Source organism: Sander vitreus, chromosome 3 (assembly GCF_031162955.1).
Source record: "Sander vitreus isolate 19-12246 chromosome 3, sanVit1, whole genome shotgun sequence".
In the NCBI taxonomy this organism is placed as follows: Eukaryota; Metazoa; Chordata; class Actinopteri; order Perciformes; family Percidae; genus Sander; species Sander vitreus.
The window spans coordinates 8,662,846-8,734,934 of record NC_135857.1 but is presented as its reverse complement, the minus strand read 5'-3'; the positions used below and the strand labels follow the sequence as shown (position 1 = coordinate 8,734,934).

General features: G+C 41.7%; 1 protein-coding gene across 2 annotated transcripts; it reads right to left on the bottom strand.

Annotated features, from left to right (window-relative positions):
- Positions 1-13,106: 13,106 nt before the first annotated feature.
- Positions 13,107-40,020, bottom strand: ppp1r13l (protein phosphatase 1, regulatory subunit 13 like). Of its 2 annotated transcripts, none has more exons than XM_078245855.1 (13): positions 39,849-40,020; positions 28,228-28,290; positions 27,696-27,808; positions 25,950-26,529; positions 25,163-25,255; positions 24,924-25,012; positions 22,809-23,160; positions 22,018-22,439; positions 20,663-20,791; positions 17,755-17,888; positions 15,742-15,908; positions 14,349-14,542; positions 13,107-13,194 (listed from the first exon to the last, which is right to left on the bottom strand). In XM_078245855.1, exons 2-13 carry the CDS (start codon positions 28,262-28,264, stop codon positions 13,159-13,161), a joined length of 2,346 nt encoding a protein of 781 aa, XP_078101981.1. In that variant the 5' UTR covers positions 28,265-28,290; positions 39,849-40,020; the 3' UTR covers positions 13,107-13,158. The 2 variants fall into 2 exon arrangements, with proteins under 2 accessions (XP_078101981.1, XP_078101979.1); XM_078245853.1 differs by lacking the exon at positions 39,849-40,020 and adding an exon at positions 28,456-28,550.
- Positions 40,021-72,089: the final 32,069 nt, after the last annotated feature.

The following is a 72,089-nucleotide window of genomic DNA, read 5'->3' as shown; positions in this document are numbered from 1 at the left end:
TTACCTACTTTTCTGCATGTAAAAATAAAAATTTGAAAAATAATTTTTTTATAGCCACATCTCAAGCCAACGGAAGAGTGTTTGATACTCAAAAGATAGATTTTGGGAGAGTGATTGAAAGGGAGACGGAGGGACAGGTATGAAGGCTGTTCAGGAACGTGACCACCCAAAGAGTAACAGTCCTGTCCACTTTATTAATGGCCTGCCGCCCCTGGCTCGGGCTAACTGTGATTGCTTCAGCAGCTCGTTGAAATAGAACTGAGCTTCCAGAAGATTATTCATCTGTCCTCCGTCTCTTCCTGGCGTGGTCCCAGTCAGTCTCTCCTCTGACATCCATCATCATGAAGGATAGGCAGACAACACACCAACCTGGAGCAAACCTCCACCAGATGCTTTGTGGACAGGGGCGGGGCTAGAAGGGGGGCGCGAGATGGCAACCCCCCCCTGAAATATGATTGCCCCAATGCGTCACGTGGGTCTGGCTTCTCCTGCCAATAGTAATGGCGGCTTGTTCGAAATACGATCTCGTATTTTACGAAAATAGTTCACTGAAATGTGTTTCTGAAAACATTTGAAGCGAGAAATAGGCCATGCAGTTGCTGAATCTGTCTTCATTTCAGATCAACAAAGTACAGTGGCTGACAGGGGCAAACGCCCTGCAACTTAAGAAAACACACCCAAATAGACCAAACACAAGCAAATTAAGAAAACAACTTCATTAATTTGACAACACATGCGCAGCATTCAGCAAACGCACTGCAAATACACACAACACAACCAAGTAGATAAACGCGCTGCAAGTAAAAAACGCACACAAACCCAGAAAACAAATGCAACAAAAAAATGCAGCATCCAGATTACACAACGGAAGTTCTCCAGACCTCTAGAGGGAGAAGCTAAGTGGAACAGCTGGATTTAAGACCCCACGGGGAGAGAGCGCTCTGCCTTTTTATTAGAGTCTGGTATGGCTGCAGCCTGGAGAGCTCCATAGACTGTATATTAAATTCCTATTATTATTATTATTAATAACATAACATATTCATAATATACAGTCTATGCTCCCGTCTCACGCCCTCCCAGCTGGTGCCGTCCCCGAGCATCGGCTTTTCAAAATAAAAGCTTGCGTCTGGTCCGCTATGTCTTTGTACTTTGGTGTGTTTATGTTTGTGAACTAAACAGTACGGCAATCATGCTAATGAATACAATAACTTTTTCAGCAGATGTCTTACTTACAACACGTTGGAGTTAGCAAAGCAGTTTTGTGTTCATATGTTTGAGCGGGATTTATTCAGATTGATAAATCCTACGGTAAATTGGCTGGTTTACTAAACAGGGAGGGACTGTAAAGTCTGACTGTTTTTTGGGATTTCAAGAGCGAATTGCTCCACAATATGAATACAGATTGATTATTTAATTAAACCCTTAAACAAACGTCAACGTTAAACGCTGATGCAGTTTTAAATGTTTTATCACCACGAGTTTACAGACGTCTCTGCTGATTGAGTATCACCTGTGACCTGAGACACACCCACCAAACCAGAGAAAACATATCTCAAACATAGACTTAATATTTACAGTCTATGCAGTTGCTCTCTCTCTCTCTCTCTCTCTCTCTCTCTCTCTCTCCCTCTCCCTCTCTCTCTCTCTCTCTCTCCTTCTCTCCCCGTGGGGTCTTAAATCCAGCTGTTCCACTCAGCTGCTCCCTCTAGAGGTCTGGAGAACTTCCGTTGTGTAATCTGGATGCTGCATTTTTTTGTTGCATTTGTTTTCTGGGTTTGTGTGCTTTTCTTTTTGCATCGTTTTTTACTTGCAGCGCGTTTATCTACTTGGTTGTGTTGTGTGTATTTGCAGTGCGTTTGCTGAATGCTGCGCATGTGTTGTCAAATTAATGAAGTTGTTTTCTTAATTTCCTTGTGTTTTGTTTATTTGCGTGTGTTTTCTTTAGTTGCAGGGCGTTTGCCCCTGTCGGCCACCGTAACAAAGGTCAGTTTAAAAGATTTTCGTCAGATTTTTAGAGGCGTTCGTCACTCATCCCGCTTGTTATTTCCGGGTTAGCACTGATTGGTGGAGTGAGAAGGCCGACAGCTCCTCCGAAGGACGACGGCACGGAACACACCGGACAGACTTGAGTCACTGACCTCGCCAGACTGTCCGACGGCCGATTATCAGGTTGGTGTGTCAGGGCCATTACATTATGTTGTGCGACTCCCAACAAAGATGGAACAGAAGTGAGATGCCTCGCTCTGGAGCTAAAACAGAGAGCTCAACACACAGGGTGAAAAGAGGAGCTGCAGCAACGTGTAGAACAACAAATATATGGTAACATGAAACCATGTAAACCTATTCTGATATAACCTCTAAATACAATTATGAACCTGAAAATGAGCATAATATGAGCACTTTAATATATCTCGATGTATAATGAACACATAGTCGATCTGAAGTCGCATCCACATTGTAGTGCGGTGGACAGCCATGGACAGAGCTGCCTGTGTGGAGTGTTTCACCGCAACAAGACAGGCTGCACTATTTAACTGAGGTCACTGCACAAAATGATGATATTACACAACTCTCCTATGCACTCCACAGTCTATTGTCCTCTCGCTTTCCCTCTCTCATCTCACTCTCTCTCTCTCTCTCTCTCTCTCTCTCCCTCTCTCTTTCACTCTCTCTCTTGGTTTGGTACCCTGTATAATGGTTTTCCCAGATGCAGCACATTTGCGCACATCGTTTTCCTTTTTTTCATTATCCTCACAGTGTACTGAAACACAGCACCTCGTTAGGCATGTTTGAAAGGAACGGTGGAACGGCCACTAATCAGATCAGGCAGCAAGAAAATATCAGGGCATACACACATACCAGGGTGTATATTCAACACACGCACACACACGCACACACACACACACACACACACACACACACACACACACACACACACACACACACACACACACACACACACACGTCTGCTGGGTTTTGATATAATTAAATTGTGGTAGTCAAAGAGGCTGAGAACACCCAGAAGAGAGAAGAGAGGAGACAGAGTTAGATGCAGAGGTTGTTCGCACAAAGCCATGATACCCAGAGAGGATCTGGGACTGGAGTGATGGATGGATGTTTTTTGTTTTTTTTCTGGTACAGGATATAAAATCCTCTATTCCAGACTCAAACAACACAAAAACAAAAATGATATAAAGAAATGTATAAATGACTTACATTTCATAAATAAGTTACATAAATTACATACCAGCTTTATAGTACATTACCTCTTTTATGTATCCGACCTATTCTTGAAAGAGTTAACTGAAAGGGAACGCACAACTTCTTCTGGAAGCTCGTTCCATGCTTTTACCGTACAAAAATGTGAAGAAATGTCTTCTCTTTTCAGACAAGCATGTTCTGGGGTAAAGCTTTAAGGAATTCCCTCGTAAATCATACTCAAAGATCGGCTCAACCAATTTGATATACCTGAATCATATCTCCTCTGTAAGAGGTAAACTTAATTTTTCTCAATCTAACTTCATAAGACATATATTTCGTTCCTGGGATTCATTTGGATGGAGGAGAGAAGAATGAAGAGCAGCAGAGAGGGACAGAGCATTTCTAAGTATGGGGAGAAAACTGCCTTGTGTGTTTTATTCTCCCACAAATCCATTCTGGTTTCGTCTTTGGTTTGTCATTCAAAGCCTAGAGGTCTAAAACGTTTTACAGGTGTTGACAAGTAGTAGAAGGTATGTTTGATGATTTCGATAGTGTGGCACAATGGTGGTATTATTGTTATTTAAATATGACTTGATATAGCTGAGGACCAAAAAAAAAACTGTGTTGAACCATGTTTGAGCTGATGTAGTGTAGGTTGTCTTTTAATCACATGCTAAATAAGCACATTTCCAGAAACTAGAAGAATTAAGTTTTTCATACATGCAATCTGGCCTTGCAGTTCTTCTGTTATATGTCTATATACTTATACTTATTTCTATTTACTACTTTTCCATTTGGGTATAGCACATAGGCGACAAGAAAAGACCACAGGATTATATCCCTTTGTTAATTGTTGGGTCTTTGTAAATTATAGAGTGTGGTCTAGACCTACTCTATCTGTAGCGTGTCCTAACTTCTGTTATGATATGACACTATGAATAAAAATGAATTGAAATGAATTAAATGAACAGGCCAACACTGTGGGAAATATGCCACGGACGTATACACAGTCTTACCGAATGATAAGCTGTTTCCAGCTCTTCAACATGTTTAACATAGCACAAAGACTGTAATCATGGGCAAAATGTATACTTTCTTTTGCATTATTGCCATGTCTTTATAACTTTGAACCAATCCAAACTGACTCTTGGATATATTGGCTCTCTCTGAGTGTGTTTCTATATAACTGAAGTACTTGTGTTTTACCCTGGCTGGTGGCGTTCCCTGACTCTGAAACATCAGCAGTAAACATCAAAGTTTGGTTGGTTGTTTGGTTTTGGTTGGTAGTAGTCTCGCTTTGACTAGTCATGCTTCGCCAGACCATCCACACACTGCGGAGCAGAGGAGGGTCTGGCTACTCCACACAGCATTCTGGGATGGGAGAAAAACGTGCTCTGGTTTATTGGCATTTCTTTAAACCAATCACAATCGTCATGGGCGGCGCTAGGCGCTGCACGGAGCCGCTGTAAAATAGTCATGCGAGCGAAAACTCAGATAGTCTAGCTAGCTGTCTGGATTTACCCTGCAGAGATCTGAGGAGCAGTTAACCATAGTCCTCACAAATCCACCAGAGTTTAAAATTCCAACAAAAAAGAAAGCGGAAGGAAACGGAAATCGGCGAAAATATATGCATCCAGCGGAATTCCCTACGGCACCGGAGCAATCCCGGAAGTCAAACGTCAAGGATATAGACTACGCTTTGCCCGACCCTACACCACCGCTGCGCTGCGGAGGGACGGTCTGGCTAGTCCACATAGCATTCCTGGATGGGAGAAAAACGTGCTCTTGTTTATTGACATTTCTTTAAACCAATCACAATTGTCTTGGGCCGGACGTAGCCTCGTAGTGGTGCCTCTGCAAAATAGCCTCGGGAAGGAACTTGTTTTGGTGGAACATGTGTGCGTTCAAAAGTAGTTTTAGTCGTGCAACAGAAAAACTCAGATTGGACAGATAGTCTAGCTAGCTGTCTGGATTTACCCTGCAGAGATCTGAGGAGCAGTTAACCATAGTCCTCACAAATCCACCGGAATTTAGAACGCCAACACAAAGAAAGAGGAAGGTGACGGACATCCGGCCTAAAAGAGTGAAATCCGGTGATTTGTGCTAAGGGTAACCCATGGTGGCAGCGAGTCCTGCTGCACTAGTTTGTCAAGTTAATAGCTTCATTCGGGTCTCACCATCTTTGCACTGACGCTCAGCAGTCTTACAGACAAAATCCATCGTTTGTTTCATCATCAATAGACTCAGTAGACCAACATGCAATTCTGTCCACAGGTGATAACATTGGTCTTACTATGCTATGAAATTGCTCTTATCGCTTACATGCTCGATGTGTAACGCACAAAACGTCATGCAACAAAGAACTGTAGTACTTAGCACTATCTGAAACAGAAGTTAAAGGTGCAGGCGGAAGCAAATTCATATAAATTAATGCACAAATCATGTAACGAATCATGACACAAAGTAACTCCTGCAACCTTTGAATAGTGAAATGGTTAACTGTAGTTATGACTAGATGTAAAAGTTGCAGGGAAATGTCTCTCTCTCCACACACCCTGCAATGTTTTGTTGTATCCGTCCATTTTTATGACCCTGTGCAGCAGCATCCATTGGTGACACGTCCATGTGACGTCATCCCCGACAGGAATTTCTAGTCAAACAGGGAGGGCAGAGAGAGTGGAGGCGTTGTAGGAATGGGAACATTATGCATTGGGTCGAACTCTGGCAGAGTGAGAGCTTAAGTGAAATGGTTCCCCATGGGAGAGAGACAGAGGTGGGGGGGGGGGGGGAGTAATGGAGTGGGACTCCTTGCCAGTCTGATTTGTCTCCTAAATGGAAAAAGAAGAGTATGAGGAGGACATGAGAGATGGTACAACTGAAAAAAAGTGAAGGGCACACAGGAAAGAGATGATAGCATGACTGGGCTGGTTCTGGAGAGGAGGATGAGGAGGAAGTTGTACCGAGAGAAAGGCTCTCACTACCGAATTCAACACTTTTTACGCACCGACCGAATTTCCTCCAAAGTATAGATAGTATCGATAAATGCCTCGTCATTAAATACCAAATGGCAATATACCTAAGGAGTGAATCTAATCAGCGTCAGTGAGCCAATAAGCATGCAGCATGCTTCTACCAAGATCTAATAATGTCTGTGATTGGCTGTCTAACGTTACACATCGTAGAGACGCGCAGGAAAAACTCTACATTACACAGAGACGGCTCACGTAGTAGGAGCTGAAAAAATAAAAAGACATTTTGCCATAATGTTGTAATTTCTTTTTGTTTCACTAAATTGGCATAAAAACAAGTATCGTTTAGGAACCGCTATCGAAGTCACGGTATTGGTATCGGTATCAAGAATATTTGAACGATACCCAGCCCTAGTTGAGAGAAGATGACTTTTCACCAGAATGGCCCTTGCTTAGCCTGCACTGGCAGACTTGTAGTCCTGAAGGCCTGAATGATTTATTAAAGTGAGGAGTGGCAGAGGAGAGGGCAGCCAGCCGAGCTCTGATTAACTAGGGGAGCGAGGGAGGACAAGCACTCCTCTATTATTCATTACACCACAGGAGCACAGAGTGGCAGCACGGCTAGAAAAGCTGAAGCTGGGAAGGAAAGAAACAGAAGTGGAGTGGACATTTTTGCAGGCTGCTGCCCCCCCCGACCCCCTTTTTTCTGGGAAAAATAAATAAAAAATATTGTTGAGTTTGTTTGTTTCCCAGTTTTAAGTGTGTGCCCAGTGCCCTTGGTGAACGTCTCCCTGGGTTCAGTAAAGCTCTGTTTCTGCAGGGTCGCCGATCTGTCCACCCACCTCAGTGTCTGAGTGAGAGTAGAGCATGAAGCATGCATGTAAAAATGTAGACACACAGACACAAACACACACACACACACACACACACACACACACACACACACACACACACACACACACACACACACACACACACACACACACACACACATACACACAGATACACACAATCACGCGGTCTCCCTTCGAGGCAGTTTGCTGGCTGTCACATGCAATACTCTCAAATAAAGCGAGGCATCAGTCCAGTTCTGGTCTGGATTTTTGGGAAACATGGCATGCGGTATGTTTGCATCTGTCACCCAACCATTGTCGCAGCCATGTGGAGCCACAAAAACACACACAAATACACACTTTGTTTGTGAAGCATGGCTCTTGCTGAGATCACATTATAAGAACCTTTCCTGCTGCCGGTCTGACAGAACCACTCTCTTCAGAGGTATAACTGAGAGGGGCGTCTGTTCAATACTTAAAGGGCAAAAACATACAACTTTGATGACTTGTGGGTCCACTGGTTGCCATCTTAAGACAGAGGCATCGTATACCCCAATCAAGTCTGCTACAAGGTCTGTGTGCGTGGATATGAGTGTGTTTTAACTTTATTATTTCCCCTCCATACTCACAAACTAAAATATGAAATAAACCCTTCTTTCTCTGTTTTTGTATGCATCTTTTCATTTGCAAAAAAAGAACAGCAATCTTTCTCTGTCTTTTTGATTCTACATCCACACTACTATGTTTTAATTTTTAAACACCATTAACATACACTGTGGATGTAGCCTTACTGTCAGTCAGAGCAGGTGTAATGGAGCACATTTGACATATAGTTGAGTGGTTTATAGATTTCCAATACATTCCTCTGGCATGTCTCCCATCAAACAGAAAATAGTGTGGTACGCTCAGAAAGGTATTCCATTCCCTCTATCACGCTCTTTATTTCTAGTCATTTCATTAACCCATCCTGCTTTGTCAGTGTCTCAGCCCTCTTATTTCTCCGTAGAGCCTCCCCAGCTCTGTTATTTACTTCATGCCTGTAAAGCCCATTTGCTCGTATGTGTTTATTTAACCACAGCAGATGAGGGCTGGCCTAGTGTGTCAAGTGGGGATGTCAGACCCTGATGGGTCCAAAGCGGCTGGCTCCCATAATGGCCACAGTGTGCATGTGTGTGTGTGTGTGTGTGTGTGTGTGTGTAGGTGGGGGGCGCGGTGGGGGCAGCGAGGCAGAATTGAACACAGTGAGGAGAATGAGAATAAGATGAGAATAAAAATGTGCAAACATGGCGCAGACCAGACGCCGCGCTCCTCTGCCACGCCGAACCAGCTGGCTGCAGACCACGTCAATAACAGTTCATTTTTGCTCCATCGTGGTTATAATGGGGCTTCAATGAGGCATCAAATGAGTTCTGCTTGAACGGAATCACTGTTCAGCACAATACTCTTCACTGCTGCAGATACAATTCTTTCTCCGGCGCAGCACTGTCTGTCAGAGAGGGGCCCAAGGAAAATGTACGATGTGTAAACTCCTGCATACGATGTCAAGCAATGTAATCCTACAGCTCTGCAGTAGAGAAATGTTAGAGAAAGGCAATGTTTCATTTCCAGTTTCAACATTAAAAGATTCACAAATGTAGCAGTTATCATGGCACTGTATTCCATTAGATTGTGTTTTATGCAGCAAATATTCAAATAGGATAGCAGTCATTTAAATTCAATTATTTAAACCCTTTAAACCAGAGATCTCAACAGGGGGTCCAGGAACCCCAAGGGGTCCTCAGAGTTGCTGCAGGGGAACCAAATTATTGTTTATTGTTAATTATATATTTGTCTGAAAATATACATTAACATGAATCCAACATATTATTTGTAAAGATAAATCTTTTTTTAATTTACACAACATTGTTGATAGGCTTACTGGCCTTTACATAAGGCAGCCATCCACAGATACAGTTACTGTTCCACATTTTAACATTAAAAACGTGATGTATAAATATATGAATAGGTCAACAATTATTATTTTAACACCTTATTGTTGAATGCACCATAAAAAAGTGATATCTAAAGTAAAGGCTCTAGCCCAGGGGTCTTCAACGATTTTAGGCCAAAGATCCCTTAGCTGAAAAAGAGACGGAGCAGGGACCCCCTACTACATATATTGTATCAAATTGAGTTGCATTTTAGACTGGGCCTACAGTAACGTGTAAGGCGGCCTAAAGCCTTTAGATATACTGTACCTTTTTATGGTATTGAAGACCCCTGCTTTAAACCCTATTGAAGACCCCTGCTTTAAACCTTATTGAAGACCCCTGCTTTAAACCCTATTGAAGACCCCTGCTTTAAACCCTATTGAAGACCCCTGCTTTAAACCTTATTGAAGACCCCTGCTTTAAACCCTATTGAAGACCCCTGCTTTAAACCCTATTGAAGACCCCTGCTTTAAACCCTATTGAAGACCCCTGCTTTAAACCAAAGCAATGTCTACTCTCCACCACTTGCCATAGGTTGCATGTCTATGACTGTGGCAAGCACTCAGAATCGTTTTATTATAATAGTTTTTAAAGGTCTGATGCGGTAAAACCTTCCAGTTTTTTCACAATAAAAGATTACAGAAAAGTCAGAAAACGTTGGCATAATTTGTAAAGCACAAACATGTTGGTTTAAAAACAATCCTTTTATCCTTTAAATCATCTTGTGACCCCCCCCCCCCCCTCAGATGTATGGTGCGACCCCCATGTTGGGAACCGCTGATTTAAATGACTGCGACTCATCTTTTTGTTTATCATCTAAACCAAAGAGTTACTACTACAGAAAATAGGGGAAAAATAACGATGAAAATGAAAGAAATGCACTTCTCTCCATGCAAATAAATAACACTCATAGTGAAGAAATGACTCCTATTATTCATCCTCTCTTCATGTTTGTGTTTCCTTCCTAGAAACCTGCTGAGTCAAATTATAGCAGCGTAAGTCGTATTATCTCACCTCTTTGGTTGAGTTGTTGATGAAATGTGTTTTATGAATAAAGATGAGACTTAATATTGGCATTTTGCAGTGTACGCTCCTTTTTCTTCACCATAGTCAAGACCAAGAAGAGATCTGTTTCAGCCAAACATTACGCATGCTGCCGTGCGCATGCAGAAAAACCTGAACACGCTGCATTAGCTCGCCAGTGTTTGGGAGAACATTGTGTATGTGTCTCAGTGTATGTCATCATCATCGTCATCATCATCATCCTCATCATCACCATATGATTTTATAATCTACATACAATTTAACATAAAGAAAAACATGAAACAGCAGTCAGCTTCAAACACTGTTGGCCCTTATCTTCCTCAGGGTTAGGGTTGTGATGAAGCATACAGGCGTTGGGGTTTTCTTAACACCAGTGGGGTAGAGATAGTCTGCAGATCAAAAGGTTTTCAGTCAGACTTAATTAAAACAATATTAATCATGAGTGTAGGTTTTTTGTTTTTAATCACCCTTGTGCATAATAGTGCAGCTAATTGATTCATTAAGAATCACAGTAGTCGCTTGGGGGCAAAAGAAGGGGAGCGGGAGAAAGAACACGAGAATAAATATAACTTCAAAGAAGAAACAAAGTACTTACAAGGTTTAGTATAACGCAGACAAGATGAAGATAAATGGTCTTTTACTATATATGACTTTATATTTGCTGGTATTAACAAAATGTAAATGTTCTGAGAGTGCTGAATATATATCTGATCAGACAGTGTCATCTGCTGTTCAGTAGAGGACATGTCACATTCCTTATTTTGAAGCCACAAACACACGACTGTAACAGACCATTTCAATGGAAACCAAAAATATGTGACTCATGTATTTATTGAGTATTTCAACATTTGGTCGCTGTGTGTCCCTTGGGAGGGGATTACAGGTTGTAAGTGCACAACAGTATAGAAACTAGTGTTACACGGAAAACTGAATAAAACAAGAAAACAAATGCATCGCCAAACATTCATTCTACCACTGGAAATACACACACATCCACAAAAAAGACCACTTTCATTGTCATAGACAAACGTTCTCTTCCAAAGACATTAATTTATAAAGACAGCCATGGGCATCCTACAGTTCAGGGGGCAATAAACATACAATTTCTCAATTACAGCCAAAATTGTTCTTGTATAGGTTTAGTGTACACAGAAGAAAGTCTTACTACTATTATTAATGTAGCAGTAGTCTTGCATTGCCAGACCTTACTCCATAGCGCCGCGGAGGAGGGTCTGGCTAGTCCACACAGCATTCATGGATAAGAGAAAAACGTGCTCTGGTTTATTGGCATTTCTTTAAACCAATCACAACCGTTTTGGGCGGTGCGCCGGACGGAGCCCCGGTGCCTCTGCAAAATAGCCTCGGGAAGGAACTTGTTTTGGTGTACGTTTGGTGTACGTTTCGGTGTTTGTGTACGTTCAAAAGTAGTTTTAGTCGTACAAGAGAAAACTCAGATTGGACAGATAGTCTAGCTAGCTGTCTGGATTTACCCTGCAGAGATCTGAGGAGCAGTTAGACCGGCTACACACTGGCTGCGTGGCGTGAGCGTGGCGTTTCTGTTGCGTGTCAGTTGCGTGGCGGCTGCGTGGATTTTCTCTGGAACTATGTCTTTGCACACCAGAAACGTGTCTGATGCGGCGCTGCTGCTGCTAGCCTTCTCTGTCTGTATGTTTCCATTGATCAAATGCACTCAAGCAGTAGTATACTTCATGTTAAACATAAATATATACTGATTTGATTACAGCAAAGACAACGTCGGCAGTATAGATGGCAAAAATAGGCCAATTTTGCCTGGAAACGCACGCGTTTTTGTGGTTCGAGCTGCGCCTGAGATGTGCATGTCACGCAGGCAGTGTGCAAGCTCTAACCTGTTAACATGGGAGCTGAAATAAAAACGGACACGCCACTGAGCTGACACACTCACGCCACGCAGCCAGAGTGTAGCCGGCCTTAACCATAGTCCTAATAAGTCCACCAGAGTTTAAAATACCAACAGAAAGAAAGAGGAAGGTGATGGACATCCAGCTGAAAAGAGGGACAGCCGAAGGAATTTCCGGCGGCACTGGAGCAATCCTGGAAGTGGAACGTCGTAGATATAGACTACTATAGCATATACTACTTAAGTGGGCCATGTTTTGACCCAAAGCACATATTTTTAAAATTGTAACTAGTAGTACAGGCATTGTGCAACATGACCCCACACAAATTGCAACAGAAACTCCTTCAACTGATCTAGTCTCATAAAAAGTAAACACCTGGGGAAGGTTCGTAATGATAAGTAAATATCATTATAGTATTTACAACACACAGCATGGTTTATTTTTAAGGGGGGGACAACCCTCAGATGGGGTAGGTCCTGACCCCCCTGCGATTTCCACCTATGAAGGCAGCATGAAGGACCCACATCCTGCATAAAGACTAGAGTCACATTGGTAGAATGTCTAACAATTTTGGCTTGTAAAAATCACAGGCTCCATCACATAAACTATTTGCAAAAACAGTGATATGTACAAAGAGTACATTTTAGAAATATAGTAACAGAAATAAAAGCTCAATATCAACTCTCTTTCACTTGGATGTAGCAGCAGACAGCTCTGCTCCAGTAATGACCAGGTTGATAATGCTCTGACGGAGGCGGCCCTTTTCTAAATTGAGCAATCATGGCTCATGTTTCTTGACAGCATACAGTTACATTGACCTCACTGATAAGTGGACTGAACACAAACAGCCACTGTGAGCATTGGGGTTACTAACCAGCCGATGAGTCAGAAATGTCAGTGTGTGACTGGAACACAGCTGAGTAAAAACACCAGGGAATATGGCCCTTTTGTCACCTTTGGATAGACAGCCATAGCTTGACAGAAGAGGTTTAGCACAGTACAGAGTTGTAGCTTTTACCAGAAAAACAAATCCTACAGCAAAGCCAGTACAAACGATGTCTTCCAGGAAGATTGTCAGTGAAGCCAAAATGAATACTGAGACTTCTCCTTCAACTCTCCTCGACTGACAGATCGAAACCATTTGTCATGTCCTGCAGCGTTGCAGCCTTTTCATGCTACAGATGCAGTCCAGTCAAACAACAGTTTGAATCTGTTTCTGAGGCAGTCCTCTGCACCAGTTTGAACATCATCAAGAGACCACTCAGCAGAGAGATTTGGGTCGAACCTTTGGGAAAAGCTGGGGGGAAAAAAAAACTAAAAAACATTAACATTCATGTTTATTTCTGCATTCAGGCCTCAGAGTTTCATTTTGAATGGGGTTAGTGTGTTTAGGCTGCGGCGGGGTTTGCCGCAGGGGGGAACACGCAAAAATAATGCAGAGGGCCTGCAGCGAAAACTTGAGACCAACTTAGTCTCCCTTTGCCAGACCCTCCTCCACAGCGCTGCGGAGGAGGGTCTGGCTAGTCCACATAGCATTCTGGAATGGGAGAAAAACGTGCTCTGGTTCATTGGCATTTCCTTAAACCAATCACAATCGTCTTGGGAGAGACTAAGCGCTGGACGCAGCCCCGGTGCCTCTGCAAAATAGCCTCGGGAAGGAACTTGTTTTGGTGGAACGTGTGTACGTTCAAAAGTTGTTTTAGTCGTGCAACAGAAAACTCAGATTGGACAGATAGTCTAGCTAGCTGTCTGGATTTACCCTGCAGAGATCTGAGGAGCAGTTAACCATAGTCCTCATACATCCACCGGAGTTTAGAACGCCAACACAAAGAAATCCAAGGCAACGGATATCCGGCCTTAATGAGTGAAATGCGGCGGAATTTCTGTCTGCAACTGAGCAATCCCGGAAGTGGAACGTCGTGGATATAGACTAAGACCGACTCAACTTTTGGAGAAACGCAACCCGACGTCACGCTGCGGTGGCCAATCATGTAACCTGAGATCAGACTAGTCAGTGTGTTTTGAGGCAGCGTGAGTGTCCCGTACAGGAAACAGGAAACATCACTGCCTCTATCACTGCCACAAGAACATTTTAATACACTGTGAGTGGAAAAAAATGCCCATGCACTGAACTGCTCGGGAGTTTCTGTAAAAGCTGAATGTTTTCTGCAAACAATAAAGCACTCGCTATGTCTCACTCCTCTCTTTTCTTTCTCTCTCTCCCCTGTGAAATTAAGCTGCCTTCAAGTGCGGTCGGAAGAGTCGAGATCTATAAACGATCTGACGGACGACAGTAGTTGTGAAATATAAAGTCTACTTGTGCTACATTGGGAGGGGTGGGGGTTAAAGAACACAACAGGACATCACACAAATGGGCCGTTAATTGACAGTCGTCCCCCCCCCCCCGCCGCACAACCCTGCAGGAATTCTTTGGCGAAATTGGTATCTTACCCCAAAGTAGTTGTTTGGAACTAAGCCCTCCCTGCCGCAGAGCGAGGCCCACCACCAGTCCGAGCCTTCAGCTTTCTGCAGGATGGTGACCATGTCTCCCTCTCTGAAGCTCAGCTCGTCGGCTGCCTGAGCCGGGTAGCTCCACAAAGCATACAGCACTCCGCTGTTCTCCGTCCCCATGGCAACCTCCACACCTGGTGTTACAAAGAAGACAAGACAAATATTTAATACAAATTTAACACTCGCAGTCCTAGAGAGGAATAGCTTAGATTCATGATAAGGGAGACTAGTGGTATTTCTTAACTATGTTTGGTCTCCCTTATTTTGTCTGAACTATGAGCTGAGTCATAATAATAATAATATTGTTACACTCTGTTGTTAGAACACACATGCCTGAATTACACACACATGCTCAGTACCTATACAGGCACTAATGGAGAGATGTCAGAGTGAGGGGGCTGCAGCTGAGTGTTGGGTTCCTTGCTTGTCCCAGTGAACCACCATACTTCGGTCCGTATGGGGACTTGAACCAGAAACCCTCCGGTTCCCAACCGGTTGCGATTGTTTCTGGGGAGATGGATCCACGCGCCTCGCCTCCTGTGCCTCATGGATGTCTGAGCCTCAGAAACTACAGACTCACAGACACAAATGCATTTTTCTGTGCCGATCTCATTTTTTGCACAGTAAGTAGCCTAAGATATTTTATCTGTGGGAAATTAGCCGGGGTGCACACAATGTAGCTATATACAGAGTGTTTTTTTATTCATTTGACACCCTCATGTTTAATAGAAGTTATTAAGTAGCCTGCAAATTAAACATTTAATAGCATCATTCAGTTTGGGTTTTGGCCTTTCGATGTGAAACATTATCCACATAAATGTTAAAATAAACTTTTATGGTGTATCAGCGGATACATATATTGTTTCATAATCACAGTACGACAGTAACTGAAGTGGAAACTTTTGGTGAATTTTGGCACTTTTCAGTTAGAATTAGCCATGTTACAGAGCCAGACAAGACATTCTCACATCATGTTCATTTTTATACATCACAGTGTGTGTGCACATCTATTCCCTTAAGTTATTTTGAATGACAATATTGGCCAAGAGCCATACATGTAAACTTGAGTTTTACGATGGGTATTTCAGCATCAGCTACATCATGTGCATGTGTGTGAGTTACTGATGGAAGACTAAGCTCAAACCCATCACATTTAACATTTAAAACAGCCAAAAGAGCAAAGGTCAGAGCAACTGTCAAATGGTGTCATTTTATGATTCATTCTATTATGTTTGACTTTTAGCATTTAATAGGACAGTGTCATAGGGTGTGTGCATGTTTGTGTGTGTGCATGTGTGTGTGTGTGTGTGTGTGTGTGGGCGTAATGCCTCACCCCTAAGGAAGTTCTCACATTCCTCAAACCCCACAGCGTAAGGATCACACTTCTGGGAGGCGGTAGCGCCGTCGCTCTCCGTCATGGCCATGACAGCAGCTCCGTTCCTCACCAGAAACTCACACAGAGGACGGTCGTTACACGAGGCTGCACAATGCAGCGGCGTCCTGGGGGCCAAACAACAGCAGTTAACACATGTAGGAGTACCGACGATTTCTTTATCATCGTCGCGATATCAACTGCCGCAATAAATCCATCGTATCGACATATGGCGAAAGAAAATTTAACTGTCATTCTTTTTAGTGCTGCCTTTTATATTCCATTCAATGTTCAGATTGTTTAATAAAAGAATGTTAGAAATGATTTCCTTTCATTTGTTTCAAATTCAACAAGCAATTTGTTGTGTTTCAGCAGGAATACTGAAAGCAGCAGAAATGCAGAACTGGGAACACTTTAATCTCTTTATTTATCACAAGTAGTGTCATTATCATGATATTCAACGTTATTGCATATTTTCCTCATATAATGCAGCCCTAATTAGTGCCACAATGCCAGTAACAAAACCCTCATATTTGCCTAACTCAGTGGCTCCCAGACAACGACGCTAAATATGAATACATAATGCATGGTTCTGCTGCACTGCTAGCAAAACATGGACAGGTCTGTGAAAGGACTGCCATGTTTAGCGTAAAGCACACGATGAAGCGACACCAAACACCTCAACTACCACAACAAAGGCAAAAAAAAAAGATGTTGTGGTGACCACAATTCGATCTACAAAATGAAAATATTGTTATCTACAAAACGGGGGTCCTGCGGAAAAAGTTTGGAAACCACTAGCTTAACTTAACATGGCACCATTTATGTACTGAATTACACAAAACCTTCAGAGGAGGCCAAAGACAATGAGGGAGTCATTATACTACAAGTAAAAGCCCTGCATTTCAAACCATTACTTAGGTAAAAGTATCTAAGTATTATCAGCAAAATGTACTTAAAGTATCAAAAGTAAAAGTACTGCAGTAAAATGTGCCCTGTGTTTGGTGGTTGATGCTTCTGGATTCAAATTCCTGCATTAATGTGAATGTTGTATTTGACTGCTGTTGTTATTTAAAAAGGGGCTGTGCCCGGCGTTCAGCACAATAAAATAACAGCAGGCAAATATTATGCTCTGTAAAAGCCATGACAGACATGGCACCAACTAAGATGTGTATTAATGTGATAAATGAGAGGGATAAAGCAAATGACTTGAATCATTTTTTCTGTAGATTCGAAAAATACAAGACTTCACTCAAGAGCAAAAAGCAGCTCTAGATGGTGTACCTGCATTGAACTCTGTGAAAATCTAATTTAACTAATGCATTGCATGACACCAAGTTGGGTTTTATACACCATCAGGACCATAGTACGGTCTGTTGTATGGTAGTGTTTGTACATGCTGACTGTGTTTATTTGTTTTTACTATGGCTTGGGTTATGTGCCCAAGACAAATTTCCTACGATGTGGGACAATAAAGTTAATTTTGAATCTTGTGTTGTAATCTGAGAAAAGTCAGGAAAAGTTTGATTTTCCAGCTCGCTCCGTTAGTGGTGAAGGAGTTGGCTAAGGCTAACGCTAGCGATGCTAAGCCGATAGTTGTTGTCGTCTCCCCTCTTGTTAGCCTGGTCCTACCAGACAGTACGTAGGAGGGCGGAGCCATGCTATCAGAGTGGCTCTGGGCAGATCCAATAGTTTTAAACTTCAACAGAGTACCCGCCTTCAAGGAAGTTAACACTTGTCAATGGAGAGTGGCCAGACTCTCTGTGCAAATGAAATGTACGAGAGTCTGGTAGGACCAGGCTAGCATTTTCTAGGTGATCCGAGATTATTTTAAAATACTTTATTTAGCTTAAGAAGGAGGAGAACTTTCTCAACACTTCATCTTTCAGTTTATCACAAACATTCAAAATCCAAATCACCATATTTGGAGATACATGGTTTTAGGGCATAAATATTGTAGAAGCAGATATTTACCAGCCGTGGCTGTCTGGTGCGCTGACATTGGCTCCAATGCGAACTAGGAAGTCCACCACATTGTAATGGCCGCCGCAGATGGCATTGTGAAGGGCAGTGATGCCTTCATCATTGGGTTGGCTGGGGTCGTTCATCTATGAATCAGAATCAAAACAAATACTTTATTCATCCCCTCAGGGGAATTGTTTAGTTGCAGTTGCTCACAGTCAACTTCAAGGTAAAAATAAGAGGAAGAAAAGAGTTAGTCAATAAGTGTATAAAGTAACAAAGTAGTCTCGCGTTGCCAGACCTTCCTCCACAGTGAGGAGGAGGGTCTGGCTAGTCCATACAGCATCATGGGAGAAAAATGTGCTCTGGTTTATTGACATTTCTTTAAACCAATCACAATCGTCTTGGGCGATGCTAGGTGCCGGACGGAGCCACGGTGCCTCTGCAAAATAGCCTTGAGAAACAACTTGTTTTGGTGGAACGTGTGTACGTTCAAAAGTTGTTTTAGTCGTGCAACAGAAAACTCAGATTGGACAGATAGTCTAGCTAGCTGTCTGGATTCACCCTGCAGAGATCTGAGGAGCAGTTAACCATAGTCCTCACAAATCCACCAAAGTTTAGAACGCCAACACAAAGAAAGAGGAAGGTGACGGACATCCGGCCAAAAATGAGGGACATACGGCGCAATTTCACCGGAGCAATCCCGGAAGTGGAACGTCATGGATATAGACTAAACATAAAGTTACATAGCTACAGTGCAGTCCAGTCCAGTTTTGCAACGCTAAGAGTGCAACACTCAGAGGAAGGAGTTATATAGAAAGATATGTTACACAGAGTGGATTCATCATGAATTATGTTACAAGCATTTCTGTTCTCAGATATTCTTACACTGTTACATAATCAAGGAAGTGTGTGATGTTAAATTAATATGATTCTCTGTCTATGTCTATTGTAACTGGCTTATCCACTTTATCCTTCTTCCCAAACTACTGTCAGGATCACCTTGAGCCAGCTCTTAACCCCTAAAATGGAAGCTGTTGTACGTGCATGAGCAACTTCCAGACCAATGTATTTCTGTTGGAAGAAGCAGCAGCAGGGATGTGTTGAATAAAGGAAAGCAGGCTCAGCAAACCTTCCCAGAGGGAATGAAAGGTAAATATGTTATATAATATATTTTTCAGTGATTCCTAAAGTCTGAATCCATAACTGGAGCACCAGCTTTGGCACTACACTTTACTGTCTCAGCAGAGTTTGCAGTTTTGTGCACTGTATCTGAGAGCTGCAGCAGGAGAAGTCAACAATACCTGTTTTCAAGTGCGTTCTTGACGTGGAACGTGATACACCAGAAAAAAAAAAACAGGCAGGTATACTCCTCTACTGGCAATGGGGAATCAGCTATTTTTAGCAGGTTTACCGGCTGGGTTCAAAATTAAGTTCTTCGTCCACCAGTCAAACGACCAGCCACTCAATAGATTACCACTGTTTGTTTGGCTGGTGGGTGAAGCAAATCTACCAGCCACTTCTATATATTTTACCAGCATTTGGCTGGTAGATGGTGCTAATTTTTTTGTTTACCGTGTTTAAAAAACTCGCAAATACACGCAAATTTTGGTGGGAAAAGGGTATTAGTTCAGACTGAGAATGCACATCACATGTCAGTCAGTCAGTGTGACATTTATTTCATTTGTAAAGAAGAACATAACATGGATTTTGGACATTTTCTGCTTTCGCTCTGTTTTGCTGGAAACGGATATGATGTAGTTTGCAGTTGGCAGTACCGTAGAAACAGAAAATATTGAGGTGAACAATTGGTAAAAAAACCAAAAAAAATATCGACCATTCCCCCCCCGCCCCTACGTGTGTACAGTAGGATGTTCCAGGCAGGTGATTGGTCCCAGCTTCCCAGCCTGTGGTTTAAAAGGCCAACTTCTCCCAGTTCCCACAGACTCTCCTCTCTTTACTCCCAGCAGGAATTGCCTTTGTGAAAATGTTCATTCATATACTGTACCAGCCCAGTTTCGGTAGGGGTGGGTAGCATTTCAATTTATTTTTTTCTCCATTTTTTTTTATTTGGTTGGTGAATTATCTTTTAGTTTCTCTTATTTTGGGTAGGTAAGTTTAGGTTGTTGCACTTAGTTCCTGTTCTTTATTGTTTTGCTTCAGAAGCCTGGAATGTGAGTGGGAGTCTCATACTTCCCCTACAGGCTCGTAACAATTTCCCAAAAATGTTTTTTTATAAGAAAAGGGGTAAATCTGGGAAACAATGTAACCAAAAGGACAAATGAAACGTGCATTATTGCCTTTATTTAATGAGTTAATTAATCTTTATCTTTTAATAAATCTTTATCCTCAACAGATTTTATATAACTCATCTTTACATATTGGATTTGTTTTGGGCAGATTTCTTTGAATCAATTTCACCCTTATTGTTTAAATATTTTATGATGTTGCTTCCCTTACTGAATCAAAGCTTCATGTTTACTAAAATAAAAATGATTGGTGCAATGTGTTGAGTATTTTAGGTCAATTACTATTACTAGTAAGTAGTAGTAGTTTAGCTGCAGTAGTACAAAGTAGTTGCAGTGACAGTATATATATATATATATATATATATATAAAAAGGAGGGCTGCCCCATCTTAGTCGATTAGTCAAATGTTTTTTTCTTAGTTGACTAAGATTTTCGGCGATTAGTCATCTTTGATGCTTATTCATGCTGAATGATTTATTTCCGAGAAACTTATGAGCACATCTCCGGTAAACACAGGATTTAAAGTGCTGCTTTTGCATATTGTTTTTGTGTAGAATTCCGCTCAAAGCTGTCAGATCTGGTGATTAAATCAACTAATCCATTAGTCAAAAAAATCATATACTGTAGATCACAGAGTGTCAGTACACACACACACACACACACACACACACCTCTTGCACGGCCCGCTGCACTATCTCCAGTTCTCCGACCAGCGCTCCGTCCAGCAGCAGGACCAGCGGGCTGAGTCGCGCTCGCCTCCCAGAAGATTTCTTGGACTGCCGCAGGATGGAATGGTAGCTCTGTAGGGACAAACAGGATGCCAGCTTGAATAAAGAAACAACACTTGACTAGAGAGATTGTAGTCCAACACAGCAATATAAAAAACTGAAATTAGCTGTTTTATAATGAGAATTGTTGCCAGATAATGTCAGGGTTTTTCCTGCATAGAGGGATTTTTGGCGCCCCCCCCCAAAGAGGTTATAACCAGCCCAAAAGGAAAATCACCAGCACCAAAATGATAAGAATTGAGAATAAAAATAGCAATTCAAATCCTCTCTAAATGTGTTTAAGAGCAATTTACCAAACAACTGTTAAACAAGCAGAACATTAACTTGAATATGAGAGCTAATCCCAGTTTTATCTTCTGTACCGGTCACTTCTGGTGATTTATTTAAAGTGACTATATGTAACTGTTTAATGTTTCTGAAGCTCTGTCATTTTTCATACAAGGGTCTTAAATAACCTGTAACAGCAAATGAGACTAACAGTGAAAAGAACGCTATTATTATATCGTCAACCGTTCTCTGGGACATGTTTTCATGCTAATCGAATGTGTCTGTATCTTGAAACAAGCTACTGCAGACCGGCGATTAGCTTGTAACGCTAGTAGTCGGGGCAGAGGTTAATCACTATTTCTCCACCACTAACAAGGCTCAAAATAGCACCACACTTCAACGGTAGCATAATGAGGGTCCCCCACAAACCGAAGCACTTTGTAAGTGTACAGACAGTTTATTAAAAAGATAGATTATAAAGACAGTATGTTTACATGCGGGCGCCATCTTGGAAAACCATGACCAGTCGAACCATGAACGCAGTGTTTGAGCTATGTTACTGGTTACTGGTTGCACGGCGTTTGTTCGACTGGTCATGGCTGTTTTCCAAGATGGCATCTGCATGTAAACATGAACGCTACTGTCTTTATAATCAATCTTTTTAATAAACTGTCTGTACACTTACAAAGTTCTCAATGCTTCGGTTTACATGTAGGGACCCTCATTATGCTACCGTTGAAGTGTGGTGTTATATGCCAACCCAAAGGCCCATCCTGAGCCAGGAAAAAAACCCTGAATAACAGTGGTACAGTGGTAACATAAATAATTCACCTTTACAGTGTGTTAAATGCATCGTAATTAATTATTAATGCTTAATGTGGCTTTATCACGTTTTCAACCAATCTAAAAGCAATTCTTTTGACAGTTTGACACATTTCTGCTTGTCCAGTTGCTCGACGCCCATTCCTTACTCTGAAATCACCCAGCATGGTGGATGTAGGTAGAGGCGCAGGAGGTGTAGCAAATTCCTCTCCGTCTGAGGAGCTGCTGCTCTCGCTACCTGGCTTCCTGCGAAAAAGCTTGTTGATGAGACTTTTGTACTGGTTGGGCTGGTAGAGGGAGGCCCTCTTCAGGGGCTGGGACTGGTCTACGGAGCCCCGTCTCTTCAGGGCCCGGGGGATCTCTGCCCGCAGGCGGAGCAGCTCCTCCAGGTCCGGGATGTCCTGGCTCTGGGCCTCGGGCCCCACCACTGGCTGCAGCCTGGTGGGGCTGAGGGGCCGGGGGGCACCCTCACTGCTGCCCTCTGGCATGCTGGGATTCTCCGAAATCACAGGCATGTGATGAACATTGACCAGCCGCTCTAACTCTGCCTCTATATCGCCTGAGTTCAGAACTGCAAAGACGGATACCAAAGCACATTTTGAATACAACGTTACAAAGATCCTGTGAGCATAGAGAGTACGTGTGCAGATGTTAAATATTAGGGATGTACTGATGCATCGTGAATTAGTTAGAAAACAACATAAATGTGTTAAGATTGCAACCGGCTGAGAAAAAAACGAATGGCGATGCAGTTTTTAAACGGCCTAGGATATTTTACTTCAGACGTCACTACGTGTTCTTAGTTTGTTTATTTAAAAAGATTTTTTTCTATTTATTTAGTTATGGGATTTGTTTTAAAAATCCCCCCCAAAAAAAAGATCCGTGAGTAACGTGAGTATGGTTACATCTCTCATTAAATCACTCATTAAATGTGTTTTACCATCAGGGTATACGGCTGGCTGTCTCAGCTCGGGTGGCTGTTGCAGTGGTTGTTGGGGAACAGTTTGGTGGAAGAATTCCCTCGGGATGGGTACAGGCGGTTGGTACGGGGCCATGCCCCCTTCTCCTCCCAGGACTCTGGACATGGCTCCCCAGTGGGGGTTTTGGAGGCGCATGATGACGGAGAGAGGGATGGGCTTGCGCTGGCGGGACTGAGTAGAAGTTGGGGGAATGGAAATACGGGAGATGATGGGCTGAGGGGGGTAAGGGGAGGAAACATCTGGAGGTACTGATATACGAGTGTTACGGGGCAGAGAACCATGGGGAAATGTGAGAGATGGAGAACGAGGATCCTGGAAAGGAAAGAAAAAAAAAAAAAGAGGTCACATTCTGATCTAATCCCAATCCAGTGAATCAGGTGACTGTATAAGAAACACAGGACCAAATAACAGATAATTATGACTCTGCAGCTTTATGGCGCTTTTAAGCCTTTTTTAGCTTATTATTTTGATTTTACGCCATTTCTTTCTAGGTTTCATCATCAACCTACCTGCTCAGCACTAAAGGGTGAAACATAATAATATTACTATTATTAATAACAACAATTAATTGAGCCAAAATCACACTTTACTCAGATCCATCAGACAATGTGTCAGGTAGACAAAGGGCTGATGGCCGATTCCCATGGTCCCGTTTTGATTACATTTCCGATTAGGCAAGTACCCTGGAAATCCAGAGTTCTTGCGAGAGGACATTTTGAATTTGCTCAGCGAGTCACTCTGGCATTGAGTAACGATGCTCATTAACTATGCCCTTGTAGCCGAGCTGCACCAATCACATCGGTGTATCTGATATAGGCGGGCCAGAGGCGAGCTAAACAGATGACGACAGCACCGCAACGTCAAAGTCATTAGTAAACATTGCAAGATGGCTACGGATGAACACCAGTTGTTTGAAACGGCTTTGGCCGCTACAATGAACGAGTTAGACTTGGCTTTTTTATCTAAAAGAGGAACAGAAGACGCCGCTTGAATCGTTCCTTTGCAAGAAGGACGTTTTTGCTGTTTTGCCGACCGGATACGGCAAGAGTTTAATCTACCAGTTAGCTCCGCTGGTAGCTAAGCGTATGGGGCTCTGGATATGTCACCCCGTGTATTGTTGTGATTGGTCGTTGTGTTATCCGCCCTCCTCTAGTTGGGCCACTTTCATTACTCATTGCTAGACCCTTAATCTCTCCGATTTGGGTCTGGATTTCCAGGCTATTAGGCAAGGGGAATTTCAGCTACAATACCAATTTTGCTTGGATGTAAAAGAGATTCTCAGAGAACGAATGCTTGGAATTGTACAAGCAAGAAGCAACCCTCAGATATTTTTTTATGTTGCACAAGGTTAACGTTTACATTAAGAATTGACCCCCGGAAACAATGGTGAAAAGGCATATATTAAAAGATAGATGTCTGGATTTTATTAACAGGGTATCCCCAGGTTTCCACAGGTTAAATTTAAGACTTTTTAGGACCTTTTCGAATGAAATTTAATACCAACTTCATGGCCATACTGGCAAAAGTATATAGGATGTTACGGAATTACAGAAAGGATTTGAGGCTATAAAAATAGTTATTTACCAAGTACTTTAATTTAATACAACATTTCATTATAGTACATACATGCTTTGTGACAAAACAATGGAGTTATTTAATCCTATGAAAGGACAATACAAATTTAAAACCTTTGTGAACTAAATGTAGGACTTTCTAAAGAAATGTACGACTTCTAAGTCCTTATTTTTGGGGTATCAATTATTTTAAGTTAGCCTAGTATAGACTGTGTGTCACACCGCTTTCAGCAGTTTTTATGTTTTTTTTTGTCCCATAGAGACATGCTGTGATTGAGTTTTTCAGTTCATGAGGCTAGTGAAACTCCCAACCCAGCACACAGTCTGTTACCCTGATCTTATCTTTGGAGACCAATGCAAGGTAACTTGCAGTAACTCCCATTCTGCGGATATCTGTACCTTCTTAACAACTCGAGGAAGTGGTTTTGGGCTATCACAGAAGCCAAACAATTAAATCTCTCACAGTACCTAACTGAAAGCCTCTCTGTTAACACCACCCACCTTTTTGGGGCTTGGGGCCGGAGGAGGGCCATCCAGGTTGGATTCTCTCCAGCTGCTGTTTGGCACAGACGGCCGTAGCCACTCTGTCTCTGTAACAGGAAAGTGTTGAGTTAGAAAACACATACAGTAGCAGTGCTCCTCAGGTATTCTTCCCAAATGGTTTGTTCTGGACTCATTTTACAATTTCACAGGGTTTTTTTACAACATAAAAGTTGAGAAAGTAGCAGAAATCAACCAACTGTCATAGGCGTGGTGAGGTTTCTTCTCATAGGACACGTCCAGATTTGTCTCATTCCATTTGCCAGAGCACTTTTGTTGCTGCACACCCTCATCTGGGATTAAGATAGATTAAGAGAAAGAGAGAGAGAGAGAGAGAGAGAGAGAGAGAGAGAGAGAGAGAGAGAGAGAGGAAATAAGGTCACAAGAAACACAAAAAAACAGAGGGCCAGAAAGTCCGGGGGAATTTACAGCAGCTATATGCACTATTTTTCAAGCCATTTGATAATAGAATGCCTAAAAATCTGTACAACATGCTGTTTTGTATCTAACTGTCTTCATCATTCTGAAACCAGAACACAACTAATGTTGAGGATGACTCATTTTTATTTCTGCATTACACATCATTACTGATCTTTTTTTTTTTTTTTAATAAGCTTTTTTTTTGGGCATTTTTAGGCCTTTATTGACAGGACAGCTGAAGACATGAAAGGGGAGAGAGAGGGGGAATGCAGGTCGGAGTCGAACCCGATCCCGCTGCTGAGCTATCTGGGCGCCCAGCATCACTGATCTTGAAACCTATCTTAAGCAGAGTTCACAGAATGACAGCTATATTTCATCAGTAATAGAACTTTTGCTCCGTTAAATTTGCCGCTCCGGTCAGACTGAGGGGAAATGACACAAAGTTGAAGTTATTTTGAAAACCTAAAAGATTTGGGTCTGGAATATAGATATATATCTATATATATTTCTATTGGTTTTCAGTTGGCCCACAACTTCCGTCTAACTGTTTGAACTCTAGTCACTTACCAGGTTGCCTGAAACTGCCAAAGTTGCGAGGCAGCGTATTGGACATTAGGTGACTGAAAGACACAGGAGAGTGGCTTCTGTCAGAGCGAGGCGACCTGCGACCCATCTGGCTGTTGTCGTACGGGCTCAGCAGGTTGGAGACCGGGAGGCCCGAGGCGGACCTAGGTGGCTGGTCAAAGGAAGCAGCTGTGGGGTTCGGAGAAGGGCTTCTATCCTTGTAACTGATGGAGACTTGTGGGCTCCTTTCGTAACTAGAGGGGGAGTAACGCCTCGGGGTATGAGGCGACAGTTTGGGGCTCTGCTGCCCCAACAAGAAGCTGTCAGATCCAGTTGGAGGAAGTGGAGAGTGGGCCTCCCTCTGGATCTTGGGAGATGAGTGTGAGCTGGTGGAGAAGACCGGAGCGGAGGTGGTTTTATTGCTGGAGAAAGCAGAGTCCATGGGATAGAAAGTGTTTGTGCTCGGGGAGAAAGGCATAGAGCTGGAGCTGCCATTACTGCTGCCACCTGACTGTCTGGTAGTGAGGGAGGTGTTGGACAGCATGGTGGACTGAGGCTTCTCTCTGGAGACTGAAGAGCTGGTCTGAAGGTTAAAAAGTATCTGTTAGAAATAAATACTATAAGGAATTAGGGCTGCATCTAACGATTATTTTCATTGTCGAATAATCTGTCGATTATTCTCTTGATTAATCGATTGGTTTGGTCTATAAAATGTCAGAAAATGATGAAAAATGTGGATCAGTGTTTCCCAAAGCCCAAGATGACATCCTCAAATGTCTTGTTTTGTCCTCAAAGATATTCAGTTTACTGTCACAGAGGAGAGAAGAAACTATGCAAATTTAAAACCTGGAATCAGGTTTGTTTTCAACTCAAACCAATGAATCGATTATATAAAATAGTTGGCGATTAATTTAATAGTTAAAGCCATAAATCTTCGCAGCTTCATAAGGAATGACTACATTAATGTGCTGGGTAATAAAAATGCACATTGTTTGATTTTAACAAGGATAAAACAACACTTATTTTCTTGGCATTCAACAACTGCTGCACCAACGGGTCTTTGACAGTCTGCCAATGGCTTACCCCCATTTTCCACCAGGAGCGCCTGCGTTGCGTTCCGGCTGTGCCATACCACACCGGGCGTCTTGCTGCCCGACTCGCAGATTATTTTGTCTCTACAAGTACTTTACAGAATAATCAGGTGTTAATTAAACTATTATCTACTGCTGCGTTCCAGGCAACCCGTGTTTTCACAACCTTCTACCCGTGAACGTGCTCTGGAACGACAGTTAAACCTGTAACTTACTACCTGTGAACTCGTACCAGATCGTTGTACGCCCAGTTACAGTTTTTGACGTCACTCACACATAAACAACAATGGACGCAAGCTTCTGGGACACGTTGTGACACAGGTGGTGGAATATCAAGCACTGACTTGAATGGCCGCGATGGCTCGCGGGAGTCTTGGAAAATAGGGGTCAGACTCATAGAATATGTTGTTGTACGTAACATAACTGTAACAAGGTGTTTAACTTTTACTGCCCAGTACAGTCGTAGATACACATTTATCTTAGAATATGGACAGATACCCCACACACATTTGAGCTAGTAAGAAAGAATGATGAAAGAAACCGGCTAATGGAAAACACAGATGCTAGTGGCATGCTAGAGGCTAACTATGACATGATTGCTCACTAAAATAAAACTGCAACTGGAGGTTTGTGTATGTGTGTGTGTGTGTGTGCGTACCTGAGACCCAGACTTGTTTTCAGAGGAGGCCTCCTTCAGCAGGGAGTTGAACTCTTTGGATAACTCATCCGCTGTAGCCAGCGACGCATTAAGGTCATCATTTATAGTCTGGACTGAATACAAACCACACCACACATCCACCAAAATTAAATTCATGGCTGTCAACAATATTGTTGCTGTTAACAACATTAGACAATGAAAAAGTAACCTTTACAATCCGACATCACACATACAAATGGAATTTGTACATACAAATGGAAAAAATCTGTAAAATAAAATATCTCAATTTAGCACAAGACTTGTAATAAGGTACTTCCCAATATCCACTCTCCTACCCTACCCTACTGGACTCAGTGTTAAGTGTTAACGATTATCTGGAAGAGGGTATAGAACATTGCAATAAAGTATACAAAAAAAAGAAAGAATACAAACCACACCAAGCACCACAGACAATTAGCGCAGGATATCACTCCCATGTGCACAAATATACACTGAGCCAGACAAAGACAAATCAAGGGATGAGGAAACTCACACAGCATGCTGCTGCCAAAGCTCGTCTGAGAACTCATGGCTGGGAGGTAGCAGCGTTCGGCTCCTGAAAAAGAAAAAACACACCACAGTTGTTAGGAGAAGAATCTCACACCACCTTTAACTGACAACTTTATTACAATCTCATAAGACTGATTTCCCTTCAGCACTTTATGGGACACTGCATGTATTTTTACCGTCAACAATAAAACGCAACAAGATAGGTACAAACCGGCTCTGCTTTCTTCCCTCTGGGTTCCTCTCATTCCATTCGACTGAGCCTTTGACTCTTACTATGATGCAATACAATTAGACTTACTGTGGCTTCAAACTAAGAAAGTAGTGTTTAACCCTACCCTTTCTCTCCTGCTGCAGGCTCCCCGCTGTCTCCACCCTTTGGCCGCTTTGACAAAGCGCCAACTTTCTGTGAAAACAACCTGAACGCCCTTCATGCCCAAACAAGTTACAGTTTCCTCAAACAGCAATAAAAAAACACTTGCAGGTTATGCTTGAAACGATTTACGTGACAGATCACGTCAAATAAATCACATCCCACTACTTTGAGGCCCCTTTCAGAAAAAACTGGTTGCTGACTCAATTATTTGTGATGCCAGGTGTTCCAGCTTGACATATGACTGGTCCGTTTGATAGACAGGTGGAGTGCACAGTCATTGAATGAGAGATTATTCCAATAGTCCAGACAGCTGTGTATGACAAAAGGTCAATATATCAGGGCTGGGTGCAAAAAACTATTCTTTCTTTCTTTGAAAAAAATGTTTTCTTCGAACATGTAAAAGAAAACAGAAAATCAGGTCATACAGAAAATAATAATATAGATAACAAAGATACATCATAACAAAACACTTGATTTTTACATGTCCGAAAAGGAGTGGGAAAAGCTATACACTTATTTAATCCCACCCCTGCTTCATAAAACATTGTTATATAATTAACAAACTTCCTCTATCATAATTTCTTTTCTTTACTTTTACCTATTTGTTTTCAAACTCTTCCATTTTTTCTTCTTTACTTACCAATTATCCTACAAAATACAATTTATTTCTCATATATTCATATCAGTTGCATATTATATTTTCTTGCATTTTTATTTATTTTATCCAGAATACTCATTGATATTATGTTTGTATCAAAAATATAAATTCATTCAGAAATCCCAAAAAATCTAAATAAATAAGTAAATAAAATAAAATGAAAAAGGGAAGCTGAGAATAAATCTAAATAAATAAACAATATACAAACAATGATAATCAAACACACATCAACACCTTTCTCCCTGTACCCTGTGAGAATCATTTCCTCATATTGAATTATTCAATCAATACTTTTTATTGACACACATGTGACCTGTGTCCAAATTACCTTTATATATTATTATCCACATTAAGGATCCAGCACCCAGTCTTCAATGTTTCAATGTGAGTTGAGCGCGCTAAGTCTTATTTTTGATGCAAACAGATATTCAAATAATGTGTTAATGCCAAATAATCACTGTATGTCTAATAATTAAAAGTCAGCATGGAAAATAATTCTTCATAATTAAATATTTCTGATTTGATTTTATATACTCTATGGGCCTTATCTTGCACCCAGCTCAGGGCAGCGCAAAGCCAGACGCAAGTGTCTTTGCTAGTTTAAGACCGACGCAGTTGTCAAGTTCCCGTCCAGCGCCCGCGTCGTTGAAATAGCAAAAGCACCTGCGCCCATGGGCGTGCTGGTCTTACAGGGAGGTGTGTTCAGGGGTATTCTGGGCGCAATGCTATCTTGAGGTAGCGGGACGTGATCGCGCCAGTGACCAACAAAAACCTGGTCTAAAGTCATTAGCGCAGCATTTCATTATTTTAACAGCACATTAGTAATATGCACCTAGGCTTATCCACATCGCCGAGCACACTATGCTTGTTGCACACATACACACACACACACAGGGAAGCGCAGCAGCACACAAACATGCAGAAGATTACAAATGACAATATTACAGAGCAAATCCGCCATCATAATAGCAATGCACCAAGGTACAAGACACTAAGTACAACCCTTTTGAAACATGCCCCCCGGCGCACGGACCCTTTTTTTCTCCGTCAAACTAGTAAAAGTGGATTTGGACGTGCCCTAAATGCCGTGCACTTAGATCGTTAAAATAGGGCCCATATGTGACAACGGCTGTCAAATATGAATACATATTTCTATTGGATCGGTAAAAGAAGTAACAGAGACCTTAAAGTAAAGTTCAAGGTAACTACTGTATGACACCTTCTTTATGAACTTAAAAACATCTGAGTGCATCCCTTCTTTTTTAAGTAATAGAAAGCCTTAATACTGTGGAGAGCCTTTAGTTCATGACATGTTTGAAGAGAACAGCTAGTCCTGATATGATTCATGTACATGTGGAGAAGATGAATGCCATGCTAGTATTAGTACTAATATTATAACAGAATATGTGCATTTCCGAGCTAACAAAATATGATCAAGTGAAGTTGAATCGTATGTTCAACAAAGTGTGTTGAGTCAGTCTAACACACCTGTCACCCATTTACACTCCGGCCCCAGTTTATCTAATAATGGCCATGCAAGTATGGTCTAACAGTCAGACAGAAAGTGAGGTCAGTCTCTGAGTCTGAGAAACAAGGACTCCACTGTCTCTCAGGCTACACTGACATTGCTACGTTTTGGTTTAAAAAGGAATCTCTTCTGCTACGTTTCCCCCCTCTCATTCCCCCTGCTCTGGCGTTTCCAAGCCCCTGACATTTTTGGACCATTTGGAAACACTTCTGACCCGTTTTTGGTTTGGAATCAGCTTGGTTGTGTTGCAGTCTCAACGGCCGCAAACGGAGACCTTGGCCAATGGCCAATGGTTCGCCACCTGATTGGATCTTATTGGTCACGACGTCTCGTTCTCCGTGACTGAGCTACTAATGTTACCATGGCAACCACGCAACGGGCGGAGTCTACACGCTGCCTCCTGTTTGTCCAGTATACGAGAATGTTGATGAGTTATGAGGTTTAGTTTAAACGGAGATTAGTTCTTCTACTGGAGCTATCAACACTTAAAAACTCCAAATGGTAGGAATCCAAATGTAGCCTGAGGATTCAACCGCTAGGCCTGCTGTGTGATCACATTTCTGTGAGCTACTTTGGAACGTTTCCTTCTTCAAAAACCAACCACAGCTGTGCTTAAACTGTAATACACCTTCAACTTGTTGAGTTTATTGTATTGCAGAAATTACTCTGTAAGAAATGTATAAATGTTGTATTGTTTTCTTGTACCCACTATCCCTTAACATTCCTTGTTCTTCAGGTAGCGATACCACAGTTGTTGGAGGTTGTGCATTTTTTTTCAATTTCAAACTTCTTTAGTTGTATGTTGTTTATATATGTGGAAATACAAAGCAGGATCTGATACACAATGGCCACTATAAGGCAGATTTGTAGTTGCATTAAAAGGTATTATTACCCTTTCAATGGTGTTTCCTCCTACTTAAACTCTTTGTGTTAAAGGGATAGCTCGGATGTTTTGAAGTGTGGTTGTATGAGCAACTTCTCCATAGTCAATGTGTTAGCTACGGTAGACGGCGGTCGGCATGCCCCCAGCTTGGAGAAGCAGGCAGGGGTACCGACACGGTAGGAAAGCAATGTCCTGCTGTGGACGGGGGCAGCAGCTAAACACAGTTTAGACACTTAAAAACATCTATATCAGTTTTAGTGTACAATACATTTAGAATATTTTCAACGCTTTACCTTCCTGTCAGACAGACCTTTCCTTTGGCACTACATTTCTTAAGACGTAGACCTTCCGTATTCCCATGCATAAGCGCAACTGTGCTATGCCGTAGATCAGCTGTTTGGGACAGACTTTCAACAGTTTATGGAAGATGGCAGGGAGGGAGACTGTGAAAAAAGAGAGGAGGGAAACTTGTATGGAAAGGAAAGGGCTGTCTGACAGCAAGGTAAAGCCATGAACATATTCTAAATATAGCATACACTTAAACTGGTATTAGTTTTTGTAAGGTGGTCCTTTTTTTAGGTGTCTAAAATACGTTTAGCTGCTGCCCCCGTCCACAGCAGGACATTGCTTTCCTTCCGTGTTGGTACTCCTGCCTGCTTCTCCAAACTGGGTGTGTGCCGACCGCCATCTACTGTAGATAACACACTGAATACCTCTACAACCTCACTTCAAAATATTCAAATATACCTTTAAGCTAGGTTAAATACATCCCAGATTGTATTGTGTGTATCTGTACATGACAAACAGATGAAATAGAAACAAATCTTACTTTGGGCTGCGGGGTCCCTTTAAAAGGCAACTTTGTTTTTTTCCACCTGGACTGTTTTCCTATGTTTTTGTGTCTAAGGGACTGATGGTAACAACAATCTTTGACATTGGTCCAGTATTAAGCAAGGTCGAAACAAGCTACAATGTAAGTTATTGGGCAATTGCGCACCTTCGATTTACGTCCACTAAAAGTTCTGTTTTTGCCACTGACTGGCTCAGATTATTATTCTAAGTGTCTGACAACATTATGGAAAGGATCCCTACAGAGCTAGACCTTTTTGTTAAGGAGTAAGATCCTTTTTGTTTAACATTAAACAGCTCTGAAATCGCTAATGGTTATTGGCATTGCCAAACCCACCCGACTCCATTTAAATAAACATTTTATCATTGCAAAACAAACTTCACACATCGAAAGAAACACGTTAAAATTAAACCCTTAATTCACCCATTTACATGTGGAAATATGCAGGCTCTATACATGCTAAAATGACTAAAATGGAGTCTGGTGAGTTGGTGATTTCAGAGCTGCTCTTGTTTAAAGCTATAGTACGTAGTTTCTGTTTCCCCCATGAGGAATTATAAGTAATGACAACAAAACTGTTGGTGCGTCCACATGATACAAGCCTTCCGTCAACGTGTACCACCCCACCACCTCCCCCTCCACGCAGATGCTAGTAGCCAAGGAGTATATGGACGATTAAAAAAAACATGATGGACTCTTCAGAAGAGGTCATTAATCTTCACTCCAGTTTATGAGCGGGAAAGTCGCCGGACGACACAATCTTCTGAACATAGCCATACTGAGAAACACAGAGAGAGTTGTGTGGAGCTGAACGTCTTAATTAGCTTTGTATCAACTCATTTGGCAATGGCTTGAACGTAACGGACGTCCATTAATATCAAAAAGTTACACACTAAAGCTTTAAAGAAAAAGGATCTTACTCTTTAACAAAAAGCTCTGTCTCTGTAGCGATTTCCATAATGTTGTCAGACACTTAGAATAATAATCAGAGCCTGTCAGCGGCAAAACAAACACTTTTAGTGGATGGAAACTGACAATGTGCATTTGTCCAATAGGGTTACATTGCCGCCTGGTTTGCGACTGCTGGTTACAGCGTTCTCGCTCCATACTGGACCAATTTCAAAGATTTTTGTTCACATTAGTCACATACACACCAATGCATGGTGAACTATGGTCCAGGTTAAAACAAACAGGAATTACCCTTTAAGCTTCTTTTTTTAATTTGGGCATAAATAGAAATGGGGAGGACAATTATCTTTGTTGCCACGCCATTTTGTTAATGAGCCTGATACAATAGGTGCACGTACACCTATAATGCACCTTCAAAACTAGACCAACCTCTGGATAAGCACAGCCAGATAATAGCACATTCCTCACCACTCCTCCCTGTGAGGCATTCACCTCTCACACACACACACACACACACACACACACACACACACACACACACACACACACACACACACACACACACACACACACACACACACACACACAGTCTGATACATTATCTCTGTCAAGAGCAGCTCACACAAAAATAGATTACACTCACAAAGGTCAGGTCACTCACTCACTCACTCACTCTCAACTCAACCCTTCCTGCCCGACAATTCATTCACCCCACCCCTTCCCAGTTTTCTCCACTGATCTACGACAACTTTTACTGTGTTGGTATCACTCTCAGTACACCATGAAAACTACATTTTATTTGATTTACTTTTAGATATTAATAGTACATATTTTAATACTTAAAGTTTCTTTTTCTTTTTACTCAAGTGTTAGGTACTTAGTAAGAGAACATGTGTAGCAGCATGTTATTAAAATGAATAACTGTTATTGACTCACAGGATTATAGAGCTCAACCATGACAGCCCACTTTTTGAACCGCTCTGGTTCCAGAAGTGATTTTTCCCGTTCAATTGCTCCATTGACATTTTATTCAATGCTTCTATAAAGAGTTTTAAGCCTGGAACCAAGCCAAACAGCTACAAGATAAATCGTCACCATGAAACATTTGATTCGGCACAAAAAAACATTTTGGAAACGCCAAAAAAGGCAAAAGGTACAAGACTGTGTACCGATCATAGACTTCGGTGGTAGCAGCTCGCTATAGCCATTCGCTGCTGCGCTGAACATTTCCATGGTAAAACGCGTAGGATTGTGGGTAGTGTAGTACTTCTCCATGTACTTCGCAAATAAAACATGTTTTTCTTAAAACAAGGTTGATTTCATACGGACTTCTATCTTCTACAGGAACAGAAACCTTTGTTTCCCAACCTCACAGCTCGTGGTCAGTCTACCTCGGATGGTTTAGACATTATGGCTAATTATTAAAAATCCTTTTTGGAGAAAATGAACGGGGTTTTACCTTCCGGAACCAAACTGCTGAGCTCTACAGAGGACATCGCGTAACTTCCCTTATGACTTTTAACTTTTTGTTCTATCATGTCCCACCGTGTTGTGTTCTGTTGTCATTTAGATTGTGATATACATTCTTTTAATATTTGTTCTTGTTATCTTCACGGCTTGCGTTGGTAATTTGCATCTTGTCTTCCTCTGCTTTTCTTATCAGCATGTTTCATTACTGTGCAAATAAGCTAATGTTAACTCAGCAGCCTTGGCTTGACTTTGTCAAATGAATGTTTCAACAAAGAAGGCATTTAGTAAATAAATGATTTTTAGGAACAGGCAACAGACGTGCAGTTATCACATAGAGTATCAAGTGATGCAACTGTTACACCTTAAAGTACACACTCAGTAGAAAGTGGGTGCTCGTCTATTACTGTTGGAACAAAGAAACATGAATCATCTGACAATGTGAAGTAGACAGACAGCTTGTGGCCACTGCAGCGCTGCATGTCCTCTGTTCCAGGCTTGCTGATCTGTTGCTGCACTTTGTTTGCTTTCTCAAGAGATCTTTCCTGGAAAACTTCATATGCACTCCCTGTCCAGGTCCTTTCCAGCGCTGTGATTACAACGTCAGCTGGTACTACTATTTTAACATACAACAATTAGCTGTGGCAAAAGCCAAGACGAAAACCACAAGATGAAATCACGAAGGAGTACTGAAAGGGAGACAATAATCATTAGTTTTGCAGAATGCCGGGGTGTGTCTGACCAAGACTGTGCGCGGCCCCTCCCTCTCCCTTTCCTTTTATGTCCTTCACCAGCAATTCCAGATTACGCATCTAACCGATTCTCTAGTTTCTGCTTAACTACACATTTGCATAGAAGCATCCATTCATTTTCTCCCCCTCCTGTTGGTTCCTCCTTCATATCCTTCCTTCAGATCCTCTGTCCTCTCTGGGCAGGGAACTCAGCTGAGACGGAATGATAAAAAAAAGAAATCCTATGACACAACTAAGTGCTTTCCTTTGTGGCTTGCTTTTCACTTTTCTTTGTAATGGAGTCCTAAAACCTAAATCTGGTTGCATGTCATCATGCAGACAACATAAACAAAAAAACCATGTCCCACAGGAGAACCTCCTGAACCTGAACCTCCTGCCGATGATACACTCTCGCACAGCTTTAATTTTAAAATATATGGAATATTATTGGTCTGTAGTCCCTCAAAGGCAATTTAATGCCAGAAGTCCAACACAACAACAAAGATAACATCCAAGTCATGTTTACATTGGCTCACCACCATCTCATGATGTGACTCTTTCACATCATGGACAGAGGATAAAGGCCAACTGTGTAAATGCAAGTGGGAGGTATTGTGTAATTACTGTGTAAAAGCATCAGGAACCTGTGTCACAGTGCTCTAGGAAGGAGATCATCTGGTAAATTAGATTTTTTAATCTTCAGTATCTGCCACAGCCACAGAAGAGTTTCCCAAAAAGGTTTATCCAAATATATATCACTTATAGATTAGAAAACTATGACCAAACAGCCAATAAGTAATATGCTGTATTGATGTTTGATTTATTTTTGACAGGACAGCTGAAGACATAAAAGGGGAGAGAGAGGGGGGAATGACATGCAGCAAAGGAACGCAGGTCGGAGTCGAACGCGGGCCCGCTGCGTTGAGGACTCAACCTCTATATATGGGTGCTCCCTCTACCAACTGAGCTATCCGGGTGCCCACATGAGCTGAAATGTTATGCTGACATACCGTAAATGGCTCATAGATTAATCTTCTACTTCGACTTCAACAACTGTAAACTTCTCAGATTCAAAAAGTACATCCACAGTACTTATTTTTATACTGCTTACACCAGCACCTCAAACTAAATTCACTGAAATGCGTTCTACCTGTTGCACATTATATGCATGACAGCAACTGTCATTGCCAAAGACAAAGCTAAAGGCGGTAGAAAGCAAAAAACGCCAGGATTTAAAGTAGAGTGAGACCTGCTCCAGCAGCTCTACAGCTCTATCGGACGGGCAATGCTTGCGCAGAACAGCCAATAGGAATGCCCTCTCTCTCTGAAATGACCTGTTATTGGCCAAAGTCTCCCTTGACGGCTAGATTTTCTGAAGCTTGAAAACAGAGCCAAGAGGGGGTGCAGGAGTCTAGTTTTCTCTTATAATATGCTGAAATATTAGTATGGATTTTTTGCACAACGATGCCAAAAATAAAGTGCCTACCACAGCTTTAACAAATCAGCTCTATTGAACTTCTCAAGCTTTTAAGGCGTTTCTGAGATTATAACAAATCCCTAAAAAAATACAATTTAAATACAGCCTTCATTCTTCTTTTGGTTCCTGGTACTGCAGGCTCCACTTTGGCATAGTGGCATCTAGCACTCACCCAGCTAGAGCTGTAAAGATTAACCACTTAGTTGCCAAATATTTTGATAAATGATTTATCAGTCTTTAAAAAAAAAAAAAAATCTCTGATTCCAGCTTTTAAATCTTAAATTCTTAGTCTCGCATTGCAAGACCTTCCTCCACAGCGCTGCGGAGGAAGGTCTGGCTAGTCCACAGAGCATTCCAGGATGGGAGACAAACGTGCTCTGGTTTATTGGCATTTCTTTAAACCAATCACAATCGTCATGGGCGGTGCTAAGCTCCGCACGGAGCCGCTGCAAAATAGCCTCGGGAAGGAACTTGTTTTGGTGGAACATGTGTACGTTCAAAAGTAGTTTTAGTCGTGCAACAGAAAACTCAGATTGGACAGATAGTCTAGCTAGCTGTCTGGATTTACCCTGCAGAGATCTGAGGAGCAGTTAACCATAGTCCTCACAAATCCACTGCAGTTTAGAACACCGACACAAAGAAAGAGGAAGGTGACAGACATCCGGCCGAAAAGAGTGTCATCCGGTGGATTTTCCGGCGGCAACGAAGCAATCCAGGAAGTGGAACGTCGTGGATATAGACTATTATTTTTTAGTTTCTTCTCTCCTCTGTGACAGTTTACTGAATACCTTTGAGTTGTGGACAAAACAAGACATTTGAGGACGTCATCTTGGGCTTTGGGAAACACGATCAACATTCTTTCATCACTTTCTGACATTTTACAGACCAAACAACTAATCGATTAATAGAGAAAATAATCGACAGATTAATCAACAATGAAAGTAATCTTTTGTTGCTATCCTAATCCCAGCTATCTCCTTCACTTCTAGAGCGACAATGTTCTCCACAGCATGGGACTCAGGAATCTCTCAGTGCCACACAACATAACTGACATTTCTAACAAGCTGCGTGACCCGTCTAACGCCTGCACGCTGAGGTGCAAGAGCACACAGAGCCATTACCAAAGAATGACAAATTGTGTATCTGCTTGCAAGTGAGAGCATGCATGGGTTTTATTACTTTGAAGAAAGTCAAATGACAGGCGTTCTGGTGACCGATATGGGCAGTTTGTTTAGGCAACAGGTTACAGCAAGTGAATCACACAATGCAGCCCAGCTGGTTCCTGACTGTGAATTGGAGCAGAGCAGAGCATGTAATACATTCCATTTAAATCTTGCTCCGACAGGAAGGCTTGGTTTACTTGCAGATTAGCAGCCCGTCAAACAAATAACTGATACAACTACATTTTCCAACTTGCAGTCAGACGAAACAGTGCATGCGGAATTCCAATGATATAATTGTTGTTGTTTTTTGCTTTAAAATCACCATTACTTTAATCAATAGTCTACTAGTCTACTGCACGAAAATACCTAATAGCTATTTGACTGATATTGCGATTGCGATATGATTCACGATATTGGAGGGAATGATCTTTTTTGTATCATTATTCTCATTTTCATTGAAAAATTTTACAATTGATTATAGTGTGATTGTTTTTGAGGATCTGTACCAAGCCAAAGATGTTTTCTTTAGTCTGTAGAACAGGATTTGTAGGCCGCGACGTCTCTGCAGCACCACAATACTTCCTTCGGAATGGTTTGACAAAAATATTGCCTTTAACTAATATTGCACCCCCCTGCGATTTGGATATTGCACTAGTCCATAAAGCGATTTTGATTCAAATTGCGATTATTTGTGCAGCCCTGTGATCCACTACACAATATGGTGAACACCCATCATTAATATCACATGAAGGATCATAAAAACACCCTTCAATCAGATAAGATCCCTATTAATGAAGTCACAATGGCCCATAGGGACCTATAGCTAGTACTCTGGCTCAGTGGTGTAGTCTACGTGATAGGCAGCTATACGCAATATACCCACCAAGAAAGCTCCAGGATTTCCATATATATACCCACTTAAAAATGCCCAATGACACTCAAAAACATACTTTCCATTTGGATATATTTTGAACTGTCATCTGAGTTCTTTTTCTTCGCATAGTCTAAATAAAGGTATTTCCACCGTAAATTGGTGCATAAAAGTATATCCAAATGCAGAAAATGAAGTTGTTGACCCTCAAAACTCCCCCACTATGATATGCCCCCCCTTCATATATATATATATATATATATACTGTATATACAGTGTATATATATATATATACAGTACAGTATACCCACTACAATACATAGACTACACCACTTTTCTGGCTGTAGACTGTTGGTAAATGGTGCTGTACTGGTGCGCAGCAGTCTATCAGGGTCCAGTAGCAGGCTGTAGACTATGACGTATGCCAGACATGGCAACATCTGATTCTAATTAGTTTGAGAACAAGCTCCTCCTAGCATTAAGACCCCTTACAATGAAAACGGGAACTATGGAAAGAACCATTCAAAAGGAGAAAAAAAAGGCGTTTTCATGACTGTACTTAACTAGAACAAACTCAAAGAGTTACACTAACTTGCACAACACAGACATACGGGATCTTGTAATGAAACTCTTTCTTTCTACGCAGATAGCTGTGCGTAGCCTACGTTACGGGGTGAATTAAAAACGTGCTTACCTCAAAACAAATGAGAGCCTTTTTTGTTCTTCTGTCCCAAATTCGAGAGAAAAAGCTGAGCTCCGTTCAAAGTTTCTTGTCTTCCTGAAGTCGGGTTGCTCACTCTGTTTCTCTCTCTTGTGGCGGTTGCTCGAGACATGCAGTCATCGCTGCGTAACGTTACTGGCTGCAGTTGTTTGGGCTCAGAGTCCAGCCCCTCTGGCTCACTCCCTGCTGTAACCCGAGCCAGGTGTTCCTACCACAGCTGGCTGGCCCAGGTGAAGCACCGTGACGTGTTCAGTAAAGAACAGGTAGCCCGTACACGTTACATACATTACTATAGGCACATGTAAAAGTTGAAGACAGCTTTATAATCCCAGCAGTCATAACATCCTTTCCCTGAAATCCAAGTAAAGTAGCCTAGTCTATGCAAAATACCAACAATAGCCTAATATATTTTTATGACATATGTTAAAGATGTTCAACCTATATATGAACAATGAATACCTTTATGTATTGTTTTGTTTTACATGATTAAAATTATGACTAACGTAGGCTTTTATAAGCATAATGCCCAGCAGACATGTTGAATGAGAACATACAGTATACAGGTTGTTGTGGATGTTAATATGTATGTATGTTGTATATTTTATTCAGCTCTTGTTTCATCGGAATCCTCATATCTCATACATTATGCCTGTCGGACCGTTTAGCAGTGGTGGAAAGTAATTAAGTAGTTTACATTTACTCTAGTAATGTAGGCTACTTAGTACAATTATGAGATACTTACTTTACTTGAGTATTTCCATTTCCTGCTACTTCATAGGGTCTACTTCAGAGGCAAATGCATAGATAAGTAGATAGATAGACAAAGTCATATACAATAAGATATAAAGGTGCCAATAATAAGTACAATGATAAAATGTGCCAAGTTATTATTTTATTTTAATAAAAGGTGCATATAAAGATCAGAGAAAAAGACAAAAAGATGCCAAAGAGTAGTACCACATAGTCTTTGAGGGTTTACTGCACAGTCCCAGACAGGGAGTGTCATTAAGAGTAGTTGGTATGAGGATTATTGTACAGTTTCAAGGGTGAGGTAGGAGGTAGTGGGTCGATATGTGTACAGTGCTTTGGAGAGAGAGAGAGAGAGAGAGAGAGAGAGAGAGAGAGAGAGAGAGAGAGAGAGAGAGAGTGTGTGTGAGTGAGAGAGAGAGAGAGAGAGAGAGAGAGAGAGAGAGAGAGAGAGAGAGTGTGTGAGTCAGTGAGTGAGAGAGAGCGAGAGAATGAGTAAGAGACAGAGAGAGTGAGTCAGTGAGTATGTGAGAGAGAGAGATTGTGTGAGTGAGTGAGTGTGTGAGAGAGAGTGTATGTGAGTGAGTGTGTGTGAGCGAGAGTGAGAGCGAGAGAGAGAGACAGCCAGCAGCCTAGGCCATGAGCCCCCTCTATTGGCAGTGTGAAAGTGTTGAAAAGCCTGATGGCTGTGTGTGTAGTGTACTTGTTACATTTCTGTCTGTTAATAACTGTTGAAGAACAAAAAGAACAGGGTCACAACTAGAGCTGCACCATACGAGGAAATATGCGAGAACGTTGACTATTGCGATAAGAATATTACTTGCGATAAATAAAGAGATATTAAAGTGTACTCAGTTCTGCCTTTCTGCTGCTTGTTGAATTTAAAACAAGTGGAAGGAAATCATTTCCAACTTTTCCAACTTTATTTTAATTGAACAAATTTACTTTAATACAACTTTGAATGGAATATAAAAGGCACCATTAAAAAAGAATGACATTTACATTATAAAGTGCAGTTTTTTACTGATATTGTCTTTCAACTAACAAAAAAATCTCTGTCTTTCACGGTATGTCACAGCATATGTGTTTATTGCGGCAGTTGATATCGCCATGACGATAACAAATGTATATATTGTGCAGCACTAGTCACCCTCACATAACATAACCCAAGAAATGACAGTGGTGGATGGCTGATGCCTTCAGTTCTGCGAAGAGTAATATAATAGGCGATTACTCAATTGATAATGGCAATGAAAAATGACATAAAATCAACAGAGATTAATTATATTAAAGGGGGCAGAGGGTGAATAAAGGTATACTCAGACACACCGTATGAAAACACAGTATGTGCACGGTTCAGGAATAAGGGTTGCCCTATGGCCTGGCGGACAAAACACAGCATTGGGCATGTATAACATATAACAACCCACTTGCCCGTTCAGGCTTCAATCATCTTCCCGATCATCTTTGTGTCATTCTCAACCCAGTGGTGTATTTTTTACTACGTCCGGGGCATCGCATCGGGCAATCCTTATTGTTAGACTGTGGTCTATGGGGCGGGTATCGTCCCCAAAAAACTTATAACAACTTTTGGTTACACTTTACTTGAAGGGATCTACATAACAGTGACATGACACTGTCATTAATGTGTCATAAACATTAAAAACAAGTCATAAACGTTTATGACATTAAGTGTCATTTGGTTTTTGTCATGACAAGTTATGGTTATGGTTATGGTTAGGGTTAGAGTTAGGGTTAGGGTTCATGTATCATGACAGTGTCATGATACATGAATATATGTATGTATATATATATATATATATATATATATATATATATATATATATATATATATATATATATATATATATATATATATAACACAATAAAGGAAAGGGAAAAGCCAAAAAGCATAATATGAGCACTTTAACTGTTGTCAGAAATCCAGAAAATCAGATTGTATGATTTTTAAATAATTAATTTGCATTTTATTGCATTTTATTGCATGACATAGTATTTGATCACCTACCAACCAGTAAGAATTCCGGCTCTCACAAACCTGTTAGTTTTTCTTTAAGAAGCTCTCCTGTTCTCCACTCATTACCTTTATTAACTGCACCTGTTTGAATTCGTTACCTGTATAAAAGACACCTGTCCACACACTCAATCAAACAGATTCCAACCTCTCCAAAATGGAAGAAGTTCAAGATGACGGTCAATCTCCCTCGGTCTGGGGCTCCATGCAAGATCTCACCTCGTGGGGCATCAATGATCATGAGGAAGGTGAGGGATCAGCCCAGAACTACACGGCAGGACCTGGTCAATGACCTGAAGAGAGTTGGGACCACAGTCTCAAAGAAAACCATTAGTAACACACTACGCCATCATGGATTAAAATCCTGCAGCGCACGCAAGGTCCCCCTGCTCAAGCCAGCGCATGTCCAGACCTGTCTGAAGTTTGCTAATGACTATCTGGATGATTCAGAGGAGGAATGGGAGAAGGTCATGTGGTCTGATGAGACAAAAATAGAGCTTTTTGGTCTAAACTCCACTCGCCGTGTTTGGAGGAAGAAGAAGGATGAGTACAACCCCAAGAACACCATCCCAAGCATGGAGGCGGAAACATCATTCTTTGGGGATGCTTTTCTGCAAAAGGACAGGACGACTGCACCGTATTGAGGGGAGGATGGATGGGGCCATGTATCGCGAGATCTTGGCCAACAACCTCCTGCCCTCAGTAAGAGCGTTGAAGATGGGTCGTGGCTGGGTCTTCCAGCACGACAACGACCTGAAACACACAGCCAGGGCAACTAAGGAGTGGCTCCGTAAGAAGCATCTCAAGGTCCTGGAGTGGCCTAGCCAGTCTCCAGACCTGAACCCAATAGAAAATCTTTGGAGGGAGCTGAAAGTCCGTGTTGCCCAGCGACAGCCCCGAAACCTGAAGGATCTGGAGAAGGTCTGTATGGAGGAGTGAGCCAAAATCCCTGCTGCAGTGTGTGCAAAACTGGTCAAGAACTACAGGAAACGTATGATCTCTGTAATTGCAAACAAAGGTTTCTGTACCAAATATTAAGTTCTGCTTTTCTGATGTATCAAATACTTATGTCATGCAATAAAATGCAAATTAATTACTTAAAAATCATACAATGTGATTTTCTGGATTTTTGTTTTAGATTCCATCTCTCACAGTTGAAGAGTACCTATGATAAAAATTACAGACCTCTACATGCTTTGCAAGTGGGAAAACCTGCAAAATCGGCAGTGTATCAAATACTTGTTCTCCTATTATCATCTTACTACAAATGTTTTCAAAATAGCTCATATTTAAACCATTTTTATGGTCACAGAGTGTTCTAAAATGATTTTACCAGAGCCAGGAACAGGTCCAGTGCCAGTCCACCCCACGCTTGAGGGCGGTAGGGGTAGAAACAAGTAGCACTGGAGCTTAGGAGAGGTACATAGTGAGTACTTTGATAAGCACTGCAAAATTTGTGATCAATCCGATACCAGGTAAGTACAGGGACAGTATCACCGACACCGATACGATAGCGATACTTTTTAATAATTAAGGTGGATGCATCATCAAATTGCTAAATCTGAATGAATTATCATTCTCTTTAAGTGGTTTTGTGGTTTTTCCTTTGTATTATTAATAAGTTAAAACCCAGGACAGAATTTTCATATGCTTGTATAAATTTGTTGTGTTAACACTGTATCTTACAGCCTTTTTACAAATTATACAGCTTGGTGTTGTTTCATTGTTGGCATGAAAATATAAGAAAATCCAGGATTTCTATATACCCACTTAAAAATGTGCAATGATACGCAATAACATAGTTTTATGACAGAACTTTCACTTCAGATATTTGTATTCACAAATACGGGGTCGAGTAATGTGACAGCAAACTAAACTAACACTGAAGAACATGCAGAGAGCGTTTTCTCATCTTTCATCGACCCGCTGTACGTAGCGACCGGGCCCAAATGCTCCGCCTACACTAACGCCAGTATCCTCCTTTATTTTGTCCTTGTTGCTTTGGGGTCAAGTTTTGTGATCCAGGCTTAGGTCCCTGATGTGAAAGCCCCCTTACTGTTTCATATTCCATTATATTTTTTATTTATTCATTATATCATTTTGAATGTCATTTGTGTATTCCTTCTCATAGGATAAATAAAGATATTCCCACCATAAAGTTGTGCATAAAAGTGCAGGAAATGAAGTCTTTGATGCTCAAAATAACCCTGGGGGAGGACACACATATATGTGGTACAGTATACCCACTACAATACATTAGACTACACCACTGGTGTGCGTGGTGCTAGCCGCCACTGGGCCTGACTGCTTGCTTGCTTGTTTGCCTGGTGCCGCTGAGTCACGTGATGGTACAACATCAAATCACAAGAGGGGGGAGGAGGAGCAAAGTGTGCCTGCTCTGCGCTGTGACAGGGGCGCCACTTGAAAGCAGCGGCACTTACACAGACACAGACAGCAAGGTCGTCTCTGTGATGAAACCGCAGCAGTGCATACTGGATAGAAACTAAAACTAAAGTATCGATCTCATTACACTGGTATTGACCAATATCAATACCAACGTTGGTATCGACATTATCGATATTTGGATCGATCCGCCCACCACTAATAAGCACAGCTTCATAAGAGACTTTATTGTAGTACCTCTGTAACGACCACGATCGCATTCCCTTAGATGTGGCAGAGGTCCCGAAGAGAACTGGCCCGGAGGACTTGAAGGCATGCCGTCCTGGCTCCTCACGTTTTTGGACAGCTCTGTTGATGTGTTCATCACTCTTGTAATCTGGCCACCAAGTCACTCCATCTTCAAACCATGAGTCTGATATCATCATCATGATTAAAATCCTTAAAATATTTGTTATTTCATCCCCCCCTTTTTAATATTATCCGTGGTCAACATTTTTTCTGCAATATTATGTATTTACATTCACTAATTATTTCCATATAGTAGTTTTTATTATTGGCGAAGTCTGCCTTTCATGCTAAAATGTAATATGCAGTGAGATTCACAGGAAACAATGCATTCATGTACTCCAGTAATACTGTTTGTAATTTTATCTTATTGATAGAATCCAACGTGTTTACCTGTAGCTCACAGACAGCAACGCAAACTGAACATTTGCTAATTTGCTGAGCTTCACATTAAAAGTGTTCAACTGCCGAACCACAGCGTGGTTATTTTCACAGGCAGTCACAGTAAGTGCAATGTCACTGATTCACAATTTGTCACTAAGTTAAGCGCTGACTGCTCCTGATCACAAAAGATGAATCTACAAAACAAAGCAGTCATTTTCAGCATTTTTGTCAGTGGGTCTTTTTTAATTTTTGAAAGGGAGCATTGGAGCAAACAGAAACAGACACAGTAAGCTGTTGGATGAAGAGCTGTAGGCGACATGCTCTTACTACAGTTTGTGAGAACCAGCACAATTCCAACACATGCACTGAATCTTCTCAGCCTATAATAATAATAATAAAAATAATAATAACTATTATTTATATAAGGAGGTTGTAGGCTGTGGTAAACAGATGGTATTTCAGGATTTTTTTTTTTTTTTACAGAGCTCCGCGTGAGCAAGGGCTTTTATGACTGTCAACATAGCCAGCATCTAACGTTAGCTACTCCGCTGTGCTGTGGAGTAATGTCTGGCTATGTGAGACTAGTGTCCAACAACATATAGTGGATGCTCCGGTCTCAGCCTGTTCAACCCCTGTGAACTTTGAGTCTGGGGAGGATGGTGCGACGGAGACAACTCTCTCCAGTATTTTGAATTTGGACTGCAGTAACTATTTTAAACACTAGCTGTCAGTATTACATATTGTACCTTTAAGCCCTTACAAGGAAACTCAATGCTGCAAATGTTTTGAACCTTGATAACCTCTCTTTTTGTCTGAGCAAGTGGAAATTCTTGCTTTCACACAAACCTCTTATGTAAGTAATTTGCATATGGAAAAGCAGAGATACTGTCCAAACAACCATGTAGGTGTACATCTGCAGATAGGTGGACCAAAGCATGCGCATTATACACAAAAGCATATCTCCCGTACAGCTCCCCAAAATGACTTACGAATCGTGATAAGCAAAATGTTTGCGTAGTTACTATACATTGTGCAGAGCTGTGGACTCAAGGATGCAAATACCTGTAGATAACAACTTTTGCCACCAGCAACCTTCCTCCTCAGTTCTTGTATCATGCATAGGCCTATGTGTTTGAAAGAAAAAAAAAGAAAAAAAATTTGTTTCAGTGATCCGAAGTGGACTATTCCGACAGGAGCCTGATCTTAGTTTCCTTATAGGGTCAACAAAGTTGGCTTGGTCACAGTTAAGAGAATATCAGCTCGCTTGCTCAGATGCTTTGCAAAAACATTTATGGCGTTTTTCCATTACATGGTACCTGCTCGACTCGCCTCGACTTGACTCGACACACTGTGCGTCCGTTTTCCATTGCAGATTTTAATACCGCCTCAGCGTGGCTGGTCGTTATATGCCGGCTTGACACAAACACCAGCGCACAAGTATAAACATCAGGCCACTTGAGATGGTTTTACAATTCTGTGGAGTCTCCACGCAGAGCTTTCGCCGTATACTATGTAAGTGGCCTGATGTTTATACTTGTGCGCTGGTGCGTGCGTCGAGCCGGCCATGTGTGTGTGTACGTAGGCTACGGCGAAAGCTCTGCCTGGAGCCTCCGCAGAACTGTAAAACAAGCGACAGCCGCAGAAAACTGCCGTGACCTAACGCGACACACAGAACGTGGAAGGTGTGTTGTTGTTGCCACAGCCAGAAGACACATTTAGTTTCAAATGAAGCTGGATGCAGCAAAAAAAAACCCACAGCTGGCTAAACTATTTAAAAATAGCGGGTTTGTTCAGGACACCCCCCCGTCTGTCGCTTTCACGTCACCTTTTCGGCTCGCCTCAGCTCGCTTGGAACTTCGACTGAGGTGGTACTAAAAAAAGTACCTGTTAGCAGGTACCAGGTACTTTTTTTCGTAATGGAAAACCAAAAAAGGCGAGTAGAGTCGAGGCGAGTCCAGCAGGTACCACGTAATGGAAAAGCGACTTTAAGTCTTTATTGTCCACTGGGGAAATTTGTTTTCACAGTCTGTACAGGGCCTCACAAATACATAATGAACCGGAAGCGCTTATCAAAATTTCTCAGGCAACCTGTAGTCTGGATGGGCAACAGTTCATTTACTGGCTAATCGCTCCGTTAAACTCTGTTCTTTTCAGGAAACAACATCAAACAATACTCAGCAAAGATTGTTCTTGCTCGGGCTTTAACTTCTGGATATTCAGCAGCATTGCCACAACGGGCCGAATGGCTTTGCTCGCATCTTTCTCCGCCGCCATTACGGAACTACAACCTCAACGTGATCGTTCTCAGCCACTCCCTCTGTTCGCTGATTGGACAGGTAAAAATTGTCTGGAAAAAAACGTGAATATACCGCAAACCCAGATGACGTACTTAAGGAAAATGAAAATTGAGCGGAAGTACGTAGATGGCACGTTACTGTATTGTGTCAACGGTTAACGTTAACGTTTTGCGGCCATTTAGAAAAATGACTGCATGGGTCAAATTTGCAGCGGCCTGGTATCTACAGTATATCTTTTCATAACATATAACCTACATCTGTGCCAAATGTATTGTTTTTATCACAAAATGTACAATTGTTATGGATATTTCAACCTATTTACCTCACTTTAATGCACAAATGTTAAAGTGCTCATATTATGCTCATTTTCAGGTTCATAATTGTATTTAGAGGTTGTACCAGAATAGGTTTACATGGTTTAATTTTCAAAAAACACCATATTTTTTGTTGTACTGCACATTGCTGCAGCTCCTCTTTTCACCCTGTGTGTTGAGCTCTCTGTTTTAGCTACAGAGTGAGACATCTCACTTCTGTTCCATCTTTGTTGGGAGTCGCACATGTACAGTAGCTAGGTAAGGACTACTAGCCAGTCAGAAGCAGAGTATGAGAGAGTGCCATGCTAGCAGCTAGGCGAGCATTATAACATGTGTTACGAAGTGACGCATGTTTGTCATGGAAGTAAAGGCTGGACTACAACAGAGCTGTTTGGAGCAGTTTGTGAACAGTGTTTTCTGTTGGAGATGGTAAGTCCCTTTGGGGTGGACTTTGGGCTTTTTCACTTTGTAAACCTATAACACGTACAAAAAATATATATAACACAATAAAGGAAAAAGCATAATATGAGCACTTTAACACATTTGTGATTTTGAGGATATATAGGCTAGTACATGTTGGTTATTCTGTGTGCATGCGTAATTATAGGCAGAACCTTGTACATTTTGAAATGATCTTCCATATACTGTAGAGTCCACTCTTTGTATATAGTGTCTGAAGAGCAGCAATAAAATCACTGACCGATATAAATACTCTCTTGCTGTATACACATACACACCGGAAACCATTCAACATGAGTTGTTGTGGTGTAATTACTTTTCATTTGATGTGAAAAATTATTCAAAGTCAATGAGATGGAAAGTGTTCTGCAGACTATCACAGGAACTGGCGTTGTTTACTTCCCTCCCACACATCATTTGTTCTATCGCACAGTCACAATAATTCTCTCTGTCTTACTGTCATACACATTTCACAGCAGTGTATCACAGCATGCCTCATTTAACTAGACAGCAGTCCTTATATTTCTGGCGCTGCATTGTGTTTTTTTGTCTATTTATTTTCATTTGGATGTCAGTTGGTGTTTGGATACATCTGTTATAAGATAAACAGATCTCATTCATGTTGAACTGTGCTAACAAACATCATTGAGTTGTACGTTATTTTATACCCTATTTACACCTTATATTAAGATGTAATGTGTACTTGCATGGGTATTTTATCTGAATAAGGAAAAACCCATGTTAAAGCATATTAGTTGAAGCACAAAGACATTTTGATGTGTTTGAGGATACAATTAATGTTGTATTTCATTGCCAAATGTGCAGTGGCCTAAAGAGACCCTTATTTAAATGAATTTATACTTGTTCTCCTATTATCTTAAATTTTTTTTGTATAAAAACAGAGTACCCTGTATCATTTCGGTTACGAGACATTTCTGTTTTGTAAGCTGAACCGTTTTCGAACTATTTTGAATTTGTGGATCTGTAAATTAACATTTGTCGTTGATCATCTTGGTTGTTGTAAGCCCATATGGGCCAACAAGGTGGTGTAGGGCTGTGGTTCTCAAAGTGGGGTCCGGGCACCCCCAGGAGTCCTTGAAGGGGTTCCAGGGGGTCCCTAACAAAAAGGGGAATCATTTATTTTCACTATAATTTCATCCCAACCTGATCTCACATAATTCCGTGAAGTGAACACGGCCCCTTAACTCAAAATCTGTGGCAGTTTCACGGAATCGCTGAAAATTCCGTGATGGGCCCACGGATGAATTCTGTGAAATGAACATGATCGCCGAAAATTCCGTGATGGGCCCACGGAAGAATTCTGTGAAATGAACACGGCCCCTTAAGTTAAGGAAAAGGTCGTGGGTGGGCTTACATTTCCATGACACGCGGGACAACAACGAGATGGTTGGGTTTAGGAAAAGAAGAAAGTGACGGTTGGGTTTAGGAAACGTGACACGTGGGACACGATCCCCGGGCTCCTGGGTGAAAGTCCTGTGTTTGACCCATCCACCACCCCAACCAACCTCCCTATGCAGATTTTTGGTCTTTCATACTACTCGCTACCATAGTCGCTCTTACTGCTATGTCATCTTCTCATTGACTTTCCATTGGCATTGTTTTCCGTGGTGGCCACACGGAATTTTCACACATTCCGTGCCACCACCACATAATGTGGTGTTAACAGTTCGTGATCATTTCACGGAATTCTGTGAAACCAGGCTGTTTCATCGATAAGGAACACAATGACAGATTGTATGACTATTTTGCTCATGGGTTTCATCCACTTTCTGTAATAAAACATCAAAAAGCTAAAATTCTATCAGGTAGGGGACCCTGGGACAAAGTCTTATCAGATAGGGCTCCGTGGTCTAATTTGTGTCAGTTTAGGGGTCCTTGATGTTAAAAAGTTTGAGAACCACTGGGTAGGGTACTTGGCAACCCTGAAAACCTATTTCCTCAATCAATCTTCTTACTCTGTGTGATGGTGTCTGACACAAACCCCACATTTTCTGCCAAAGGTTTTGGTTATTTCAGATCAGAGTTTTCTGTATTTGTGTTTTCATCTGTGCTCTTCTCACTGGTGGTGTCACATACGTACAAAGATCAGAATTGAATTTAGCAACATTTGAAACAAATTTTGATGATATTTGTGGAGTTGTGAAGAATTTTCTTATGTTGCCAGCTCTGTCAGTTAAATCTGATCAAACCACACACACACATTCCTGATAAAGCATAGTCTATATCTAAGACGTTTCATCTACTGCATTGTTCTGTTGCCGGTGGAAGTTCCGCCGGATGTCCCTTGACAGCTATTTTAAAGCTTTAATGCGTAAACTTTTTTATAGTGCTCTAAGCGATGTTGGGAGACGGCACTTCTTGTTGATGTTCGAAGTATTGTCAAACAAAACAGAGGCTAGCTCGCCCCTCCCTCCTCCTCATCTTGTCCCCTCCCCCTCCCTTCCGTGCTTCCGCGCATTAACCCCCCCAACCCCCACCCCCAAATCCTTGTTGTCGGTTATTGACTGGAACACGGTTTGTTATGTTTGGTGGTGCAGGTTGGCGCAGTTTGTTTTTGTTGCCGTTTGTGGAGCCTGGGCTGTCTACAGAGACTGCGTTTTTTTTTGCTGTATGTGACCAAAAATGTTGTAGCCTAAAAAACGCGTGACATCGCTTAGAGCACCTTTAATGATTGTCCGTTACGTTCAAGCCATTGCCAAATGAGTTGATACAAAGCTAATTAAGACTATCAGCTCCACACAACTCTCTCTGTATTTCTCAGTATGCGTAAGATTGTGTTGTTGGCCGACTTTTGCGCACAGAAACTTGAGGGAAGATAATTAGCTCTTCTGAAGAGTCCATCATTTTGAATCCTCCGTGTCCTCCTTGGCTACTAGCAACTGCGTGGAGGAGGGGTTGGGGTGGTGCGCGATCACAGAAGGCTTGTATCATGTGGACGCGCTGACAGTTTGGTTGTCATTACTCCATAAAATTCATCATGGGGGCGGCAGAAATATTTAAATTAATAAATAAAACCAAATATTGACAAGGTATAATTGGTCTAGCTGATCTGGTCTCAGACAGATGTAAATGACAGCTGTACATTTTTCCACCTTCTATGAAAAGAATCTGATTCCCAAACAAAAGGTTACCCAACTCCACCTCAGCCCCTTCAACAGTGAAAGGTAGACCCCATATAGCACCAGCGCTTACCTTCACCTCAGTCCCACCATGTTTGTTAAAGGCTCTACCTACCTAATTTCAGTGGTGGAAGAAGTACCCAGATATTTTACGGAAGTAAAAGTATCAATGCCACAGTGTAGAAATACTCTGTTACAAGTAAAAGACTCCATTCAAAAATTAACTTACATAAAAGTAGGAAAGTATTAGCATTAAAAAAAACTTAACTTGTAGTGCATTAAAAAGTCTTCTATTTGACTCCAACTGTAGTGGAGTGGAAGAATAAAACAAAATGGAAATACTCAAGTAAAGGTCAAGTACATAAATATTGTACAAGTACTTGAGTAAATGAACTTAGTTTCCTTTCACCACTGCCTAATTTGCATAGTGAAATCAGATCGCAATGTGTCACAATCGGCGGACCAAACAACAATAGGACAAATGCAAAGGCCCATGATCAGCTCAAAGCTGTAATGAAGAACTGAATTAGTCATGCTTCTACTAATTAATTATTGGGTTTTTTTGTTCTTGATTGTATGTAACTATAACATATATCGGTGTTCTTTTGATTCAGATTATAGTGTATGAGGTGTGGTACTTCCATCTGATTGATCTGAAATCCTGTTCAATCTGCTATCCAATGACAAATGTACACCTGTTTTAGGTGTGTATTTTGGTTTTGTCTTTGTCCAGTTTGACCCTAATATACAACCAGTAGTGTGGGATGTTTGTCTGTCTCACTGAAGTTCACACACCAGTGTGATTGAATCCTTTTCCATCTGACGTTTGCTGTTCTTGATCTGAGAAAATAACACCTGATTCAGCTGCACATTGTTGGAAGAACCCCCTATTGCCTGTGATCAGATTTCATTATCCAAATAAGATTTTGTGTGTTAATACCAGGTGAAATGGGGTCTAGTACTTATGTCAGAGACCAAACAGAGCTCCCAAACCAGAATTTAAAATATTAAAACCGGAAAGTTAACACAGTTCAAGTTAGAAAAACATGAAATCTGATGACATAACGGCTCTGGTGAAAACAAGGATAATGCATTTTGTGAAAGTAGTACAGTGATTTAAAACAACAACAACACAGAGGTTGCTGTCTCTTCCACTGATGTACTTTTAACACGTTTAGTCAGACATCACCCTGCAGGGTATGCCTTTGTCCACCTGATGGCAGTATGACTCCAGCTCTGAAGCTCCCTCAAAATCCTCCCTCTTTGTTCTCCTGCCAATTTCTCCTCTCCTGCTGCCTTTTTTCTTCTTCTCACAACATCTATGAGAGGAGAGAAAAAGAGAAGAAAAAAGTATCCCCGGGTTAAAATAAATAGTCTTTCACAGTTAATTTAATTGACTATTTTGTACAAAATCGAGGTAATTCCGCCTCGGCTGCAAAAGCAAACAAGAATAGCATTGCCTTGGCAATCAGTTACCACGCCAACAGAGAAAGGCTTTAATCTGGTTCTATCACAGAAGAGCCACAGCTGAAGTTTGTTCGACACTGTAAGGCACCTGTTTTCTTAATTGTTGTAACATCTCTGCAGAGAATAAATACACTCTCAGTGGAGCAAGGGATAAAGGGAACAATATAAAATATTTTACATTTAGCAAGAGGAGTTAGAGAACAGCAGAGAGCACAAGGACAGAATGATAAGTACAATTAATTAAATATATGAATGTGTTTAATGTCCCAATGCATTGTTTTTTTTTTTAAAGATTATTTTTTGGGCATTTTAGCCTTTAATTGACAGGGCAGCTGAAGACAGGAAAGGGGAGAGAGAGGGGGGATGACATGCAGCAAAGTGTCTCGGGTCGGAATCGAACCTGGGCCGCTGAGGTAAGGACTGAGCCTTTGTACATGGGGAGTATGCTCAACCAGGTGAGCTACCAAAATTGATTTAAATATGTATTTACATGTTAAGGAAGCTTCAGTTTCTTCATCAAAGTCCATTCTTTTTTTTTTTTTAACCATATAAAGAAATAGTTATGCCAATGGCTAAAGCAATGGAAATTATTATTATCTCTTAACTTTCCGGTAACTTCTTAAATACTCTCTTTGTGTAAATTCAGAGGTGGAGAGTTGAGGTCAGTGTCCTGAAGTGGTCCTTCTTCTCCTCCACTCTCTAACTTCTCTATCATCTTTCTCTCCTGCTGGGTAAGACTCTGTGTGTGTGTGTGTGTGTGTGTGTGTGTGTGTCCCTCAGTGTGTGCCTGTGAAACAGAGAGCATGTCTATCCAAGGTGTTGCTGTTCTCGCCTGTCCTGCTACCTCCAGCTGCGTGTCTACCGCCCCCCGCAGGCCGGCAGAGGTTACCCCATGCTGACCTGTTTAATTGTCTGCCTGTCCCAGGGCCCTCTGATGACTGTGTGTGTGTTCCTGCTGGGCCGCGGAGGACAAGGGCGACAACATACACACACACACACACACACACACACACACACACACACACACACACACACACACACACACACACACATGCATGCACACACAAGATACACACAAGAGCATCAAAAACATGACAAAACCACACAGTGTCTCTGTTAGATACTGTCAGGCTCACATTGTGTGTGTCCCATTAAAATGTGCTTATATAAAGGAGCTTCTCTCAAGTCTGCCTGTTGTTATGAGTGTGCTGAAACAAGTGCACACATCCCACCCACAGATTTAGAAAGTGTAGCTTCACACCAGTAGCTAGAGAAACAACTGGGAGAGCCAATGCTGCACAAAGCTCGTAATATGGTACTTTAATAATATGAACTTTTTACTCTTTTATTACTCATTTATTCTGCAGTGGATTGTCAAATAATAATCATCAACATTTTCTAAATCCTGCCTTGAAACACACAAAAATCTGCTGTTCGTCTTTCAAGTTAGGGGTCCTTGGCCTGTAAAACGTTGAAGACCCCTGTGTCATGTTGCTGTATTGCTAACTACAGTTGAAACTGTAGAATAAGAATGCACTGCAGAAGAGAAGATGTTCACACGCTAAGCTACTTTTAAAAGCACATGCCTAGAAAAAGTCCAAGTGTGATCAAAAGGGCAGCGGTAAAATCCAACCACGTGTGTGTTCCTTTTATCAAATTATAAAAATTGGTCGTGCAGTTTTTTCAGCTAACCGGTATGGGCGGAAATGACTGACTTCTTGGGAACAACTTCTAATATTGTTAACATAACTACGTATATAATTTTAAGTAATATCATAATACACATTGAAAGCACTTATGCTAATTATAGAAGCTATAACAATGCGTTTTGAGTCAGCCGTCACTCAGTCACTGTTAGTAAAGAATCCTCTCTCTCTCTCTCTCTCTCTCTCTCTCTCTCTCTCTCTCTCTCTCTCTCAGCTTTAGTTACCTGATCTATTTCATAATCAGGAGCAAAAAAAATAAATCACACATCCTCCTGTACCAATTGCCCACTGTACACCAGCAGTAATTAGTTACCTTATGTACTCTATAGCTGACTAGACTGAACTCTCTGCAGGGGTCTGTCTGACAGAATGTACTTCTGCTACTTGGATTCAGTGAAATTCAAATGAATTTTACTCACGTAAAAGTAAAAAGTAAGTCAGTCTAGGTCAGTAGGCCTGCTTGGTTCTTTCGGTGAACGAATGAATGTAAAGATTTACAAAGAATAACTTTAAGGCAGGTTGGCTGGTGTCTCCCTTAGAGATAGGGTGAGAAGCTCAGTCATCCGTGGGGAACTCAGAGTCGAGCCGCTGCTCCTTTGGGTCGAAAGGAGTCAGCTGAGTTGGTTCGGGCATCTGGTAAGGGTGCCTCCTGGGCGCCTCCCTATGGAGGTGTTCCAGGCACGTGCAGCTGGGAGGAGGCCTTGGGGAAGACCCAGGACTAGGTGGAGGGATTATATCTCCACCCTGGCCTTGGAGTGGCTCGGGATCCCCCAGTCAGAGCTGGTTATTGTGGCTCCCGAAAGGGTAGTTTGGGGTCTACCTGCTGGAGCTGCTGCCCTTGTGACCCGACCCTGGATAAGTGGTTGAAGATGAGTGGATGGCTCTTTAAGGCATTTCCTCTCTAACTGGGACATTTTGAGACTGACTGGTGGGATTGCTGTGGACGAAGTACACACGGAGATACACCGGTAAGAGCCAATGAGGTTTAACCATGTATCCAGCTAAGTAAAATAGCTCACGTTACTGTATTGTGTGAACTGTTAGCTTCATAAATATTGTGGCATTGTCTTTTACGGGGTGCAAACGTTCCACCAAAACAAGTTCCTTTCCCGAGACTATTTTGCAGAGCCACCGTCGCTGCGTCCAGAGCTTAGCACCGACCGAGACGATTGTGATTGGTTTAAAGAAATGCAAACAACCCAGAGTGTTTTTTTCTCCTATCCCAGAATGTATCTGTGGTGTAGCCAGACCTTACTCCACAGCGCTGTGGAGATAGAGCTGGCTATGAGGGACTAAACAGAGGCAAAACTTAGACAACAACCGAGGCGGGTTGAAAAAGCAATATTAAGCTAAAACATAAATTAAATAACCTGACACTTCTTATAAAACCAATAGCAGAATAAAACAGAGCAGCCAACATGGAGCTGTCTACAACAATATAAACTGCACAGCGGCTGCAGCCACAAACATTTTAATGTGCCAGGCAGGGTGGCAGAGTGCCTGTTTGTCCTGCTTTTCTTTCTCATCCCCTCCCCTGTTTTCCCTCCAGGTGCTAAAACAATGATCGCTTTCCACCTGTGCAGCCCAGCCCACGCATATCACCGTTCCCCTATATTCTGAGCTGACCAATCAACATTCAGGGCCCCTTAATCAAAGGAGCACACCTGAGGAGTTCACTCTCTCTGATCTTCATGCTCCCTGAGCCAAGGGCGTAAATCCCAGGGGGGTCGGGGGTCAGGACCCCCCCATCTAATGGTTGTCCCCCCCCTAGAAATATCATTAAAACAATGCTGTGTATTGTAAATAACATAATGATGTATACTTAAAATATCTGTGTAAGTAGTAAAACAATACAAACCCCCAAAAATGCTTTTTAAGTTTAGAAACATTTTGAGTGCCCCCTCCCTTGCCTCACAGTGGTTTGGTCCACTGCCTGCTGTACATCAGGATCTGCACTAGGCTCACAGTCACATCGGGTAGCGACAGTAGTAAATAGGCGGTTCAAGGCTATTTTATTTACATTAAACATCGGATGAAGTTTTTCTTTTCTCAAATAGAAATGATGCTGAGTAATTAATGAATTAGTCATGACAAAAAGTCCGCTATGTTAGTGTAATATAATGTAAAGTTACCTAGCTTATTTAATAGCTTGGTGGATAGAAATGCACCCACTACAACTAGCTAACGTTACCACGGCGATAAGCCTAACGTTATGTGTGTGAACTGACATTAGGGTTAATATTGAAGATCTACATTTGTGTTTTGATGAATATGAAGTTAAGTGGCTGATCAGATAAATATATATCCTCTGTCCCAGAAGAAACCTAATATTTATGTGGAGGACGCAAGATCATTTTATAATTATAATATGACCGCGTGGTGAACCTATGAAACTAACTCATATTTAGACATCTGACGTTAAAGATTTGTGTTGTTGTTGCCCAGATAAAATGACAGAGAAAAGACAAACAGGCATAAGATCCTTTTTCAGTAAGCTTACACCAAAACGCCAAGTAAGTACAATAAGTCCTCATAGCAAGACAATTTGGTAACATCTTTATAAGAATGGGTGCTTATGGAAATACTAACGACACTATGTCACAGGCAAAGGAGACAGAAAGAACTGAGGAACAGGGAGACCAGGGACAGTCAGGTGTAGAGTCTCAGGGAGACCAGGGACAGTCAGGTGGAGAGTCTCAGGGAGACCAGGGACAGTCAGGAGGGAGACCAGGGACAGTCAGGTGGAGAGTCTCAGGGAGACCAGGGACAGTCAGGTGGAGAGTCTCAGGTAAGTGTGTTGAGCTCAGTTCATATTTTTGGAGGTGTGTGTCTGTCAGTGTGAGCAGATGAGCTTTACCAGTGGCTCACTAATTTACATTATGATCAGCTAATTTAACAAGTGTACAAAAGCATTGTATTTCTTTTATATGGGGACACTTTTTCAAAATAAGTCATTATGTTTTAAGGTATTTTTGTGGCTTGATTGTAAACAACTTAAAAATAAATACATGGTTTTAAAGAAGAATATTTTGGTCAATTTAGTCAGCTTTTTCATTGAATCAAGAGAAACGCTGAAAAGAAGGATAATGGTACAGTCTCCATGCTACTCTAATGATAGTATTAAGGCTTTCCTCTGTGTACACACGTCCTCTATGAGTATAATTGGCTGTATTATTTGTGTCCTCTTCAAAAATTGCTCTTCCGAAATTTTATGTTTATTGTCCCCCCCTACTGTGAGATCAGATTTACGCCCATGCCCTGAGCTGTGGTTGTTTTGTGTTTGAAACGTTGAACTTGTTAAGAATAGAGGTATGTGGTGTGAGGTTGAGGACTACTGCTACATGAAATAGCTACAAACATATAGCGAGAAGCAGTCTCTGCCTTTCTCACCACTCTACTACAATCAGTATGCAGCGTCCAGGTCAGACCCTCAGTAATGTGGACACCAAGGTACTTGAAGCTGTCCATCCTCTCCACCGAGGGAGAGGGACGACATCTTTTTTTGAACCTTTATTAATCCAGTTAAGTCGATTTAAAACAAATTCTCATTTGCAACGACGACCTGTCACATTCATACCCGGAAGCTGCCCAGTACAACCACAGTCTGATGGGGTTTTTGTTTTAGGATAAGGGCCACCTCAGTGGTGGTAATGAAGGAGGGACAAGTGCTGCTCTTTCACTACCCCACCCAGATTTATCCTGTAGGTTTGGGTATTGAACCGACGACCTCCCGGTCAGAAGCTCGCTTCTCTAACCTTTAATCTACCACTGCCCAAAACCTGATGACCTGATGATATTACAGTAGGGGGGTGTAGCTGATCATCTCTTTAGTCTCGCTGACATTCATGAGTAGGTTGTCCTGAAACCAGCGGGTCAGCTCCTCTACTTATTTCAGGTAGGCCTTTTCATTGTGGTCTGTGATCAGGCCCACCACAGCTGTGTTCTCTGCTACTGTGAAGGGAAACACATTTGCATTGGTGAATGGTGCATACATAAACAAACAAACAAACTATTAACAAATTCAACGCCAATATGAAATAAACAATAAATACAGAAACAAATACATACATACAAAAGACTGTTACTGTGAACCTACAAAAACACCTTTTCAGTGCTAACACAACAAATAGCAAACCCAACTGACTTGGCAGAGAATCTCGAGAAGAAATACAGTGTAGATTAATATTGAACCTATACTTTGTGTCATGGTGGAGGAGTGGATACTTTCCAGCGTGTCTGTGAAGTAAGAGCTGAGAGGGATTTCATAGTGTGCTCTCAGTTGCGGATCATAGATGCTCAGCCACCCCAGGGCAACACAGGGCATCAGGATGAACTACAGGCCAGGGCAGGGAGGCTGACATGTTTCTTAACTGTGTGTGTGTGTGTGTGTGTGTGTGTGTGTGTGTGTGTGTGTGTGAGCGTGGCCATCATGGGTGTGTGGGGGCTATTAGTGGGAGGTGTGTGACTTGGGGGAGGTAGTGGTTGCGGAAGGGTGAATACTGAGGGATAGTGTGTGCGTGTGTGTGTGTGTGTGTGTGTGTGTGCGCGCACGCACGCGTGTGTGTGCCTTTGCACTTCCATGCCAGCCCCCAGGCCGGCCCCATAGTAATTACACACTCCAGTGGCTGGACTGGGAGGGAAATTGAAGGCCTGGGCAGGAGGCCCCAGCTGCCTCGGTCTCCCTCCCCATCAGCCTGCTGCTGATTGAGCTTGCCTAACACACACACACACACACACACACACACACACACACACACACACACAAACACTCTGAGATAGCTATGCCCGCACATGCACACCTTCTCTCTATTTCACTTTTGCATACACAAGCACTGTCTCACTCTTTCTCTTTCTCTCTCTCTCTCACACACACACACACACCAATCCTCAGAGGAAATTCTGCTTTGTGTTGCAGTAATGAGATTCTCACACACCCGGCCTTTTTTTTTTCCAACCCAGGCCAATGAAGGGTGGGACTTAGTGAGTGAGGGGGTTAGTGTTCATGTGTGTGCATGCAGGTGTGTGTGTTTGTGTGTTTGTTTGAAGGTGGTGGTGCTGTATGAGCTCACCGAGACAGTTTCTCGTCTCGATGATGACATCCTCAAATCAAAATACCTTCTCCTCCTCCATCATCCAGACTAAGGAGGTTCAGGTGGCTTGGTAAAAAAAAGAGAGGATGGGATACTGATATGATATCCTGAAATAAATAAAAAAGATAAAAAAACAACAACATGGCTTTCAGTGATTACCCTACCCTGTTATTCTTTGGAAAGGTATATCCCATGTGTCTGTGGTGTAAAGGTTCTGGCCCGCCACCAAGGACTGTCATTTCTGATCAAGATAGTTAGGTTTGTTGGAGGGGAAGGGGAGAGGGTTCAGGTTGATCTGTTTCACAGCAAAATTGGCATTAGTTCCTCATCAGTCTCTTTCCTCATCTGTCACACACATACACCTATGCCAGCACTCTCTACTGCACAGTAGCATCGAGTTTATACGAGTCTTTGATACTGACAGTTTTGGACTGAAACTGCCATATGCAATTTAACCACAGATACTCATAGTTGGGATGGAGTATTGGCTATCTTTTTACTGCACTATATGCAATTTGTCAAGTTTGTCATAATTATAGCTGATGAAAAAAAATTTGAATGAAAATAGTGGAATTTTTGGAATGCTCATAGTACTTCTTGACCTTTGAAAAGAAGGTTTTTATGTTTTCCTTTTCTTTCAGGCAGCCATTTGCTTCCATTGATTTCTGTACAGTATGAAAATCTAATTATAAGTAATAGAGTGCAGTCTTTTCAAAACAAAGTGCATTTATGATTGCAATCATATAACTCAATCATATGACAGCAATAAAAAAAACAGCTGTTTAATGTCAGAGATTACCTAGTCTGTATCCTCGACGTTCAACTTCTGGGATTGCTTGCAGGAAATTCCGCCGGATGCATCTCTTTTCGCCGATGACCGTTTCCTTCCTCTTTCTTTGTGTTGTAATGTTAAACTCCTATGACTATGATTAACTGCTCCTCAGATCTCTACAGTTAGTTATGAAGGTCATACCATTTTTTTTGCAGTGTGTTTTGCTACCGCAAAGCGGGCAAAAACAGCCGATCGAACGGCCATTATCATTTGTTTATCACTACCATACATGAGTCAGTCCGGCCCTAGTCTACATTCTAGTTGGCTCAGGAGGCCCTCTGAACCTACTGTACTAGTAGTTGTAGCAGGCCACTGATTGAAGACTTGAGTGTGCAGAAGTTAATTATAACATGGTAGAGAAGCAATGGCTTCATTGGTTTCCATTCAATTCCATACCAAACAAAAATAAAAATAAAAATCACAGCATGCTTTGAAAAATGAAGCATAGCATAAGTTCTGGCAGGTCACGTAGTCAAGCTTGGCTATTATCTCAGCTCATAGCTGACAGTTCCTGAGCCAGCACACCAGCTGATGGCTCAGCTGATTCCCCTTTTTTGATTGGATTTCCAAATAGCGTGCTCTATTTGCCTTTCCCAGCCTACCTTGCTGCATCTCTGCTAGCGCTTACACCTTCACCTTCACCACGTCTGACTTAATCAATGTCGTGTCTCTGTCATTGATGCTGCTCTGTTCTGTACCCTATGGGGATCCTGCACTGCTGCTCTCCCCGCTTAAGGCTTTCGGTACATGCACATGGAAGGGCAGGGAGGTGTGCTCTCCCTGCCTCATAATTTCCACGTATGCACGTGGAAGTGCGGGGAGGCCCCAGAACAGAGCCATACCGCCAAATACAAATTGCAGATGAATGAATCTATTTTGACAAAGTGGTCTTGACTGAAATGTAATTGTAGAGTGTGTGTGATTTGTAGTGAATGACAACGCAATGTTGAAATGTTTCTTTAATGTCTCTCACAATCAACCTGTCAATCCAATTTGTAGTCATATTTGATCTCATAAACTGCATCATATTGATTATATCAGTTTAGTGCGTGTGGGCTTTTCATGCCATACAGTATAAAAAAAAGAAGTAAAAAAACATACATGAACATACTTGATCTCACCTCACAGCAGAGCTTGTCACTTCTACCGAGTATATGGCTGTGTTAAAGTCACTTCATTCCCCTCCTCCTCCTCCTCTATTTCTTCCCCTGATTCTTTACATGCGGCGGGGGGGGGGGGGGGGCGTGGACCAGGCAGATTGTGCTGCTGTGTGTGTCGGAGGCCGTGGTGTTCGTGGAGGAGGAGAGGGAGGCTGTTGCTTTGAGGATTCGGCCCGCTCGCCTCGTCTTGTCTCGTCTCGGTTGGCTCTTTGAAGCTGTTCGATGACCGCAGAGGGCAACATCACCGCAGGTGGGGGGGAGACAGGGGCTGGGGGTGCCGGCGGTGGTGTGGTATGGAAGCCTGTCATTTGTATACAGCTGTTACTTTCATCTTGTCCAGCTCCCCTTACTCCTCCTCCCACGCCTCTATATCTTCCCCTAACTCTTTCCCCTTCTATTCCTCTGTTGCTGTCGCTTCGCTCCATCTCCCAGACCCCTTCAAGCTCCTTAAAGAAGTTGTGTGCGGCAGCCAGGTGAGCGGGAGCAGGTTGCAGGCAGCGTGAAATAATTGTGGAAGGTGCCAATACAATGGCTATCATTATGATCAAACGGAAAGAGTTCATATGACGTTGGATTTATTTCTTAAGCACTGCCCATCGCGTTCAGATTTTCAACCTGGGATTCTTTCTGTATCACACTGTATCTCTGTCTCAGCTAAAGAGGACTCTGGATTTTATTTCAAGACTGATTAAGACCACAACTGCCTTTTTATTATTTTATCAAGGCATTTTTCATAATACACTTATGTAAAAAGTGGAGGGGGGGGGGTCACGGAAGGCTTATATCATGTGGATGCGCCGACAGTTTTGTTTTCATTACTTACAGTGCTGATCCATTTTTGCGACACGACTGTGGTGTCGCGACGTCATACATCCATGGCTGATGCTCCACGCCCCTGACCGGCAGCTGATTGGACGAACGTGTGACGTTGGTCTGGCTTCTCGAGAATTTCAACCCAGTGTCATTGTGAATACGAAACATTTTAAGCGAGAAATAGGCCATACAGTTGCTGAATCTGTCTTCATTTCAGATCGACAAAGGTTAGTTTGAAAGATTTTCGTCTACTTCTACTGGATAGTCAGCGCGTTCAACGGATTCATTTGCATAAAGATGGGCATCGGCCAGCTTTTGAACGCGCAGCATTTTTTCAAATGCAGTGCCGCCTTCCCGGAATGCTTTGCGTGCACGTTGAAGTCGCTTGACGGCACCCATAGGAATAGAGTGGAGCGCGACAGCAGCGTCGCACGGACAAATGGTTCACCAGCGTTAGAATTCCTCTTGGGGGCGACAGTCATGTTATTCTCTGATTGGAATCACGTCCATATCTACAACCTCAACCAGTAAAATCTTGTAGTATAGGAAACTCTATTTCAATACTTTACCCTCATACAGGCAAAACAAATTCACATGACGCCACAGGTAAAAGGTAACCAATGTTTTTTGTTCTAAAAAAAAAATCTCATTTTCTGTGAATGAAACAAAGAGCCCCTGGATAATCTTACACAGTCCTAGCACTGAAACACTTGACAATCCCCTCTGTCACCACAGGCTCTTCTCTAATACACACAGGCCACATATGCCTTGATGTGTTGCTACACCAATTAGCAGCAATTAACACTGGCCCACTGAGCACCTGCAGAGCACCTGCGTTTGGAGCTCTGGCATCTGGGTTGCATTATCAGAAGTATGTTGTTGTATTATCAAAATAAGTGCTGGAACACATCCCACCATCCCGCTGGGCTTCCCAGCCTGTCCCAGGAGGGTCTTAGTGTGTCTCTTTCCCAGCTGCAATATGGAGTTTTTTCTTGTACCATAACGAATGTCATGTCGAACTTATTAATCCAAATAATTTAACATACCTGTCTTGTTATTTAAAGCGGACCTATTATATAGCATTTTCAGGTTCATACTTGTATTATGTGTTTCTACTAGAACATGTTTACATGGTTTATTGTTCAAAAAACACTTTATCTTACTCATACTGTCCATGGCTGCTGCTCCTATATTTACCCTCTGTATGAGACGGTGTTTGGTGTTTTAAGCCCCCAACGTCGTCTTCCAGGCAGCGCTGGAAGGCACTAGGATTAGGCAATGGTTAGTGTTAGGGTTAGGGTTAAGGTTAGGGTTAGGTGCCTTGAAGTCGACGGTCGCAGCGCTGCCTTGAAGTCGACGTTGAGCGTATGAGACGCTCTGCTGGAGCGTCTGTCTCTTTAAGCCCCCCCTTCCGAAAAAGCCCAGTCTGCTCTGGTTGGTCAGCGCAAATATTATACAACCAACTCTTTTCGGCCGGATGTCCGTTACCTTCCTCTTTCTTTGTGTTAGCGTTCTAAACTCTGGTGGATTTATGAGGACTATGGTTAACTGCTCCTCAGATCTCTGCAGGGTGAATCCAGACAGCTAGCTAGACTATCTGTTCAATCTGAGTTTTCTGTTGCATGACTAAAACAACTTTTGAACGTACACGTGTTCCACGCACAAGACGATTGTGATTAGTTTCAAGAAATTCCAATAAACCAGAGCACGTTTTTCCCCCATCCCAGAATGCTGTGCTGACTAGCCAGACCTTCCTCCGCAGCGCTGTACTAATGTTAGCAGTAGACAGTCATAGAATATAGCAGCACTTTCTACCGTCAAAAATAAATAGAAAGGCTTTTAAACCAAATGCTAAGTAGTGTGAGTGAAACTGGGGAGAAATGAACATTGGTAGCCAAGATTACAGCTTCTCTGGCGTTAGCATGTAGCTACAGTACTTGTGGCAATAAACACTACCGTAACATTAGCCTTAAAAAAAACGCTTTAGTAGCCTGCCTGAAACAGATGACCAATCATAGCAACCCAGCTCCGAGTAACGTGACACGGAGCCGAGAGTAGAAAAAAGCGTTGAGAGCGGAGCATTGAGAACAGTGGGAAATCTAAGGTTTTGCTTACAGGGATTTCTCGGAAATACATTTACCTCATTCTTCGAAGCTTTGGCCACGTTTAACATGAAAATCAAACATTGTAACATTACAGATGACAGAAAATATGGAAAAGCATAATAGGTTCCCTTTAAAGGCAACCTTAACATCAATCCAACATCTATCTATTCATCTGTTTTTATATTAATGAGTTCCACCACCTCTGTGCTCTCAGCCGGCCGCGTTGTTGTAAATGATTGTTTTGCATTGAGTTTCCTGAGTACCCTGGACAAGTTGAGAGACTGCTCTATACAAACAGGCCGAGTGGTTGTTATTTCAGTGGTGACGCCTGGCTCACCAGACACAGAGGGCGGGATATCGATCGGCTGTCGCTGAGCATGCAAAGCAGCAGCCTGAAGGAGACACTAGAAAGACAGCGCAGGCAGCTCGGAGAGGAGAGAGCAGCTCATATAAAGCAAGAGCCAGAGAGGCGGGGAGGCTTGAGAAGTGTGGTGGAGAATACTGACTTATAAAAAATGGAGTTCAGGCTGCACTGGGCAAGACTTTAAGGTAAAAAAAAAAACCTGATTTAGTCTTGAGGGGCTGCACCACAGATTCACGTGCAAAAAAACATGCTGGGAAAACAAATCAAAACTAAAAGGATATGCTCCCAGTTTTACTTTCTTAATACAACACTCACAAGGTGTTATTGGTTGCTCTAATCATCCCTCCTTATCATACTGACTGCAAGAAATACCTTCTGTCGAGTGACTTCTGTACATGTAAGAAGAGATGGTCGAAATCCACGGTGCTCGTTTTGTGCATAAATGCAGTCTGAAGTTCAGCTGAAGCTAATATAAGGCTTCAGCTGTCTGTTTTAGACACATTAAGTGGATATAATTCAACTTGACAGTATTTTAAAGTATAACATGTAGGGTTTCCCTGTTGTCCTAGTGGAAGAATCATAACAAAAAGTTGTTGTAGAGTTTTGTGCTAAAAACATGGTAACTTTGGAAGATATCCACTGTACTTGTCTAAATTGGATGGCTCATATAAAAGCCTCAGGTAATGTATTTTTACACAGAGAGAGGACTGTGGATTTTGTTCCCCATCACTTGCATTGATATTACTTTGCGAAAGAATCTCTCTAAGCTGCAGTGGGTAGAAAGCAAAAAAACACCAGGATTTGAAGTAGAGTGAAACCTCTTCCTGCAGCTCTCAGATCACTTGAATTACAATATGCTGAAATATTATGGGATATTTGCCCAACGACACAAAAAAACAAATTGCCTACCACAGCTTTGATGGCTAGTATGAACAGAAGGAATGATCCCAGCAAGTAAATCCTGTTTCAATGTTCATATGGCCACCTGTTGATTTAAGACATACTTTAACAGTTGTGAACCTATTATTTAAGACAGACTTAAAAATCTGAATCTATCCTTTAAGTATCTGACTTGGCTTTTAAAAATATGGATGCCTCATGTCAGCCAAAGTCCATTGTCCATGGTCATTTGTTTTGGTGGCTTTTATTGACTTTATTGATAGGACAGCTTACAGTTTTTCTTGATTACTTTGATGCAGCAGTCAACTCAAACTCATTTTCAAAACAGTTAACATACAGGCTTAAACAGTGGCACTCATGGTCAAAATGACACGTTTTGTTTGCAAAAGGCTCTAACCATGTCAAAACATTTAAAATATGCAACAAAAGCAAATTTTGCCTTCAAACGCAGGCAAAATGATTCCATTGATTCTTATTTTCAAACTGTGGCTGAAAACTGAAATACTGTAAATATTACACAAAATACATGTAAACCAAACCAAAATAAAATCTATTAGCGTATAAGACAATTAAAATAAAATATATTACAGTAAAGTATAAACATCTATTACCGTAGTATAAGAAATAGACACTGTTGATACTCAGTCTCTTCTGTCTTGACCTAACCCTGCAGACTGATCTATGGGGCCACATGGCCTAACCCTGCAGACTGATCTATGGGGCCACATGGCCTAACCCTGCAGACTGATCTATGGGGCCACATGGCCTAACCCTGCAGACTGATTGCTAATTGAAGTTTTGTGTGAAGGAGTGTCAAACAGGTGCTTCAGTGATTTCATACTGATGTAGGTAGTTTCTAATAGTTAGGAACGGATGCTTTCTGTTTGGTTACTATAGCTAAAACAATGGAGTTTGGACTGCTTGAATGACATCCGTGTTAACTGTTCTGCAAAAGGGTGGGGACAATGTGTCAATCCAATGAGAAAGGGTTAACACATTTGCAAGAGGTGTCTTCTGCTCTGCTGAGACAGTGATGATGAAAACCGAGTGGATCCCAGTTTCTTTAAGCAGGTCAAAGCAATCAAGAAAAACGGTAAGTCAGGAAAGTGGGAGAGCGAGAAGGATGACATGCAGCAAAGGGCCACAGGTCGGAACCGAACCTGAGGCCGCTGCGACAAGGACTGAACCTCTGTACATAGGGCGCACGCTCTACCAGGTGACCTAACCCTGGTAATTAAGGACCCTGTTGAAATAGAAATGGCACACCATTTATCCCCATATTTAATACATTTGATGAATTTGACAAATTATACCTAAGTTAAGTGAATATAGCCCAACGTTGTCAATACACAGTATTTTAACGGTCACATAACCAACTCTGTATCCTTACATTCATCTTGAGCCTTTTAATTCTACTAGTGCAGTGCCAGTTCAAAACGGGCCTGTTAGGAACGGGCCGATTGCTCTACCTCCAGCCATCTTACAGCTTTCTCTAGAAACGCCCATCAGTGGCGTTGTTGGGCCTGTGTGTCTTAGGCTACAGCCCCGAATGTTTTATGAATAGCCCCGGATCTAAATATTCGCTTGTGCATGAGCGAGCGTGCGAGAGAGAAATAGAGAGAGAGCTCACAGGTAAGCCTGCGTAGCTCAACATAAAACGTAATGTGTGTGTGAATGTGCAATAGTCATAATAATATAACAGCCTGTCAAAATAAATGGAACTCTCTAAACTAACTGTGTGTGTGTGTGTGTGTGTGTGTGTGTGTGTGTGTGTGTGAGTGTGTGTGTGTGAGTGTACACGTCCAGGTGGAAAAAAACCACTCAATCTTTTTAGATATTTCCGAAAGACAAGGAAGAGTAAGAAGTAAGAAATCTCCTCTTGGTTTATAATAATAAGTGCATTTCTCTTCATCGTGATTGTAGGTGACATTACATTTCATTTTACAAATCTTACGTTGGATAACAGTACAGTTAACATTACAGTTGTGTAACGTTATGCAATGTGAGTATATTTTTTTATTTTTGTTATATATACAGTTGTGCAATTATGGTTGCTGGGTAATATGAATGTAGATGCTGTCCAATGCCAAGTCTCTAATCTGTCAAGACTGACAAGCTGAGTACATTTGCATTCCAAACGAGCAGTCATACCTTTCAAACAAAAAAGCGGCAGAAATTAGCGTGCACTGGGGGGAAAAAATACATAACATAAGTACATTTCTGTTGTTGTTTGCTGATTAATTTGAACAAGGTTAGCTTTTTTTAGCTTCTTCGCTATTGTAGAGCAAAGTGTTCAAAGACAATTGGGCACGAGAGAAAACACGGTAATAATAATAATAATAATAAGATTAATAATAAAAATAATAATAACAATATTATTATTTTCATGGATAGCATGGATTTTCAAGGATAGTGCTTCTCACTGATTGGCCACGGGAAGTGAAACGTCACTTCCTTATGGTTAGTGTGGACTTTACACCGTAACTTCGTAAGTAAGTTCACACTACGTAGAACTACGTATTACTTACATGCTAAAATGTAATGTAAGTTATAAAACAGTGAGAGGAAACTCTGTTCTATCATTCAATTAGATTACTGTAATTAAATACATCTGTCAGCATTCTACATAGGCGGATAATAGTGATGACAGGAATGTTGCCAATATTTTGCTTTCTTTAAGTTTTATAATTGTTTGCTCCAATTATTCAGTGTGTCTCCCTGAATTCTATCAATCCCTATAATGCAGCATTTACACAATCAAGGGAGACTAAAATATTCCATTGAAACCCAGAATGCAATACTACTAGTACCCAGGTTTTTCAATAAAGAGGCACCATTGGCCCTGAATATTTGCCGTCTAATTTATTGGTCATATCCATGTCCTCACATCCTTTCAAATCCAGGCTGAAACTCATTACTGCAGTGAGAACACTGGGAAGGTGTTAAATTACAACAACTAACCGGCTGGGACTGCCTTTCACACCTTGTCCCATCACCCTAACAACCACTGAAATATACAAATGTGATGATCTGGCTCCATTTATGCCAATCACAGCCATGCAATTATAAACACTGGCATAAAGTGTAAAAACAACAAGGAAACAGTGGGTCCTGAACCCTGTTCAAATCTGTTTATCCATTCCTTATTGTTGAAATGCCATTATTAGTATTACTGATGTTACTACTACTCTTTGGAGTTAATTAAGTATTTATGACAAAATAAAGGTGTATAAAATCATGTTTAGCGAAGCATAATCCAAATTTCTTTTGTGGAGTAATGGACACTTTCAGTAAAAAGCTATATCAATATTAATGAATATACACAATATTAATATTTGACATAGACAGTAAAAATTTTCTAAAATGTGATTGATATTTTATGGTGAACTACAACTTTTATGCTAACTTATAGCCAGCCCAAGTGTTTTTGTGGCCTAAATTGAACCGAATGCAGGAGACAAGACGCAAACCACAGACTACTGTACCACAGTCCTGTGTTTTGAACATATTAGGAAACATTATTCAGTAGATTAAAATGCAATTATAGGAGACAGAGTTGTTTAAGAATACAGGAAAAATCAGATGATGTGCGAGGGAAAGGACGACACGGTCTAAATCTGGCAATCAACGTTATACTTTGTCAATATGTGTAGACAAAGTCACATATAGAGTGACAAATGAGAGTGACAAATATAGAGTAATGAAACTATCTAAGTACTTCTTAAAGCCAGGGTGACCCACTACACCCAATCAATGGTAGGGTAGTCCCACAACGTCCCACTTCCAGGATTGTCCCGGTGCTGCCGGAAATTCCGCCCGGATGTCCTTCTTTTCAACTGGATGTCTGTTACCTTCCTCTCTCTTTGTGTTGGCGTTCTAAACTCCGGTGGATTTGTGAGGACTATGGTTAACTGCTCCTCAGATCTCTGCAGGGTAAATCCAGACAGCTAGCTAGACTATCTGTCCTATCTGAGTTTTCTGTTGCACGACTAAAACTACTTTTGAACGTACACGTTCCACCAAAACATATTCCTTCCTGAGGCTATTTTGCAGAGGCACCGTTGCTCCGTCCAGCGCTTAGTGCCGCCCAAGACGATTGTGATCGCTTTAAAGAAATGCCAATAAACCAGAGCACGTCCTGGAATGCTTTGTGGACTAGCCAGACCCTCCTCCGCAGCACTGTGGAGAAAGGTCTGGTAAAGCAAGACTAATGGGACGTTCTGCTACCTTTGTCACAATGTCGGCCCATTCTGCCTCTCTGCCCCTCTTTTCAGCCACATTCCCATTTCTCCAGGCTCCTTCATTGCCATTCTCTACCTGTCTATCAGATGCCCACAGACATTCCCACCTGACCCAGCCCCTCCCTCACCATTCCCATCACCTGCCTGCTTGTTTGGTGTAGACTGTAGGTTTGCACCATTTCCCCCTCAACAAGTAAATATAAATTTCACCCAAGGGACTAAGTTGTGTGTACCATGCTGTAAGCGGCCCCCGCTGAGCTATAATCTGATCAGTGTTGTGAAAACAATTCTGATAATGCTGTGGAATTAAACCGCCGAATCCCACCCGTCGACTGTTACATTTGAAACCAGTGGCACACAGGCCTGAGCTAATGACTCGGCTTACAGCTCAGATTGGCTGGGAAAATGGGCTTGAATAGTACTTAAGGGAGCCCTTATATTGAATGCACTGTGAGCTAATTAGCTACAGTAAAACACTGTACAGTATACAGATCTTAGTAGGACCATGAGTATGTTTGATTGGATGGATAGAGACTATAACGTTCATTGACTGCACACCAGAGACACTCAAACATTTTCATTTAATGCATTCCAAAATTCCAATCTACTGTATTGTTGAACTAGAAGAATAATATACTGCACATTATACTGTATCAAAAGTAGGTGCAATTCTTTTAGTGAATTTTTATTTCACACCCAGAACACATCACACACACACACACACACACACACACACACACACACCACCATTATTAATGGGATGACAATTCATGTGTAAATTGTTTAATACCAGACTAACAACCTACAGCCTCCCCAGTGTCCCCAACAACATTCAATACACCTCACAATACAACAGTGTTTGATGAAACTAACAACACACTGATGATGTTGATATCCTGACAACTAGTAATAAACAGGAATTTGCTCAAAGTGTCAGACTGTAACACTAATGATGTAATGTAATGATGTAATGTCTAATGTAGTTTCCTTCCCATCTCCTACTAACAGTCAACGTTTATTTTAACTATGACCACCACCTTTTCTGAACCTTAAGCAGTTGTTTTATTTGCCAAAACTAAACCCAAATTAACCAAAGTGGTGGCAGACTAGAAAACTTTTTTGTCTATTTTATTGTTTAGGTACTATATGATGACTTGTTGGGCATGCCAATAGGAGCGCCAGATCTACATTCACAATTCTACTTACTGTAAGTACAAGTAGCAAAATATACCTATAGAGTAGTATTACTGTAAAAGAAAAAATGATTTATTTCTGTCGTAGTAAAAAAAAAAGTAGCAGCAAATGGAAATTCCTCAAAATGATACCTCAGTTCAGTACTTGAATTCAGGTACTTAGTTACTGTTCCTCCACTTGTTTAAGTGTTACACCATTGGTCGGAGTGAGTGTGATGACGCCAGTGTTGGTGTTTCCCCATTGGCCATTGCCCTTTCAAAATGTAGTGGCTTTTACCT

What these genes read in the sequence shown, in the direction of transcription:
- ppp1r13l (XM_078245853.1), bottom strand. Translation starts at nt 28,489, where the DNA reads ATGAGAGGAACCCAGAGGGAAGAAAGCAGAGCCG. An exon ending in GAGGGAAGAAAGCAGAGCCG is followed by an intron (nt 28,291 to 28,455) that starts GTTTGTACCTAT and finishes TTTCTTTTTCAG; the next exon opens with GAGCCGAACGCTGCTACCTC. An exon ending in AAAACAAGTCTGGGTCTCAG is followed by an intron (nt 26,530 to 27,695) that starts GTACGCACACAC and finishes TTTAACCTTCAG; the next exon opens with ACCAGCTCTTCAGTCTCCAG.